Genomic DNA, 72,089 nt, shown 5'->3' on the forward strand with positions numbered 1-72,089 from the left:
CAACCCCGTTCAGAGAAGGTGGTGTTTATGCTGAGTTTTGCAGGACAGACTGAAGTTTCCCAAGTGTGAAAAGATAAAAGCACTTCAAGGTGGGGCACATTCTTGCCAGGGTCGGTGGGGAGGTGTGAACCAAGGAGTTCAGCCTTAATGGGGAAAGGTGGGAATCTTGGGGGAGGTATAAGGTTTACCAACCGCTGTGGGGCCACTGTAGGGCCATTGTCCTCTATCTGTCCCACTGTCTTTGTAACTGAAATCAGATAAAGGTCTTTGCCTTAACTAAAACATCCTAAATGTGCGTGATTGAAGTCTACTCCTTGGGTCTCCTTGTAACCCATTACCAGAGCCCACACAAATGGGAAGGCCACATGAAACATGCTTCAGACTTTTAGTTTTATGTATTATTCAGTTTTATAATTAAAGCAACCATGTTTCTGGAAGTTTTCCTATGTTTTCTTATTCTTGTATTTTTTATTTTTTAAACAAACTGATCCCATACCCCAGGATTTTTCATTAAGATACAACATATCCCTAAATTTCTATATGGCAAAACTACTTCCAATATTTTAAATGAAATTTCCTTTTGGACATTCTAATACCCCAATCAATGTTGACTCAGTTTTAAAATTCAGTGTGGCAGTATTTAAAAAAATTCAGTTAAAACTCAAATTATTCCTCATTCTTGCAACAAGACTGTTGGTGAGTATTCCTTTTCCCATTAGACACCTGAATAATTAGGGGATCAAAAATCTGCCCAGGTTCATGGCTGCAAGCAACAAGGAGAGGAACTGACCAGTCACCTGTCTCTCTCCTTTGTCACAAAGCTCTCTCAGGGTTTAAAAGCTGGAAGGAAAATTACATAACTTGGTTCAAGAATGAATTAGCAAAAAGACTCCTAGCCTCTTTCCAGTAGATGTCAAGAAGGTTCAATGCAGGACATTTCCTCATCTGCTTACCTGGCCTCGGAAACCAGGAAGAAAAATAGATACAATTCTTATTTCAGCTGCCGGCACCCCCCACCCCCATCTGCTTTACTTAGATGATCCAGGAACCTGAAGCGGCTTTGGAAAACCAGCTCCTAGTTGTGTGATTTGTGGGCACAGAGGCATCATCGATCCCAATCGCAGCTGCTGCCGGCGCTTCTTAAGGGTTAACTCGCGCCGGAATGCTGGAGAGCGGATGACCACAGAAATCAAACTCTCTCAGACCCGGGTGAGGCCGAGTTCCTGAAGGATGAGTCATCCAGGAAAAATTAATAATGAAAATGGCTAATTTATAACTGGGCACATCCAAGAAAAGGCTGTGCGTGTTTGGAAGGATTGGGTAATGGTCATTTTTCTCATTAACCATAGAACCAACCTGGGTGATTAATCTGCCACACAAATGCACAGTTCGGAAGGGCCCTAAAAGTTGCCATCTGGACACTGGAGCGCAGGCGGGGGAACCGCCTTCCGTTGTCCTCTGCACCTCTCTGCCCCCAGCCTCTGCCTGCCCATCTGGATGACTCAGTTTCCACCCTGCCACCCACTCAGGGAGTGCCCGGGCCCTGGCACTCAATGTCTTCCTTCCTTCTTTATTGTCTTCCTTCTTTCTCCTCTCTCCCTGCCTTTCTCTCTCCCTCCTTCCCACCCTCTGCATTTTGCTTTGCACGCTTACGCTGCCTTCCTGACCTCTCTGATTCCTCTCTCACTCCTTCATTTATCTGTCTTCGCTGTTTGTCAGCTTTCCCTCTTCCTTTTCATACTCCCTTTCTCCACCCCGCAGGAGCCCTGTTGGTACTCTAGGCATAAAACCAAGCCTCAGACCACGAGGAGTGGGAGGACCTTTAGCACAGACCTTCTGAAACCTCAGTGGGTCCACGAGTTCAGAGACGTGAAGATGCAGGTTCTGCTCCAGCAGGTCTGGCTGGGGCCTGAGTCTGCCATTCTCTCGGCCCTCAGGTGATGCTGATGCTGCAGGTCCTGGGTACCACACACGGTCGGTGCCGAGGCTTTTGAGCATCTCTGTTTCAAGTGTGAGGGTTATTTGACTGGGTGGATCCGTGTGCCCAGCACGGTGCCTGGCGGGGAGATGCGAAACTGATGCACACGCCCTTCCTGCCGGCCCCACGCCCGCCCTCCACTCCGCCCACGGCCCCTCTGCTCTCGTGTCAGGCGTGGCAGATTTTCTGAGTTTGGTTAGACCAGGGTTAGACAAATGACCCCGGTCTGTGAGTCACACACCAACAAGGCTCATGCCTTAAATCATTTCAGTGGGTTTTTTTCCTTTGTTGTTTCATTTTCATGACATCCACCATGAAGCTGAATATGTTTACATTCTGATTGCAGAAAGCAGGAAAGGTAAGATGTTCACTTAAATTTAATTACAGGCCATGGAGTATGATTAAAACAGATGGTTTTAGAAAATATGTTGTATGTGTGATGTGTGGTTCCCCCCCCCCTTTTTTTTCTTTTTAAGAAAAATCAACAATGTGATTTTGCTGACCTTCTTTTCCTGGGTCTCTTCTTTCCACTTGGGTTTCTTTTTCTTTCCTCTTTTCCTCCCTTAATTCCCTTTCTGCCTTTCTTTCTTATTTTCTAAAAAGCTCTGGACCGCTGCCAGTTATTATTATAAGCTGAATGCCTTGGCTTGGAGCCAAGATGCCGATAGTTAAGCACGAAGCCCAAATGGATGGTTTCTCTCCTGTCCCCCCACACGCTGCCCCCCACTGTAGCTGTGGCGGTGGCGGGGGGAGGCAGATCTGCTGCCGGGACTTTGCAAGTGTGTCCTGTTGGTTGGGAGAGCAGGATCACGATAGGGAGAGAAAAGGCAAGATAACTGTAACATAAAGGGTTAGCATGAAGGACTTTGAGGGTCCTTTTTTGGTTACTATGTTGGGAATAAAATTGATCTGCTTAATCCAGATTTTGCAGAGGGGGTCAGACTGGCCTGCAGCATTCTTCTTGTGGACTTTTGGAGTGTGTATTGGTCAGGGCTCTCCAGAAGGACAGAAGCAACAGGATGGATGGATAGATAGATAGATAGATAGATAGATAGATAGATAGATAGATAGATGAGAGGGGATTTATTAAGGGAGTTGGCTCATACAATTGTGGAGGCTGGGCAGTCTCACAATAGGCCACCTCCAAGCTGGAGAAGACAGCAGTGCGGCTCAGTTCAAGTCCACAGGCCTCAGCTGCTGGTGTAACTCAATAGGAAGTCAAAGGCCTGCGAACCTTGGGGAGATGGGGAGGGAGAGGATGGTGCAAGTCCCAGAACCCAAAGGCCAGAGAACCTGGAGATCTGACATTCAAGGGCAGGAGAAGAAGGGTGTCTTAGCTCCAGGAGAGAGAGACAGAAAATTCATCTTTCTTCTACCCTTTAGCTTTATCTGAAGCTTCCAGCTGATTGGATGGTGGCTGCCCACACTGGGGGTGGATCTTCCTCACTCACTCGGGCCACTGATTCAAATGCCAATGTCTTCCAGGAACACCCTTGCAGACAAACCTAGAAGTGATGCTTTATCAGCTATGTGAGTATTTCTTGATCTAGTCAAGTTGACACCTAAAGGTAACCGCCACAGGGTGAAAGTACACAGCACTTTCAATACGCTGCTTGAAGAGAGACTGACTTTCCGAGAAAAAAATGGCCAATGCTTTGCACTCCTTGTCTCCTGCCTAAAGAAAGGGGCCCTCAGCATGAGCAACCTGGGAAGGCATGTGAGTTTCCTATTGTTGCCATAATAAATTACTACAATACAAATTTATTTTGTTATATTTCTGGGGTTCGAAGTCCCGAAATCCAGGTGTTGGAGCTACGTTCCTTCTGGAGACTCTGGGGAGAATACAGCTCTTGCCTTTTCCAGCTGCTGGGAGTGACCACATTCCTGGGCTCGTGGCCCCTTCCAGCAGAGGCGTTCCTGTGCTCTGCTCCCATCTTCCCGTCTTCTTCCCTCCGGCCCTCCTCCCTGTCTCTTGCAAGAACCACTGTCCTTACACTGGGCCACTCGGCTAACCCAGGAACATCTTCCCATCTCAGGATTCTTAACTTAATCACAACCACAACGTGTCCCCTGCTATGTAAGGTAATATAGTCACAGATTCCAAGAATGCAGATGTGGGCTACTTTGAGGAAGGGGCGTTTTTCTGTCTCCCAGAGGGGGGCTTTGCTTATTCCTACTTGCTAGCCCAATGGTGAGTCACGTAAAGCCCAGAGATAAGAGATTTTAGACAGCTACAGTTCTGGAAAAGTCACATTATTCCTCCTAATTTATTGATAGCTGGGGGACATCACTATGTACATACTGGGTTTGAGTTCTTCCACCTCGTGTCCTCTCTCTGAGGTCTAAGCCTTAGCTCCGTCCACGGAACACTCAAGGCAGAGCATGGCGGGCTTTTCTACATACAGGCGGCTGCACAAGTTGTTGGGTGTAGCTTGCCTCAGCCTCCCTGGTTCCTCCCAAACTTCACTGTTCTATCACTGACTTTGTTCCCACAGCCACCCCCAATCTCAGGTCTCTTTTCTCCAGTACATTGTGTAATAAGGCAATTCCCATACAAAAATTCAGAATGACCTTAGCAAAAAAAAAAAAAAGTCTGGGAACTGTTTCCAAATCACACCTAGGCATCTGGAGATTTGTGCTCACTCATAATACAGCCACTGGGACAGAAGAAAAGAGTAGTTAAAAGAGAAAGCCCCAAGCTCAACTCTTCCCACGTTCTTTCTTCCATCCTTATTTAAGCTGTTGTGTTAACAACTTCAACAGAGATGGAATCCCTAAGCTCAGTTGTTTTCAGTGGATGGTTTCACAAAATTCCAAAATGCAATTGCATGAAAAGCACACAGACAAACCCATAACATCATATATGCAGGACATTCATACCTCAGCCCTATTCAGAACACATGCAGAACCTCAATCATCTTGGATTTTTAAGTAACACTTTTTCTAAAGTGAGCAAATTAATACATTAGCAGTTCACAAAAAAGATAATCAAATCAGAGTTAAAAAATAGAAATGTTACTTCTTGTGGGAGACAGGAGAGAGTCATTTAGATCTTGGATGCTAAGGAATAGAGTGCACTAAGAAGGGTGTTGGTTTCATACATAAGCTCGGTATTCTGCCATCGCAATAACCTCTGGCTCCATGCAGATATTAAAACTTCATGGTCTGAACATGTTTTTCTACAACTGAATAAACAAAAGAATATTATTTATAATACTCCCCAGAGGAAAGGCTTAATATCTCTTCATTATTAAGGACGTAGGGATGTGTGACTTAAATTATTTTTTCAGGTCTCCAAATGAACAAGATTACTGGTCTTTTCTGAGATGCATGAATGTTACAACGAGATACCCTACGCCATTCTGTGAGAAGCTGTAGCCGACTCACACAAGGAGAATAATACTTTCTTATGGAAGCTTGTTTCTGCGGTAAGAGGCATTTTGGATCATTTTGTGGCACCCTCATATTTGCCATTTTCGTTCACTTGCTAGTGTCTTCAAAGTGAGCCAAAGAGCATGTGAGGCTCTCTTTACAGATGACAAAAGAAAGGGGAATTGATGTGCTCTGCCCAGCGCTGCAGCGAAGCCTGAGGGGCAGGACCCCAAAAGTCGGCCAGGCAGCGGCAGCTGCAGAAAGAGAAAAGCAGTAAGGAGGTGGCCAGCCTCGACCTGGTATTTGGCACTTGCTGAGAACCTGATGCGCTCTGTTTGCCCTTCCTGTGACGTCGAGCTCTTCCGGGCCGTGTTCTACACGCCAGCAGATGCCTCATGGACGGCTGGTGCTCTGCGGGCTGCGAGTGTTGTTCACTCCTAGTTCCCTCCACCGCGGCAGATGCGAGTTAGGGCTCAGAGACTGAAGAATAAATAAAAGACAAGCATTCATTCCCCCGTTAGATTTCATAGTGTCTGACCTAAGCTGGTGATAAATATTAGCTATTAATAGACATGCCTTGTCTGCACAAAGTTTACTTCCCCGTACGGTTTTGAGGGTGAATTGCTAAACCTGCAAGTTGATGAAATGAGGTTTATTAGAATACTAAATGGCACCCAGGACATTTTCAATAAGATGCGCTGAACTGACCACAAGGGGTTTAATTAAACTCACAGTCCCCTAGCTCTTAATGGGAGAAATGGCAGCGAAGATTAAAGCTTCATAATTTGTCAATGGCTCATGATTGATCTAAATCTATTCAATTTAATCAATTATAAAGGCAAGTATTTTATTCTCAAACTGTATAATCTATATCTCATTCAGATACTTTCAATCCTTAAATGGAGAGATGTGCTCCAACTTATCTTTGCTTACAGGAAGGCCCAGAAGAGTACGTGCTTCAGGACTTGAGTGTGCCCTGTCCACACTCTCAGAGCTTCTGTTTGTCTTCATGCAAACTCAACATCTCTCTTACGAACCCCCAGTCTTAAAGCTGTTAACTGAAGTAGGCAATCTCTCTCCTATTCTTTATAATACATGTTCTTCAGATTCCTCTGATGTCATTTTCTTATCTAAGTTCATAGTTCATCAACCTTTTGTCTTAACCTGGAAGCTGCCCTCTATTCACAAGAGTGGAAAATTGGCAAGGAACCCTGAACTTGGAGTAAAGAGATCCACATTCTCTCTCTCTCTCTCTGTGTGTGTGTGTGTGTGTGTGTGTGTGTGTGTGTGTGTGTGTGTGTGTGTGAATGTTGTTGAGACAGGGTCTCATTCTGTCATGGAGTGCAATGGTGCAGTCATAGCTCACTGCAGCCTCAAACTCCTAGGCTGAAGTTGAAGTGATCGTCCCACCTCAGTCATCTGAGTAGGGGGCTCTACAGGTGCATGCCACCACGCCCAGCTAATTTTTTTTTTATTTTTAATTTTTTTATTGTTGTTATTGAAATGAGGTCTCACTGTGTTGCCCAGGTTGATCTAAGACTCCTGGCCTCAAGTGATCCTCCCACCTCTGGCCTCCCAAAGTGCTGGGAACATAGGCTTGAGCCACTGCTCCCAGCTGAGAGCCACATTCTAAATGGAACGTGGCCTCCTTTTTCCTGTGACTTCTCGGGCTCATTCCTTCTTCTGAGCCTGGCTTTCCTCTTTGACTGAGGAGGGGTCAGATTAGATTACACCCAGGATGCTCTTCTACTTTACACCCATGACCTTTCCACCTGGGAAAGCTCTGCAAAGAGAGCTTGCTTATTTCATGAGCTTCGTATCCAAACTTTTCAAAAATTGAATCTTTTGGATCACTTTTTTTGGGCGAAAAATAAACCACCTTTCCTAAGCATCCATAAAAATAGCTCAAAGACTTCCTAACTACTTCTTTGCCATCCTGTTGAGGTGGCGATTGTTGGGAGAGAAAGCAGAATGTTTAGTGGATCATGTCAGAAGATCTTTATTTGCATGTTCCCTCTGTACAATTCTAAGTAAATTATGTGACCTTTAAGGTTTGATTTTTCTCCTCTCAAGCTGGAGAAATATTGCTTTTCTTGGCCTCTGTCGAATAAGTTTTGAGAGATGTAAAAAGGATGATGTGTATAAAAAGAGTTTGTCACTCACAGGTGCATAAGTTACAGTAGCTGTTTCTGTGTGTGTTTCTGCAGTCCGTCCACTATGTGGCCAGTAGTAGGACTACTAGCATCACAAATTTGATCACACCATTTCCTGGCTCCCCAAGACCTTCAGGGACCTTCTTCCTTGTCAACTCCAGCCTCAGCACCCACCATCCTCCTCCACCCAACCAGAAGCCTGCGTGCAGCCTCGTCTGTCTTCCTCTTGTGCACTTCAGAGACTGCTAGACTTTTCCCTTGGCCGGGAATATCCTTTCCCACTTTTTCCAGCCAGTTAAATTCTTTGGTTTCTTTAAGTGGCTTAGTTTGTAAAAAGACCTACCCCAGGATCTTTTTATTTAAACAAAACAATAATAAGACATTACAAATGCAGTTGAAGTCTCCTGGTCCCTATCATGGGTACCATATCCTTCCCTCCCAGAAGTAAACACTCAACTCAACTTGGCAACAATCAGTCCTGTGAGTGGTTTTCAAAAATTCTCAAACATGCATGTTGCCATAAAGTATACTGTGCTATTGACCATGTTTTAAAATGTGTGCGTGTATGTATATATATTACTATATCACGTGCATTTATTTTTGCAACTCACTTCTCCGTCCCTCCCTCCCTCTCTCTCTCCTTCCCTCCTTTCCTCCTTCCTTCCTTCCTTCCTTCCTTCCTTCCTTCCTTCCTTCCTTCCTTCCTTCCTTCCTTCCTTCCTTTCTTTCCTTCTTTCTCTCTTTCTTTTCTTTCTCTCTTTCTCTCTTTCTTTCTTTTCTGAATATAAGGCCAGAATCTCTTTACTAAAATTCTGACATTCAAAAGGTCTGAAAACCACCTTTCTTTTGGCGGCAAAATTTAACCTAACCTGAACCTATTAGGTGGCAAAACATTCCCTTTATTGAAGTGAGGCTATTCTTGGCCTTCATTGACCACTTAGGTAAATCTCCATGTTTTTTTCAATAGCAATATCAGTATGTTTTGTTTTGTAGCACTGGCCCAGCTTCTGAAGGGGTGTTACCAAAATATAGATACATGCCTTTCTGAAATACAAAAAATGAATTCTGAAACACATCTGGCCTCCAAGCGTTTTGGAAAAGGAATTTGGACTGGGGTATTTTTGAAATCAACCCATGTTGACTCAAAAAGCTTTAGTGCATTAATTTTAACAGCTTTAACAGCTTGATAATATTACATCGTATAGTGCAGCCCAATTTACTTATTCAGTCTCTGGTTGATGGACATTTAGGGTATTTCCAATTCTTCACAATTTCAAACAGCACTGCAATATGATTCTGGTACGTGAATCCTTGTGCAATGAATAGGAATTTTCTGAAAGCAGAAGCGCTGATGCATGGGACATATGCTTTTCTCATTTTATTAGCTATTGCCAAATTCCTCTCCAAAATGTGTGTGTACCAACATGGACTGGAACTGTTAGGACGTGAAAGATTCCTTTGCTCCATATCCTGGCAACACTTGTGATCAGTGATGTAGGAATTGGTCAACATTTTGCATTCTCTGTGTGTGTTCTCAGTGACCATTTCATCTATAATTTGGGGGGGGGCAGGGTTCTGTATATTTTATTACTTAACACTTAATAATTATGCTGTTCAAATATTCCAGATCTTTATTATTTTGTTTCTGAGATACTAGTTACCAAGGGAGTATATTAATATCTCCCACGGTGATGGTGGATTCTTCAGCTTTTTTTTTTTTTTTTTGCAATTCTGTCATTTCTTTTATAAAATTTGAAGACATATAATTGGATATACAGAAGTTCTGAATTGCAATAATTTCTTAAAGCATTTTTCTTCTCTGTAATAATTGGGGGCTTCAATTATTTTCCTTGACATTAAAATTACGCCAGCTTTATTTTGGTTAATTTTTGCCTGATGTATATTTTCTCAAACCTTCACTTCCAAAGTTAATGAATAATTGTGTGTCTCTCTCTTCCTTTCTTCCTCTCTTTCTCTCACTCAATCTGACAATTTATCTTTTTATCTGACAAGTTAAGTCCATGTACACTTATTCTGACTACTGATATATTTGGATTTAGTTATAATTTCTCATTTTGTATATTTTATTTATCATGTTTTTCCATTTTTTTCTTTCTGTCTTTCTATTGAGTTGATGAAATATTTTTAATTTTTCCCCTCATGAAATATAACTTAATCATTACATTACCATGTTTATACAGTTGCCTTTAAAATTTTATTTTTCATATTTTATTTAAATGAAACAATTATCTCTCTTTTTTCTGGAATAGAAAAATAACCCTCACTGTAAGTATTACTGTTCAAAATTGTATTACCCCATAGTTTCTGGATTTGTGTGTGTATATGGGCATGTATGATTCTTTCTAACATACATCTTTTTTAGTTTTTTTTCAGCGTTTTTTTTTTTTTCTGGTAAATTCTTATTTGTCTAAAAATGCCTTTATTACACCTTCACATATGAGTGATAGGTTAGCTGGTTAGGGAATCCTGGGTGGACTCTTATTTTCTCCAACATTGAAGACATAACTACCAGTTTTCTTGGCCTGACTCAATGAATGCTGGCTGTCATACTGATGGCACAAGTCGCATGATGTTTACTCTCCAATTCATCAATGCTCTTCATCTGATTTGAATCTGCTAGTTAACTCAACTTTTCAGTTTCTAATTCTATAATTCTTTTACTTTCATTAAGTTATTAAGTTTGAAATGTTCAATAACTTTAAGTACTGTTTGACAGTTGGTATCTCTGACATTTCACTTTGACACGTCTTGTTTTATTTCTATTGTGAAGGTACATCCTCAGTCTTTCAAATGTACAGTTTGGCTTCTGATTATCTTTCAAATTTTTTCTTAGACCAATTTTTGTGAAAACATGGACAAGTCAAAATTTTTGGGGTTATTTTCGAACATGAGTTCCATTGTGGAAACAATGCAGCGCAGATAGCTTGAAATGTCAACAAGGCATTTGGGAAGGACGTGGCTAATGAACACACAGTACGTTGATGGTTTGAGAAGTTCAATTCTGGTGATTTTAATCTTGAAAATGAGCCATGGGGGAGACCCGAGACCTAGGTGGAAAATGATGAGATAAAAGCTGTAGTGGAAGTGAATCCATCTCAACCTACATGAGAATTAGCAGCAAGGGTTGATGTTGCTATTCCAACAATATTGGACCATTTGAAACAAATGGGCAAGGCAAAGAAGCTGGGTAGATGGGAACAGCATGAATTAAACCAGCAACAAAAGAGAAATTGACTCAAAGCTTGCCTTTCTTTGCTGTCACAACATAAAGGCAAACCATTTCTATACCATATTGTTACATGTGATGAAAAATGGATTCTTTTTGACAATCACAAGCATTTGGTATAATAGTTGGATAAAGATGAAGTGTGAAACACAGTCCAAAACTGAATATTCATCAAAAAAAGCTAATGGTGTCTGTTTGGTGGTCCAGTGTTGATATTATCCACTACGGCTTCATGAAACCTGGTCAATCAATTACAGTGGATGTCTACTGCAACCAGTTGGACAAAATGATGAAGATGGTTGCAATTAAGCAGCTGAGATTGGTCAATAGAGACAGGTCAATCTTTTTGCAAGATTACCTCTCAACCACATGTCACACAAACAATGCTGCTCAAACTACAGCAGCTGGACTTGAAAACTCTCTGTCATTCACTGTATTCACCAGACCTTGCATCAACTGACTACCATATCTTCCAGGTTTTGGACCACTTCTTGCAAAGAAAAATATTCAGTTCTCAAAATGCTGTGGAAAATGCCTTTCACAATTTCATTGTCACTTTCTCTCCAGGCTTCTTTGCTGCTGGCATAAACAAGCTACTGTTAAGATGGCAAAACTGTGTCAATAGTTTAGGTGCATACTTTGATTAATTATACTGCTTCTTGTATGAGATATAATAAACTACACTTTTGATTCAAAATTGGACATTTCATATTTAATGATGTTATACTTTATATCTGGTCTCTTGTTACATTTCCTGTTTTTTTTTTTCTAGATTATCTAGTTTTTCTTTTACTTTTGAATCATTAGCTTTATCACTTAAATATCTACTTTTTGGTGCTTATTAAATTAGTTTTTACTTCACCTCTTGATCTTTCATTTGTCCTTTTACAAAGACGTCACTTCCCAATGACATCAAAATAATTAGTCACTTGTTTGATCTCACATTGCACATACACAATACTCTCAGAATCTTATACTATTTTACACTATCACTAACAATATAATTACTAGCAGTTTAAAATTTTACTTACAGCAATATTTAACATTTGACCTCTTTATTTTAATGCTGTTATATGTATTATATCTGCATGCTTGAAACAACATCCAGGAAATGTTATAAATTTTGCTTTAAACACTCATTCATGTTTTAAAGAATTTAAATGGATAAACATGCTGTATTAGATATAATCAAATATTTACCGTTTCTGTTGTTCCTTCTTCATTTCTGCAGATCCAGGTTTCCCTCTGATATCATAATTCTTCACTATGAACAACTTTTAGCAGTTTTTAAAAGCATATACACAGGTGACAAATTCTCTTAGTTTACTTTTATATGAGAATGTTTCTACTTTGCCTTTATTACTGATGGGTATTTTTGTTAGATATAGAATTTTAGGTAGATAGTTCTTTTTTTCCAGCAATTTAAAAATGTCATTCTGTTGTTTTCTGGTTTCCATGGTTTTTGTTAAAAATTCATATTCATTTGAATTATTTTTCCTTCATATGTAGTCATTGGTTTTCTCTGGCTACTTTGAAGACTTTAAAAAATATCTTCAGTCTTCAGAAGTTTTAACACAATTATTTCTGGAATTCTTAAAAAAGTTTATCTTATTTAAATTTTGATGAACTTTCTGAATCTGTAAATGTATGTCCTACATAATTTGGGAAAATGTTGCCAATTATTTCTTCAATTTTTCTTTCATACCTACTTATTTATCTTCCTCTTCTGAAATTGCAGTGGAATCAAGTTAAACCTTTAAAAACTTTCCCAAGGGTCCCTGAGTCATTTTTTTTAAAAAAATGATTTTTTAAATAATTTTTTTCCATGTTTAGATTGTGTAATTTAAATTCTAAAATGTCCATTTTTTTAAAGTTTCTATTTCTGTGATGAGAATTTCTATTTTTACATTTATTTCAAGCGTGTTCACCTTTCCTTCACAGATGATTGTTGTAATAGCTGCTTTAAAAGATTTCTCTGGTAATTTCAACACCTGCTTAATATTGGGGTTGGCATCTGATGATTTTCTTAACCCTTAGCATTGGTTAGCTTTCCCTGTTGTGTGTATGTGAGTGTGTTTGTATATAAAGTCATTGTGAATTACATCCTGGATATTTTGAGTATTGTTTTTTGAGACTCTGGATTCTGTTAAAATCTTCGGGTAAATATTGATTTTTGTTTTGTTTTAACAGACAATCAACCTAGTTAGGCTGAGACTGCAAATTTTATCTCATTTCTGTCATCGGTGGTTCTAATGTCAGTTTAGTTTTCAAAGTCTTTGCTGTGCTGCTGTTTGCATCTGCCTGCACACGTACCATCTAGGGCTTAGTCTGGGATTTAGTCTGTGGTTTATTTCACATTCCAGTCCCTAAAGGCTTTGCTCTGCTCTTCTGGCTCTATTACATCCATGCACAGCCCAGGAGCAAGTCTTAAACTTGTGCAAGTTCATGCACAGAAAACGGGGGAGCCCCTTCTTTTACTCTCTTCTCTAGATTTTCCTTGACACTAGTTCTCAGAAGTCATTTTTCCAGTCTGTCTGGATGGAAAGACAAATTTCTTTCTGGATTTTAGCCCCTTCGACTGTTGCGTGAGTCCATGAGACTGGGGCTACCTTCAGGGCAAAATGGTGGGAAAAAAAGAGAGAGAAAAGAATCAGGGATTCTCTCTACACTTTCCAAACAACATGGGCCCTTCTATCAGCCCCCTTAACAGCAAGGAGGGTCTTCTCTTGGGGCTCTAGGTACCTGTGGTGCTGCTGCAAGAGCAGGACAGTTCTGCTACTAGGGGCTGCCCTCAAAACATGGCTGGGAGAAAAAAGAAAAATAAAAAGTGGGAGGGGAAAACCTACCTCATACTCTGACATGTGAGCTTTACTTTCCTAGTCCTGTGGCTGGGAATAGAGGTTTGCCTAGGAGTTTTTCTCTCCATGCAAACATTTGGCAATTCGACTTGTCCTTGAATCAAAGCTGAAAGACAGAAAAGAAAAGAAAACAAACAAAAATCCCCTGCAAATACCATTCCTGAAATACAAAGTTATTCGAGTTTTTACTTCAGTTTATACTGTCCTTCTTACTTAGTCGTCAGAATCCTCAGGTCGTTTCGCTTTGGATTCTGTTCAAAGATTTTAATCATAAGCAGACTGCAGTTGATTTACTTCCATCTTGTCAACACTGGGAATTTCTATTTTTAAAAAATTTATATGTTGTGGTTAGGAATTGCTTTGAAAAGTTTTCATGTAATTTTGTTTTTAAGTCTATAAAGTACCTATATGGCCCCCAAGTAAAAACTTTGGAACAGGGTTGTGATGGGTTGAATTGTGTCCTCCCAAATTCTTATGTTGAAGCCCTAACCCCCAGCACCTCAGAATGTCACTGTCATTGGAGATAGGACCTTTAAAACCCTATTAGATTAAATGATTAGATTAAAATGAGGCCATTGGGTGGGTCCCAATCCAATCTGATTGGTGTCCTTATGTGGACAGGAAATTTGTACACGCAGAAACCCTAGGGCAGCAAGGGGACAATCACATGCAAGCCAAGGAGAGAGGCTTTAGGGGAAACCAAACCTGGTGACACTGTGATCTTGGACTTCTGGCTTCCAGAACTGTGAGACAATTAAATTTATGTTGTTTAAAGTCCCTAGTCTGTGGCACTCTGTCACGGCAGCCCTAACAGACAAATACAAGAAAGACTGAGCTCTGTTTTTCCCTCCTGCCCATTTTCCACTGGTTTAGTCTTTACTATTTACCTTTCTATGTGCCGTAATCTTCTGCATCGTTCCTCTTTTCTTGACATGCAGCAACCCCTTAAGTTGGTAATTTCGTGTCTGCTTTTATAGATAAAGAAACTGTGACAGCTGGTGAGCAGGAGAGCCGATGCTACAGACTGGACATTTATGTCTCTCTAAAATTCGTACTTTGAAATTCTAACCCCCAAGGTGACGGTATTAGGAGGTGGGGCCTTTGGCAGGTGATTGGGTCACGAGGGCAGAGCCGTTGTCAGTGGGACCAGTGTCCGTACCCAGGAGGCCCCAGAAAGCTTCTCAGACCCTTCCACCCCATGAGGACACAGAGAGAAGGCACCATCTCTCAGCCAGGAACCGAGCCCTCCACAGTCACTGAATGTGTTGGCTCCTCAATCTTGGCCTCCCCAGACTCCAGAACTGTGAGAAATAAGTTTCCCTTGTTAGGTTAGTAAGTCATCCAGTCTACAGTCTTCTGCTACAGCAGCCCGAGCAGACCAAGACAGCTGTCCCCGACACACGGCTGTGCAGCCTGGGTGCTGCCTGCTGCAACACGCTGCTGAGTTAAACCCCAGCACGAACCCGGAGAAGAGGGTAAATGCGCGGGCATGAGATTCCCTAGGTTCTCATTTAACTGCAGCTCAAAAGCCGAAGAGTAATGAAAAAATGTCATTTTAATTCACCATTTTTTTTCTTTAACTATTGTTCATGCAGTCAGGGCGGTACAGACCCCTTTCTGAAGAATTTTGACAAACTCCAAGCGCCATTCAGAAACATGAAGGGCTCTCGGTAGGACCTTGTTATTCGAGCGTTAATACAAAGCCGTTGCGTTCAATACAATGCGACTTGATTTTGTATGGCGCCCCATTCAAGTGGGGACCCCAGCGGAAATTCACGCATCCTGTTTTTAATCATATTTGAGTGATTTAATTTTAAACACACAGCTACTCTTGCCTAATGCAACCTGCATTTGAAGAAAGTTTCCTTCTTGACAACTGAGTGAGAGGATGACAAGGTTTTTATTCTGACTCCGACTCAATAGGCCACATTTTGCCTCTGATGAGGGTAGATAAATACTACCTGGGAGGGTGACTGACGGGTGGCATGCGATTTTCCATTTCCCCCCCCTGTATGAAGTGCTTATGTGCTAAAATTATAGTATTGAATAACAACAAAAACTACCCAAAAAGCCCTAATTTTTTTCCTTTTCCTTAAAAATAAAAATTCTGTTTACCCACCTAAGATAGAAAGGCAGCTTGGTAAAGGGGCGCCGCCACGGAGTTGAGATGCTTGGTTTTTCACTCCAGGCTCTGCCAACCAGCTGGCTGGCTTTGCCACCTGGGCAAGGCACTTCCCTTCCCTTGTGTTTGGTTTCTCACCCTGGAGAAGCAGAAAGTCCACCTTTGAAGTATTCACTCTCTGTTCTATTTATTAACACAGGTTCCCGCTACACTCCTTCTTAGGCTTGGTCTTTGACTACTTAAAAGACATCACTGATCCATGTTCTCAGTAGTTTGGAAAATACTCAAGGAGAAGCTCCCATTTGAACAGCACCTTATTGAGTTACATGTGAGGTTCGGGGCAAGGGGAGGCCGTGCACTGGATGGAAGGATGGGATTAAGGCATAGCATTGACGTTGGTACAAGGAATCAAGAAGAGAGCTTCTTTACATCTAGTTTCATTTCCAGGTGACCAACAACAACAACAAAAAATTGATGAATAACAGTGAAGCAGCCTCTTCACAGGCAGATTCTCTGTTAAACTGGAGCATGAACCATATGGATAGGAAGCAGCAGAGATCGCATTTGACCTTAGCTGGTCTGGCTCTATCATAAGCCTGCTTAGGCACGATGCTCTTTCTCCTGGGGACCTAAGGCAGGATTTGTCTGCCCCAGATCTGCTTCCTTGGCATCCCCAGTACCACTGGGTCCATGCAGTGGCTCTGTGACATAGGATGGGAGAAGCAGCAGGCCTCCTTCTGAATGTTACACCCCAACACACTCAAGGCGACTGTTCCCAGAGGTGGGCAGTGGGTGTGCACAGATTGCCTACAGTCTGGTTCACCCAATTAAGAGAACAAGGACAAATGCTTTTCTTTGTCCTACAGGGGATCTAGGACTCCCATTTGACTATCTAGTTGGGCTTCTACTTCCCTACAATCCTGGTTCTCTCCATTTCAGAATTCTACTGTCGTGGAGCAGGACACCAGATGACATGCCCCATGAACTTGTTTCCTTGAGTAAAGTTGCTTATCAATTGCCTTAATTAACAGATTAACAAGAGAGGATGACTTTCCAGGGCTATTCGAGGCCATTGACCCCTCACCCAGTTCCCAGGCTGTCCTTGAGTCCTGGCCTGGATTCTGACCCTCAGATTAAGCAGCCACCTACAGCCCCATGGCCACACAGGTTGGCTCTCATTTTCACAGGCTTTGACCTGTCTGTACGGTCTTTGACTCCATCTCCATCCTGACTTATTTAGCTCTGGCTGCTTTTAGCCCAATACCAATATTCCAAGCCAGGCTTAGCTTCTCAGAGCACAACCCCAGCCACCAATCCACTTTGCTCTGCCTCTGATCCCTGGAGGTAGTGTTTCTTAGTTAACACTCCTCTTCTATCTATTTACTAACCTTCCAAGAATTTGCCTTATATCCTTGATGGGGAAAATTAAGAATGTTGAGCTAACAGACTACTTTTCAGAACTGTGTGGTTTTTTTCCCAACACCAACCAGGGGTCCAGTGATTTAATTCAGTTCTGACACTAAGTACCTAGAGTTTGCACAGACCCCACAGGTGAAGGGCCCAATCCCACAAGGACGAGCCCAGAAGAATCCCAGTGCAGGTTGTGGCCCCAAGTGGCCACACTTCTGCTCAGTGAACTATAAATTTAAGGGTTCCCACGATACCCTTGATAATTTTGCTAGAACGACCCACAGAACTCAGGACAGTCCTTTACTTACGGTTACTGCCTTATTGTAAAAGATACAGCTCAGAAAGAACTAAATGGAAGGGACACATGGGTCAAGGTATGGTGGAGCCCAGCACGTGACACAAACCTCCCTCCCTGCACCGCTGTGTTCGCTGACCTGGAAGCTCCTGGAACCTCATCCTTTAGGAGGTTTTATGGAGTTGCAGTATGTGGGCGTGATCAATTAACAACTCTCCCTGGGAACGGAGAGGGTGGGGTTAAAAGTTCTAACCCTTTAACTGTGGCTTGGTCTTGAGGCCACCAGCCCTGAACCTGAGCTATTGAGTGCTTCCTTGGCTTACAAAAGATGCTCTTATCACTCAGGAGACCCACAGGTTTTAAGGACTCTGTATTGAGAACTAGGGACAAAGACAAACTTTTTTATTATACCATAGAAATCTAATAAAAATTTGAACTCATGTTAAATTCAAACTAATCAAGCTTCCCAAGGGAGATCTCTGTAATAGAACAGGGGAGAAATCCTTCTCTAATTTTCAGGACCCTGAGAACTGACAAGGAGCTCGGGTGAAGTTCAGGTAGGTACAGAGGACCCGTGACTTACAATGATGTTGGGGCCAAGGGAAGTTCCCTTTGCCCTCAGAAGTTTTGCTGAAAAATCAACTCAAAATAAGGCATATTAATAAGAGAAAATGTTTTAAAAATTTATTACTAGTGTGCATATGGGGAGAATCACATAGCTATTGCCCAATATCCCAGAGTGGTACAGGTATTTGTATATTCTACTTCTTAGGGAAGAGGGAGATGGGGAAGTGTGGATGATTTTATGGGGATAGTAAATGATTTTTAATGAAATTCAAGGGGCTGGAAGAACACACAGTGGTCTGGGACAAAGCCTGTTGGACCCACAGAGCAGACAATGGTTTGCAAGAGAGTCTGTCCAGGTCTGCTGACAGACTTCAGTCTTTCTTCCTGTGCTGTGGGCTCAGTTGATGAAAACTCAGGGAAGGGACCAGAGGTAACTGGTTTTGTTCTGTTTTGTTTTGTTTTGTTTTGTTTTGTTTTGTGGTAGGTCTGGACTTTAGGCAGATATAGAAACCTCAGCCTGTGTTTCAGAAAACGTAGAGGTTTGAAAGGAGGGTGGGTAGAAAAAATAATTATTCTCATTGGTGGGTCTGTTGGGTCTTTATGTAGATAGAGGAAAAGTCTCTTCTAGCATCAGTTAATCTCTAAGGCCCTTTAATTCAAAATATTCATTATAGCAGGGAGCCATATTTGGGGGTAAAGTTCCCTGTGCTCCATCAATGATATGATTTACGATTTTTATTTCTGACTTTATGATGGTGAGAAAGTGATCTGCATTCGGTAGGCACTACTTTGAGTACCCATATAACTATTCTGTTTGTCACTGTCAACGCAGTATTCAGCAAATTACATGAGCTACTCAACACTTTATCATAAACTAGGCTTTGTGTTAGCTAATTCTGCCCAACTGTAGGCTAACATAAATGTTCTGAGCACGTTTAAGGTGGGCTAGGCTAAGCTATGATGCTCAGTAGGTGAGGTGTATTAAATTCATTTTGATGTGCTGTATTTGCAATTTATAATGGGTTTATTATGACATAATCCAGTTGTAAGTCAAGGAGCATCCATAGTGTTGGACACAGGGAGTCTGCCAGTCACCAGGATTTCCTGAGTGCCCATCAAAGCTGTGTATTTACACCTGGAACAAGATAGAGCACCTGTCCCCCAGCCATGAGGTTCTGGTGCAGAAGGTATGTCATAGTGATGCTGGATGTTCAGGTTGCCCTGGGACACACCATCCAGCTGCAGCGTAAGGTGCCTCCAAAAGAAAGGGTGGGGTGAGAGGAACAAGAGCAATAGGAAACCACCAGGAGTTGAGGAAGGAAGTGCTCAATCCACTCATGGGACAAGTGATCCCATTCTGTGGGACTCAGAAGTCCAAGACACGGCTTTCAGTTCCCTCTTCCAGAGAGGCCAAGCAAATCTCAGGGTGGCCGCGTGAGTGTGACGTCCCCTGAGGAAAATCGCCAGCCTTACAGCCACCACTGAGGAAAGGAGGGCACCTTCTCCAGCATCTCCCCTCATCTCCTCTCTCCCTGTTCTCACCTTATTGTAACCGCACTGGCTGTTCCCACATGACTGTAACCACATTGGCCTGTGGATGTTCCTCCAACAGACCAAGCACATTCCAGACTCAGGACATTCATACCAGACGTTCTCCTTGCCTGGGACACTCTGATTCCAGTATTCCAGTAGTGCATCGAGATCCTGACTGGTGCACAGGGCGCTCCCTGCCCACCAAATAGCACGTACACCGTCCCCCCACACAAAGTATCACCTCTACCCTCTCACCCTGGGCTTCATTGTTCTTATTACAGCCTAACTATGCCTGTTTGTTCCCACCTCCCTCATTTCAAAGCAAGGTTTACATGGAAAGTCACGTCATTATTTAGCTTAGGACCTAAATTTGGAGCAGAATCTAGTAGGGGGTAAGTGCGCAACTCTCTGATGCATGACAGTTGTCTGGATGAATGTGGATGGGTTGTGTCCTACACTGTGTGACCCAGGGGCTATGGCCAAAGGTGACTGGACTCAAGAAGGAATAGTGGCTTGCAGCCAGCCATTCTCTAGGGTGACTGGTGGCCTAAGAGCTTTGCTTGCCTGGAATCATGTACCCATCAGATCTTTTTAATTTGGGGTTAAAGTGGGGGAGGCTGAGACAGAGGCAGTTGGTACAGGGACTGTTTGCAGTAAGGAAATGGCCAGGTCCCACTCGAGTATGGGTTTATACTGAGGGCAGGAAGAGAATGCTCAGTGTTGGGGAAACATTGGATCCTGAGGCCCGACTATATCATGATTCCTTCCTTTTCCCACTATTTTTGAAATGCTCTAGAGGCCAGACAAGTGGATGAGAATACAGTTTCCTTTTGTGCATGTGCATTCTGACACTAAACCCTCCAGGCCTTCAGAGAATTGAGAGGGTCTCTTGTTTCTTGGAAGCCAAGAAATCCTAACAAACTCTTCATGCTCCCTGTCAGTTTCTAGGGCTGGCAATGCCAAGATGTGTTCAGGTTACAGAGAAGAAGAGGAAAGAGTGAAAAAAGAAAAGAGTAAGGCAGAGTAAAATAGAAGAAAGAAGATCAATGAACATCTTTTGAGGACTTAGCATGTACCATTCATTGTGTGGATGTTATCATATTTGATTTTTACCTTTCTATGTTTAGGATACCTTTGGAAAAAAACAAAATAAAACCACTCTCCAAACTGGCTTAAAGAATAAGAAAAATTATCTCACGTGACAGGAAGGCCAGGTCTGCAGTGGGTATAGAACATGATCATGGATGAAGCTCCATTTGTCTCCTGTTATTTTGCCTCCTTTAGGTGTGACATCCTCATCTTCATGGTGGCTTTCCATGTAGTCACACAATGATTCTAGAAGCTCTGAGGCAGCACGATTCCAGTGCGGCAGAGTGAGGAGGTTTCTCCCCCAAGTCACAGCCAACCTGCAACTGGCCCCAAGCTCTGACAGTTGCAGGCTGGGCTTCCTGAACTCCTCGCTCTGTGGAGGGATGGGATGGCCATTGTGAGCTTCTGCCATTCAAGTCTCACTCTTGGATCTGGGGCTCTAGTTTGGCTCTCTGAGTCACAGGAGTTGGCCGAGGGAGATTTAGACTCTTGAATCCAAGATAGATTCTCCCGGGGGGAAGCAAGTGAGGAACGGGTATATCATTACCATTTCACAGATGAGAAAAAAGATACTCAGCGAGATTAAATATTCTGCTCACACCACACAAATTGACCACACAATTAAGTGGCATGTTGAAATTTGTACCTGGTCTATTCCAAAGCCTGTATTTATCACATAAGGGATAAAGGAAGGAAGTGGGGGAGACAAGAAAGGGGATGGAATAAAAGAGGGAAAAATAGGAAAGAAAAGAAAAGCAAGAAGTAAGGAAATCACAAGCTGCTTCCCCCACCGGCCTAACACGCTAGGGCCAAGTTAAGAACCAACTGTCACCATGTGGTTTTCCAGTTCATTACTCCTTGGCATCAGCAAATTCTCATTTGCGAGAGGAAAACAATGACTTTAAAAAGCTTATAAAGATACTTGGACATCAACAGAGTCTTCCCCAAATATAAGTTCATTACATCTGAAGAAAAGTGAATCTGCTTCTTGCAGAGACAATCTTTGCTTCCAGATATATTAATTTACTAATGAACAGAGAACAAGTGTCTTGTGGTTGGCTGAATACCAGATATTAGAAGAAGAAAATAGCTGAAGTCATTTAACTAAAGTCAAATGTAACAGAGTTTCCATGCCTGACTTCTAAAGAAGCTTCCAGATTTCTGATTTCATTCTGAAGTTGGACCACTTCAGAATTACCTGAGAATAGTAATGTTTTCAGAGAGAGGAAAACTGTCATCTTTCCTATGGGACAATTTTGCCTGTTCCTTTATGCTGTGATATCATCATTAATAGAGTGTCATAGGCCAGGGTTAAGTATAGGCTGGGATTGGGAGGCCATATAGGAGGTATTTGCTCTCTTCTGCACTTCTGCCACATGAGGAACAACAATTTCTTCCCTCTGGAGGGTGTAGCCTTCAAGGGGCCACCTTGGAGGTAGAAATCCAGCCCTTGTCAGACACCAAACTTATATGCTCCTTGACCTAGGATTTCTCAGTCTCTAGAACTGTGAGAAAAAATATGTCTGTTCTTTATCAATTACCCAAACTATGTATTCTGTTAGAGCAGCACAAAGTGAACTAAGACAAGTGGATTAAAAGAATGAATAAAGCAAAATATAAGATGTAAAAAGTAAGATATAAGATGTATGTGTTATGTGGCACACAGGAAATAATAACAATGAATAACTACAGAGCTAACAATGAATGCAATTGTAATAACTACAAAACCTATACAAATAAACGTACCTAAACATTTCCCTGAGAGTGTCAGGTTATCTTAGTCTTCCAAAGGTGTCTGGCATGGTGAAATGTTATCATGAGGGTAATCTCCTCTGTTCCATCTGGTCATTTGTCAAAGTTAGTGTGGTCACTACATCCTAGTAGTTGGGTATCCACATTGAGTACTCTGTAAGCAGCACGGCCCAGAGAAACTTGATTAGGAAATAACAGAAGTTCCTTCCCCATGCAAATTTTCCTGGGATTGTCCAGAAGAGCACTGATGCTTAAATTGCTCTTCCTACCTCAGTTTGTTGCCCAGAGAGTTGAACTCATTCAGAGTGAAAAGTACAATCAGAACATAGAGTCAACATTTGTGGTGAAGATCACCCCTTCCCAAGATCCTTATCATCTTCTTTCTTGTTTTCTTTTTTTTTACTTTAATCAATGAATTATTTTTCTCCAGAAAGGGAAATACTCATTTACAATTCATATTAGTTACCTTATACTTGTACTCACAGTTCCAACTGTGGTGTATATGGAAGATATTATTAATATTTTACAAAAATATTTTCCACTGAATCCTAAAGAAACCTCAAGATTGTTTATAAACAGAGTTCCACATAAACTACTGACTACCAGCATTTGCCAATCAGGATGACATAAATTTCCCATTTATGTTTAGGTACCCTCTACGTAGGCCTGAAAGATGGGAACATTCACATTGTTGATATGGTTAAGTCTTAGGAATCCCAGAAATATCTGGTAATAATAAAAGATAAATGGAAAGATTGGAGGCTTTGGAATTAGACAATTATTTGAATTCTGGTTATCTCATATCTAAACTCTACAGCTTTGGGTAAGTCAAGGTAACTTTCTCATATGGTCATAAGAAACATGTCACCTACCTGAGGGGGTAATTGTCTTAAGTGCTGTTGTTTACTGAGCCTTTGGGACAAGATAGGGTCTGAATAAATGTCAGTTCTATTCTACCTTAAACTCTCCTTCTGTCTTGACTGTGGGCCAGGATTGTGTTCCCAAGAAATAGTTAAGTGAAAATTTCTAAACTTAGAGAACCCCAGCTACACGAAACTTTCTATTGGTTTCAATATTTTGGAGAGAGTTCCCATTCTTGTCATCTCAGAATAACTTGCATTGGACTTACCCTAATGGTGATCACAATTGCAATTCTGAAAAAAATATATTTAAAAAATGGAAGGGCTTGAAGAGCAAGCAAAAGGAGGCAGATATGATTTTTGAAATAAGAGAAGTACATTAGGCAAGTTCCACATTTAGCCAGCTTTTCCTGTGAAGGGCTCCCCAGTTTGCTGAAGACATTGGGAAGGCACCTCCAACATAAAAGAGCAGGCTTACTGGGCAGAAGAGGAAGGAGTGTGAATTCAAGTCTGGACATGGATGGGACAAGATAGAGTGGAGGCAGTCATAGGCAGGGAAGGCCCAAAGTCTGCATACCCATTATTTCTAAATCTTTGGCTGATGCCTAAACTTCATGAATATAGGAAAGACAAAAAGGAACTGCCAAGAAGCCCAGCAGAAGCCAGTGATTGAGGGCTAAAGAACTGAGTAGTGTTAGCAGTCGCCCATCACTGGGAAGACACAATTTGGAGCTGAAGTCCCATAAAATTAGAGGGATTTGGTAAAAATTTTGGGCTTCTTATCAAAAACAGGAAAGTTCTACATAATAAAAGCAAGGACTAAATGAAAAAAAACAAAGCAAACTGGTTCTAGAAAAGTATAAACCCAAGCTACCACAGAACTAAGATGATCTTTTAGTAATTTTGTCACCCACCAAGAAGCCCAGGAAATCATAAACAGACAGCAGTATAGAGCCATCATAGCCAAACTAATGCAAACAGTAAATAAACAGAAAATCTCAAAAGTAGCCAGAGAAAAATATATACTATATACAGTGGAATAAACATAATAATTATGGCAGAAACTTTTCATTAAATATGATGGAGGTCAGGAGTCAATGGAATGACATCTTTAAAACACTGGGAAAAAAGTTGTCAACTCAGAATTCTATCAGCAAAAATACCCTTCAAATGTGATGATGTAATTAGGATATTTTCATATTTAAAAAAATGTGAGAAATCCATCACCAACTAACTCACATAATAAGAAGTGCTAAAGAAAGTTCTTCAGAAAGAAGAAAAATAGTATCAGGTGAAAATTCTGGTTCACATAAAGTAAGGATGACTTCCAAGAGTATCATACATGCATCTAAATAAAACTGATGTTATTTTTCTTTTTTAATATCTTGAAAAAATATTTGTATCACTAAAGATACACACACACATACACAGGATGACATTTACAACACAGAATTAAACCATATGTGACAACAGTAGCATTAAAGATGTGAGAGGGGGCTGAGCGCAATAGCTCATGACTGTAATACCAGCACTTTGGGAGGCCAAGGCAGGAGGATCGCTTGAGACCAGGAGTTCAAGACCAGCCTGAGCAAAATAGCGAAACCTCCTCTGTAGAAAAAAAAATATAAAAATTAGCTGGTCATGGTGGGCTCTAGTCCCAGCTACTTGGAAGCCTGAGGTGGGAAGGAATTTGAGGGAGGTTGCAGTGAGCTATGATGATGCCACTGCACTCTAGTTCAGGCAGCAGAGAGAGATTCTATCCCACAAGAATTTTTTTTTAAATATGTGGGAGGGAATTGGAAGCATTCTATTTTACAGTGCTTACTTCATATTTTAAATGATATAATGTTTAAAAATAGAATGGGATAAATTCATGCAACAATTAAAATAATAAAACAATAAAATAAAGAAAGCCAGAAGGTTTAACCTCAGAAAAATGGAATCATAACAAATACTCAACTCAAAAGAAAGCAAGGGGGGAAAAAAGGAGAAACAAAGAACAGATGGGACAAATAGAAAACAAATAGCAAGATAGAATATTTCAATCTAACCATATTGATAATTACATTCCATATAAATGCCCTAAACATGACAAATATGATAGTCATTCCCAAAATGGATACAAAGCAAGAACCACATGTTATTTATAGATACATCTCTTCAAATATGAAGATATGGATTAAAAATAAAAAGAGTAAATAAATTAAAAAGTTATATGAATATATGTGAGATTTAGCTAAAAAAATTCTTAGAGGAAAATTTATAGAGTCAAATTCTTATATATTAGAAAAAAGTTATAAAATCAGGGATCTAAACTTCAACCTTAAGAAATTGTAATGAAAAGGGAAATTAAATCCAAAATAAGAAGTAAGAACTAAACATAAAAGGGAAAATCACTTAAATGGAAACTAGAAAACAGTAGTAAAATTTGTTGTAACCAAAAGCTGGTGTTTTAAAAAAATCTCTAGTCCAACTGATAAAGAAAAGAAAGAGAAGGAGAGAGGGAGAAAGAGGGGGGAGAGTGGCGTGCACATGTGAGAGGGGAAATTACTGATATTACAAATAAAAGATAAGTCATTATTAAAGATCCTGCAGACCTGCAGATATCAAGAAGATAATAAGGAAATATAATGAATAACTTTATTATAATAAATTTGACAACTTAGATGACAAGGATAAATTTTTTAAAAGACACAAGCTACTAAAGCTTACAATAGAAGGAATGAATTAAAATTTTCAAAGTTTCCTACACAGAAAGTTCTGGGTCCATATTGCTTCACTTGTGAATTTTACGAAAATACAATTAACAATTAATAAGAACTATATACAAACTCTTTCAGAAAATATATAAGAAAACGTTTCCAAATTCACTTTATTAGGTCAGAATTTCTCTGATAAAGATAATGTAACATCAGCAAGTGGGATTAATCTTAAGAATGTAAAGTTGGTTTAACCTTTGAAACTCAGTTAATGAAATTTACCATATTCACAGACTAAAAGTGAAATTTTATTCCATCATCTCAATATTTGTAGACAAAAAGATCTAACTAAACTCAACAGATATTCATGATGACAATTTTTTTTAAAAAAATCTCTCAACAAACTAGAAATACAAGAAAACTTTCTCAATCTGATAAAGGCCATCTGTAAAAATCCTACAAACAGTTCATAATTAGTGAGAAACTATTGACTGGTTTCCTATAAACACTGGGAACAGAGGATGTCCACTTTTTGTACTTCCTTTCAACATTGTATAATAGGCAAGTTCTAGGCCAGGAAAATTAAGAATCGACAGTAAGATTGGCACAAAATAAGTTAAATTATCTTTATCCATAGATGGCTTGATTGTTCACTTAGGTAATCATAGGGAATACAAAACCAAAATCTAAACCTAAAATACTTGAATTAATAAGTGAATTTAGCAAGGTTGCAGGATACAAGGTCAAAATACAAAAATTATTTGGATTTCTATATATCAGAAACAAATACTTAGAAAATGAAATTTTAAAATCTCTATTTATAAGAACATCAAAATCACAAAATATATTTTCCAATGATGTGCAATACGTCTACCATTGAAATTAACAAACATTGCTGAAAGACATTTTTTAAAGATCACAAAAAAGGGAGAAATTTACTTTGTTCATGTAAAAAACAAAAATCTGTTAAAGCAGCAATTCTTTTCAAGATTAGATCTTAAATTTAATACAATCCCAATTAAAATGCCTGAAGATTTTATTTTAAAAATTGACAAGGCGATTCTAAAATTTATGAAGAAATAGAAAATATCTATAAACAAAATAATGAAGATAGAAAACTTATACTATTTGATTTCAAATCTCTCTAAGCTGTGATATTCCAAATAGTATTGTATTGAAGTAAGAACAGACAAACACATCAATAAAAATGAATGGAAAATCAGAAATAGACCCACAAACATATGATCAATTAATTTTGGGCAAAATCACCATGCAGTACAATGGGAAAAGAAAAGTCTTTTCAACAAATGATGCTTCATACCACATGCAAAAATATTTTGAAATGGTCTATAGACTAAATGAAAGTTATTGATAAAACTCTAAAGATTCTAGAAGAAAACTAAAGAACAAGTTTGTAACCTTATTTCTCAGAACCCAAAAAGTACTAAACAAAAGAGAATAAAATTACCAATTTGACTTTATCAAAATTAATTACTTCCAAGACACAAAAATATCCCAGTAAATAAAATAAAAAGACTAGCCAAAGACTGGGAAAAAAACATTTCCAATACATATGCCTGGGAAAGGACTTTTATCCAGAACATAGATAAAGAACTTCCAAAATAAAAAGACTACAACCCAGTGAAAATGGGCAGGAGACAAACATATATTTCACAAAAGAAGACAAACAGAACAAAAAGGACATTAAAATGTGTTGGAAAATATTAGTCATCCAAAAAACATTAAAAACATAATAGGATACCACTACACACCCCCTAGAATGACCACATTAAAAATACTGACAATTTCAAATACTGGTGAGCAATTGGATCTCATAACATTTTTGGTAGTAAGGTAAACTGGTACAACGGGTTTTGAAAACTCTTTAGTGGTTTCATTGACAGTTAAACATTCACCTATCCTATGAACCAACCACTCTATTCCTAGGGGGTTATGGGAGAGAAATGATGACATACGTCTGCAAAAAGATATGTGTCAGAATTTTCAAAGCAGCTTTAGTCATTATAGTCAAAACCAGAAATGATCCAAATGTTCATTGTCAAGAAAATATGAATAGATAAACAGATTTTGGTATACTCTTCTACCTCATCTGCTCTGCCTCTTCAGGGCTCAGTTAGTTGTCACTAGAATCTGGATTCTCATCATCATAGGATTTTGGGTGGAAAAGCAAATCTTCCTAAGGAAAAACTTTATAATTATTAGACTTGTCGGTAAGAGAATGGATTCCTCAGTAAAGAATAACTTTCTTATCATTAGAGGTATTAAGTGGGAGATGGTTTAAGAACTTTTCAACTTTTGCTCCTTAATGTTGCCAGAAGGAAGCGTGCCTGCATCCCGGTTCAGACATGAACTATCCATGTGTCTTTAGATAGGTTGGCCTTGCTGAACCTCAGTTCTTCACCTTTACAATGGGGATAACAATACCCACATTCAAGAGCTGCTGTCAGGAAGGATGGCAGTATGCATCGAGTGTCTGGCTCACACTAATGCTCTGTGAAGTTATCAGCACTAGACTTACTGATCCAAAACCCCCACTATAAGTCAAGTCAAGCCATGTGCTGGAATTGACAGTCCACTGGGAATACAAACAGAGCAAGATGTAATTACAAAACACAGTGAAAAAAGTTGTATGAAATATGAAAACAATTCTGCAAGTAGAGCAAGAAATAAACTTTACTTCCTGGGTAATTAGGAAGCAAAATTGAGAATTAAAAAAAAAAAAGCTCAATTTTATTTGATTATTCAATTTGAAAGATTACGGTGGTGTTTGGAAAGCGCTCTGCAATGTTTATACGTGGTATGATTGGAAATACCCACGTGGGCTATTAAACCTAGTGACGGTTACAACAGAAAGGGAGCTGACTTTGAAGTCAAAGACATTATGGTTTGCGTATTGATTGCAACTTTATCTGTGTGACTCTGAACAATTAATACACACATCCTGTGCCTCAGTTGCCAAATCTGTTAAATGAGAACAATAGAGCCCCTTTCACCAAGTTGGTTGTGAGGATTGCAGGGGATAAAGCACGTCGGATCACATAGCACAGTATGGCTTGGCTGGGTAAATGTCTGGTCCTTCTTCCTGCAATATGGCATAGTTTGTGTAGCAGTTAGGATACCTTTAGCTTCAATAACAGAATAACCTAAGAGTGGTTTGAACAATCAGAACGTTCTCACCGTCTCATAGAATGAGATGCTCCAAGCAGTCGATTGGCTCAGCTGCTCAGTGACATCAACAAGGGCCCTTATTTTTCCCGGTTCTGCTGTGCAACCCTCAGCCATTTCATCTGCTGTTCAAGATGGCTATTGCATCTCCAGGTATAGGGTCCTGATACAAAGACATCCAGGAAGAAGGCAGTTTTCTCCTATGTGTCTGTTATTTGTTTCTCTATAATGTTCAGGCTCCCAAATATTTTGGTCTCGGCACTCCTTTCGCTCAGAAGTTATCAAGGAGCCCAAAGAGCAATGTTTATGTGGATTGCATACATTGACATTACTGTCATGGAAATTAAAACTGGTAATTTTTAAAATATTTACTAATTCCCTAAAATTGTCAATAGCAACCCCATTGCATGCTAAGGAAGTAACATTTTCATGAAAAACAACCATATTTCTAAACCAAAAAGTTATAGTTTCTTTCAATGAGAATAAGTTTTGAGAAGTGCCACTGTGTTTTATTTTTGCAAATCTCTTTAACATCTGGCTGGATGGAAGACAGCTAGAGTCCTACTCTGTCTTCTGCATCCAAGCTGTTAGGATATGCTCCTCTGGTTGAAGTATAAGATGGACATTTGGCCCTTATACAGATAATGGAGGTGGAAAAAGGAGTGTTTTAGAAACCTTCTCAGGTAATTCTGGATGTTTTTCTTTTCTACTACACCAAATTCAACAAGTGGTAGTGTCTAAAAGGTTAATTGTCATGTAGAATCTGAAACCATATTGATGAGCTTGTCACATTTACTATCTTGTAGCTTGAATAGATATTTTTCCCATGCACGATCTTAATAACATCTTGCATTGACTGGTTGGAAAATATTGCCTAATTGAGTTATGCTGAACTTCCAAATGTGGACTCATTTTATTACACAGCATTTAAAAACAAATCACTAACCATCTCATCAAGAAAACTCTTTAATTATCAGGGAGCAGTCAAGCTCATGGTAGAAGCTACAAGTTTTGAAAAGGTCTATTTTTTTTCTTCAAAGTTCAAATTTTGTCCTTAGCAATAAATATTATTAATTGTTATTCTCTGCAGTGGGAGACTCACGTTGCTCATTTTCAAAAAAATGTCTGCCACATGCCCAAGTTTAATAATCGTAGTTTGTCAATTGCTCATTTCGTGGTGACCCATGAAAAATGCAGCTAGTTCAACTTGTAACTCGAAGGATCACACATTTGCTTTCTCAAGTATTTGCGTAGGCAGAAGTATATTTGCCATTTTGTGACACAGAATATTAAGAAAATGTGTCCTCGAGAGTGAAGATTCAATACAATTAATATCTTTTATGGTTTTATCAAGGACATAAGCAAAACTACTCCTCTCCCCTTTTTGCTGCAAGTGTGTGGCAGTAAATATGATAACAACTACTGCAGTTTGGTCTCAACCTCTGATTCATGTGAAAGAACCAGCAGTTTTACCTGGTGTCCCCTTTTGACCATCAGTGCAAACGCCAGCTCCGTGACAAAGAGAAATAACGTGTTAGTTTTATTACGAAAATAATTTTGCCATTCCTGAACCTAGGAAGAGGGTGACACTTCGAGAGTGACTGCTTATTTTAATAGGTAAGAAAAAACAGCTTTAGTTAAGCAAAGCTCCTAACAGAGGACATAAAATTTTATAGCATAGGGTTGGTTGAATAAATCTCATTCAAACATGCTCTCTGTGGTTTTGTTTAAAACTAAGGCTGGATTCCTTCAAAAACAATATATAACAATTACTATCTTTTACTTATTAAAAAGTTAATTATTTTTTGTCATAGAAATTGAGACCTACCAAAAAAGTAAACATAAGAAAATGTAAATGGTAATTTCCCCACCTAGAGATAAATCCTGTTAATATTTTAGTGAACGTCTTCTTTTCCTTCTTTCTGTGCACATATACTATTTTGCAATCTGCCTCCTTTTTTTACTTAACATTGTCTCATGAACATTTTTTCATATTATTAAATATTTATGGACGATATCACTCTAAATTATTCAGTTTCCCTTCTGACAGGACATCACATTCTGCCTGCAGTGCAGTGGAGCCTGGCTGCTTGGCAAGATAGTTTGGAGAACCGAAGGTCTGGTGTTGTAGGAATTCTTCCTCGTGATGATCCTGTTTAGAGGTGAAGATGCCACCCTGAGTCCTGTGGCCTTTTGGCAACTGCTGGTTACTCATGGACAACCCACCTATAAGCTCCCTGTCCTCATCTTTCTTCTGTGTACATTCCATATTAATTTCTTTTCTCACAATTCCTAGAGCCACCCCTAGGTCCTCTTAGATCTGCCTGGCTGGGCAAGGCAGCATCCCGATGTTCCTTCCAGCAGCTTCTCTCACCCGATATTCATCCTTCTCATATTGGTAAAGGTCATCTGCTCTCAATGGTATTTTTTCCTTGTCACCCTTTGAATTTTGAGTTTGTGTGATTCCCTTTAATTTTTATACCAAACCTAAGTACCTTAGCCTGCACCTAAGGGGGTTCTGCCCCTGTCTCCAACTTTGATTCTTGCTTACCTCTTTCCTGGCTCCCACATCCAGCCTAGCCAGTCTGCTGGTGGACCACAGAGTGCACAGTAGCGGATTGCATTTTCCAAAAATGGCTACAACAACATTTCCAGTTCTACATGTTCCTCAAGAAATTTCATATTCCCCCATCAAAGGATGGAGTCAATTTGTGTCTCTCCTCTTTAAAATAGGTGGGCTTTTGTGACTGCCTTGATGAAGAGACACCGGAGAGAAATGCTGTTGCACGGTTTTGGAGGCTGAGTTTGAAAAGGAGGTACAGCTTCCCCCTGACCCTCTCTCTGCTGGGAGACCAGGAGTTTGATGTTACAGTGAGCTATGATCCCACCACTGCACTCCAACCAGGGCCACAGAGTAAGACACCGTCTCTTAAAAAAAAAAAAGAAAGAAAGGAAGAAAGAAAGGAAGGAAGGAAGGAAGGAAGGAAGGAAGGAAGGAAGGAAGGAAGGAAGGAAGGAAGGAAGGAAGGAAGGAAGAAAAGTCTTTCCTGTTTAGTTATTATAAAAATATCCAAATATCTATGATTTTTTGTTTTCCCTTACATTTCGGTTTTTAATGCAAGTGGAATTTGTGTGAAGAGGAGATGTATTTTTCTCCCTATGAACAACCAAGTGATCGAGACCACTCATGTGTTAGTCATTTATCACCCACCACCCCGTTATCCAAAACTACCATCTCTATCAAATTCCAAGTCCCAACATTTGTATCCTTATCTGGAATCTCTCTCTTGTTACGCTGAACGATTTACCCCTCTTTGTTCTAATACCCCAGTCTTAATTACTTTAACTTTATTAATACTATAGAGCTAGGAATCTGGCAGGGTAAGATCTGCCACCCAACTTCTTCCTCAAAATGTCTGGGATGTTCTTAAGGCTGTACTTGGACACAGATTTTAGCATCAGCTTATCAAATTGTAAAACAACGTTTGGGGAATTAGATTGGAATTGCATTGAATCCATAGACCAGTTTGAGAAGATTTAACATCTTGATCTTAATATCAAGGCTTTGTGTTCCTAATCATAGTGTATGTATCTATTTACTTGAGTCCTTTAAAAAAATTCAGTAAAGTGTTAATATTTTAATATAGGTGTTGCACATCCTTTAACAGAACTATTTATATGTACCATATGTTTTGAATGTTATTGTAAATAAATGGAGGCTTTATTTTTTTGCTTGACTATGAAAATGTAATTTTAAAAATATTGATCTCATATGTGACCATTTCACTAAACTCTCTCAATTTGTAGATACATTAGGGTCTTCCTTTTCTTTCTCTGTGTTAAATTTTTCTTTACTCAGTTGGCTAGGACTCACAGGACTACGGGGTGAGTGTTCTTGTCTTGTTCATAATTTTAAAGGAACTACTTCTAATGGTTTACCATGAAGAATAATACTTGCCACATATTTTGGGTAGATGTAGTTTATCACATTAAGAAAATTCCCTTCTATTCCTTGTTTACAAATAGGTTTTTTTAAACATAAATGCATATTTAGCTTTATTATTGCATAATCTTTTGAGACTGGCTTTTTTTTCACTCAGCATAATGCCTTTGAGATACATCTGTGCTGTTGTATGTATCAAGATTTCAGTCATTTTAAATTGTTGAGTGGCATCCCATTATATGGATGGATGTACTAGCTTGTTTATACAGTTACCCTGTGAAGGACATTTGAGTGATTTCCATTTTTGGTTTCCAATTATAAACGGACCTTACATAAACATTGATGTATAGGTTTTTGTGTGAACATAAATTTTCATTTCTCTAGGTTAATACTTTGAAGTGAGATTGCTGGGTCAGATGGTAAGTGCACGTAAAACTTCATGAGAAATTGACCAAGTGTCCTCTAAATGGCCATAACCATTTTGCATTCTCATTAGCAGGGTAAAAGAGTTGTAGCTGGTCTGTATTTTTCCAATTCTAAAACGTGTGTAGTCATGTCTCATTACGATTTTAATTTGCATCTTCTAAATGGTTAATGGTATTGAAAATCGTGCTTATTTGCCATTGGCATGTTGTTTTTGGAGAAGTTACTGTTGAAGTATTTTGGTCTTTCTAAAATGGGGTTATTTTCTTACTGTTGAGTTTTGAGAAGTCATTATATATTCTGAATACGAGTCCTTTATTGGTTATGTCATTTCCAAATATTTCTCTCAGTCTGGTATTTGTCTTTTCATTCTTTTAACATTGTCATTCATAGATAACTTTTTATACTTATGAAATCAAATTTAGCACTTTTTTATGGATTATGATTTTTTTGATCATACCTAATGTCATAAGAATTTCTAAGATTTCTTTTAATGGTTTTATAGTTTTAGGTTTTATATTTAGATCTTTGATCCAGTTAGAGTTTATTTTTGTATAAGGAGTGAGGCTTAAGTCAAAGCTCATTTTTTTTGTCTGTTTTTTTTGCACATGTGTGTCCAGTGTTTCCCAAACCATAGACTGTCCTTTCTCCATTGCTACCTTTGCAATTTTGAATAATAGGTCTAGGAATTTTTTATAGATTCCATTGGATTGTGTGAAAAAAAATGTTCTTCCCTTCCATGCTTTATGCCCTTTATTGCTTTTTCTTGCTTCGTGCCACTGGCTAGACTTCCATAATGTTGTTGAATCAAAGTGATGAGTAGACTTCCTTGCCTTGTTCCTCATCTATGGGGAAAGAATGAAATCTTTCACTATTAAGTATGTTGGTGGCTGTAGGCATTTTTATAGACTCTGTTTTTCAGATTAAGGAAGTTTCATTCCAGTACTAGTTTGCTGAGAAATTTGTTTTGTTTTTTATAATGACTAGATATCAAATTTTGTCAAATTTTATTTTCATAGCTATACATATAAATTGATGTATTTATGTAGCTTTTCTTCTTTACTATATTAAATGGTAGACACAGTCAGAGTGTGTTATAATTTGTACATATTTCTGGATTTGACTTGCTAGAATGTTTTTGAGGATTTTTGCTTTTATATTCATGAAGGATATTGTTCTATAGTTTTCTTTCTTTTATCTGCTTTTGGTATCAGGGTAATACTAGACTCATAAAATAAATTGGGAAGTATTCCTTCCCTTCTATGTTGTGAAAACAATTGAAGAAAACCTTTTATCTTTTCATTAAATATTTGGTAGAATTTGCCAGTGAAACCATCTAGCTTGAATTTTGGGGGGGATTCTATTAATAAAGTCAATTTTTTAATAGATACAGAGCTATTCTGATTGTCCATTTTTTTGTGGATGATATTTTATCATTTGTGGCTTAGAAGGAATTGGTCCGTTTCATCTCAGTTGTCAAATTTCTGCTTATAGAGTTTTTCATGGTAATCCCTTATGATTTTATTAATGTTTCTAGAGTCTGTAGTAATATCCTTTGTTTTATTGTTGTTTCTGATACTAGGAATTTGTGTTTTCTCTCTTTTTTGGTTGGCTAGAGGTATATCAATGTAATTATTTTCAAAGAATGAGCATATGGTTCCCTTTATTTTCTCTATTGATTTTCCATTTTCAGTTTTATTCACTTTGTCAGTTTCTGTTTCATATATTTTAAAGCTCTATTGTTAGGTATACGTGTATTTAAGCATGTAATGTCTTTTGGTAGATTGACCCTTTTATCACTATATGCCTCTCTTTATACCTGGTAATTTTCTTTGCTTTTAAGTCTATTTTGTTTGATATTAATGTAGCCACTATATCTATCTTTCAATTAGTGTTTTCATGGTTTATCTTTTTTTTCATTCTTTTACTTTTAACTTATCTATATCATTATATTTATATTGAGTTGCTTGTAGGCAGCAGATAGTTGGACCTTACTTTTTTTTATTATCCACTTTGACAGTCTCTGTCTTTTCACTATCATATTCAAATTATTTACATTTAACATAATTATTGATTTTATCAATCAAGTCTAGCATTTGATTATTTATTTGTTATCTCTTTTATTCCCTTGTTTTCTTTTGCCTACCTTATTTTGGATTATATAAATAATTTTAATCCACCTATTGAGGTTTTGACATATCTTTTTTATTGTTTTTTAGTGATTATCCAAAGGATTCCTATATGTATATTTAAAATTTCACACTCTACTTAGGATTTTACCATTTCAAGTAGAATGTTGAAATCTTACCACCATGCATGCTATTTTGCACTCTCCCATTCCTGTTTTCTTTTCTTTTTCTATATGCATTATATCTAAAACATTGAAAACATCCCATCAGGCAATGTTATAATTTTTGCATTCAACTGTCATATGTATTTTAAAGATCTTAAGAGGAAAAGAATAATCAATTATATTTGTCAATAATTTTACTATTTTTATTGCTCTTGCTTCATTCTAAATATTCTAAGTTTTCTTCTAGTATCATTTTCCTTTCATTTAAAGAACATTTGTTACCATTTTTTTTTCTTTGTAGAGATAGCTGGTGACAGATTCTTAGTTTTCTTTCATCTGAGTATGTCCTTATTTCACTTTTATTCCTGAAGGATATTTCCGCTGGCTACAGAGTTCTAGGTTGACAGTTCTTTTCTTTCAGCCCTTTAAAAATATTGTCCACATCCTTCTCCCTCTGAGGTTTTAGATGAGAAATCTCTAGTTGTTCATATAATTGTTCTTCTTAATGTAGAATGTCTTTTTTTCTCTGGTTACTTTCAGATTTTTTTCTTTGCCTCAACTTTTCAGCAGTTTAATTATGATATGTCTGAGAATGGATTTGTTTGAATTAATTCTATTTGTAATTCATTTAGAAATGTATTGATGGAAAGGCCTGTGAGTGCTGGAGTAAGTGAGGAAAGCCCTCAGACCTCACTGTGTATCTGACCTCTGTACAAAAGAGGGAGAAGGAAGGAGAATTGGATAGAAAGAGCCTTGGCCCGTTCTAAGTTTCAAGAAATGTTTGACCAAAGCAATGATTGTCCTTGAGCCAAGGCCACCAATTGGGAGGGCTCTACAACCTGCAGAAATGGGCCTGCATCAGTACCTTGACCATGATTGATCATTGACCAGGGGTGAGAAGCATAGCTTTGGCACAAATATGGTGGTAGATCCAGGGGGACGACACCTGTGGTCATTGATTATCTATGCTGCAGCAGGAGAGCTGAGCAGCCCAGTTTCATGGGTGCTATATGAGACTGACTTTGTAAAGTATCACCTTGACAGCTGTGTGGGGAGTAGCATGCAAAAACCAGGGAAAGAGCAAGGATGCTACTCAGGCTATAGCAACGACTAAAGAGAGAGTACAGAGAGAGTGTTGGAGTTGGGAGAAGAGCTCAGACTTTGGATATATTTTTAACACGGGGTTAACAGAATCTTTGGAAGGAGCAGTTTTAGTGTATGAGATAAAAGTCAGGAATAACTCAGGTTTTCAGCTTGAACAGCTCAGAAACTGTCATACAGTGAGAAACTTAAGGTTATTTCAGAATTAGAGGAAGAAATAAGGAGGACAGAAATGGAAGATATTGAATATGGAATTCAGCATTTGTTTTTAAGCAGTTAAGATTTAGAGAGTGGGAGAAATAAAAGCTCCCCAAAGAAAACATACAGTTTTTTTAAGAAATGACAGAGGAAAATTAAAGGTTAACATGAATGTGAAAGAATAAGACCCAGGGGAGTGAGGAGACTGGCAATTAACTGGGAGACCTTTATCATAGACGAAGCTGATGTTTTTCATTGTCTGGGTCATCATGGCAACCTTCTATGCATGTGTGACACGACACTTAATTGGCAGCCGGAATCAAATTTAACATTCATGAAAATGAATCCTTAGCAGCTCAGAGTTTTCAGAATTGAATGCATCCTCAGAGATTCTCACTCCATCCTCTCAGTATACGGGGAGAGAAATTGAGGCCAAGTAGAGGGGGACGTAATCCAAAATCACAAAGCCCTGTAATCTCAAGAATAGCCGTGCACCCATCTCCGACGTCTGGTGTCTTCCTTTTCCCTCACTTCTAACCTAGGGAAGGCCTCCGGGTCCCCATCAAATGGACACCACTTCATGCACTCTGTTCACGAGAACACTGCATTCAGGGGGAGAAGTTAATGTATTGTGACCATGGTTTCTAAGATCCTACAGACAGGCACTAGGTCATCAAAATGAGTACAATCCTAAAGGATTTGCAAGGTATCAGAGAAGACACAGGCTTTTCTCAGACAGTCCCGCCAGACTGCACCCCCTCCGACCTCCTGCACCAGAATCTGTCCCGTGTTATTTCCACGTTCAAGTGCTACTGTATTCTGTGTCCACCTCCCATACTGTCGTGTCTACAGGGCCTGTCTGATTTTTATTAACAAAAGCGATCTGTTTCTATATACCTGAAAAATTGTTTGTATTTCTCTTAGATGTCTTCAGCTTCTACCTTGTATTAGAATTGCTTTGGATAATTTTCATGTCCTCTCTGTTAGTCAGCTTTGCTTTTGTAACAAGCAGCCCCAAAGTTTCAACCATGCATATCAACATTCGACTTTTCACTCCTGTTATATGGAGGCTGCTGGTTGGCTCTGCTTTGAGTTGTGGCTCCGTGGGATGGAAAGCCATTTACTCACGTCCTCCCATTCTGAGCCCCAGTCTGACGAAGCAGCACCTCTCTGGGATGTACCATTGGCATGAAAGAAGGCAGAAGAGTAGTGGAAGAAACTTGTGAAATCTTTTAAACCTTTTGGCTTAGATATAATATATTTTATGTCTCCCACATCCTATTGGCCAAGTACAAAGTCAATGAGGTAAGGACTTTACAGCTTCCACTAGAAGCAGCAAGTCACGTGGCAATGAGCAAAGATGTATTATGAAATTTGGAGGAAAAATTATATATGTCTTGGCTATCCAGTTTTGAGCTCTTGGAAATTTGAGCTCAAGAACAATCCTACTTTGACTTCCACGAGATCTAGTACTGTGGCTAATGTATAGTAAGTTCTTAGCCAAAATCTGAGAGATGAATGCACATTCTTCACAGCAAAACTACAAGGCAATCTATTGTTGTACGAAAGATCTTTAAGGTATCTGGATTTTTCACTCTCCGTTTATTTCCAGACAGTTATTACTTTCTGAAGATGTAAAATTATCCTGATCCTAAAATTTCTCCCAATATTATATTTCTTTTCCCATGACATTTTAGCATGTACCTGCCTGCCTGGATGCCAGAAGCAGCGTGGCAGGCATGGGACACTTGTGCACCATGCATCCAAATAGCCCTGGGTTTGAATCCCAACCCCTACACATGACAATCTAATGGCCATAGCAAGTCACTTCACCTCTAGGAACCCAATGCCTCAACCACAAAGTAGGGTCAAGAATTCCTAACTTGCTAATGTGTAAAGAAAAGGCATGTAATGTACGTAGTTCCATGAATAGTAGTTTTTACAAAATTATGAAACACAATGATAATAGCTAAAATACGTCTGACATTTTCTATATATGCAGCGTGACTTCTCTCAGTAAATCACGTCCAGACAGCTGTGTCACAGGCCCTTGTCTCCCTGCTTCTAGGAAACGCAGGGTTTGCTCCAAGGTCTTTGGTTTGCCTTTGCGATATCCTGGCTCTGAGGCTGGGCCACGTCAGCCACTGAGATGCTGCCACAAGACTTGCAAGCAGTCAGCTTCTTCAGGAAACCACGGGGCACAGGTAATTTTGACACCAGGCCACTGCTGGCTGTGTGATCCCCTTCAAGTCTCTTCCTTTTCTATGCCTCAGTTTCCCCATGTGTGACTTAAGATGTTTGGCCAAAATGATCTCATAGTAATCCAGTAGAAATAGTTATTACGATTGCAGCTAGTCATTTTGAAAAGCCAAAGTATGGAACTCACTGCTCTGATTTGCTTCACCAAGTTGCCGAAAATGTTCTATTTTAGTGGCGTGACCCAGGGGGGAAAAAATAAGTTTGATTGTTCTGCCTCAGTTAGCTGGGTAGTTGAGTCAAATCACCACTGGAATTCTTTTGTTTCCAACCTCTTTGTGAAACGTCGGTTCCATTTGTGTGCTGTGAAGACAGTGGTGTCTCCGACACGAGCCGGCTGCTCTGGGGACTTCCCAGGTGGGAGTGTGGGTGGATTGTTCTCTTCCCTGCTCCAGACTGTGAGCAGCGCTCGGCTTTGAGCGGAGACTCCTTGTCTCTGAGGCTGCATTTTCTCATTCTCTCCCCATTGCCGACAGCAATGGTAATTATTCCTAACTCTGATCTCCGAGGGCAAATGCCTGCTCTTGGCACTGACTCTGCATCCTCCCATTCCAGGAGCAAAGGAGCGGATGATCTGGTGAAGACTTCAAAGGAGAAAAGCGTAACACCAGGCAACAAGATCTGCACATGCTCTGGTGCCTGGGCCCTGTTGGTGTCTTGAGTGGCCTCAGCTGAATCCTGACAGTCTGTGAACCTTAGACACCTGCTCCCATGTAGCTAGTACTGTGAGATATTCTATCTGTTGACCTAACATACCCCACACCTACGCTCCTGAGCATGGCTGAAGCATGAGACTGACCCATTTATTTCACAACGGACTTTATTATTTAATAGTGTGCCTCAGAATCATCTAGAGAGCCTTATCAAGATATATACTCCTGGCTGCTATCTCAGAGATTGCAAGTCACCCTGATAGAAATTTAAAACCTTTTCAATGTAACTTACCACAGATAGTTTTGCAAGGAAGGCGAAATGTCGTGCACTATGGTGATCCCACTTGACACGCATAACCTCACCCAAGGGTCTGTGGGCAACTTCCATAGGCTTCACCCCGAGCTCTGGGGCCAGCTGTCCCCAGTGGCATGTCCACAGCAGTGCACTTAGCCCCAGGGCACCAGCCATTGACTCCCTAACCCCACTGCTCTCTGAAACACTTCCATGGGCTATGGCCACACACTTCCAGATGGACAGCTGTGGTTTCTATTAATCATTTCAAAACATGTGGACTTACCTGTGGGTAGAAAGTCTTGTGTTTTCATAGAGCTTCCCAGAAGATACAGGATCCCAGGTGGACAGACAGGACAGATAGGATTGGGCAGCGGGAGGAGGGGAGGGAGAGGGAGACCCACGCTGATGAGGGAGAGAGCAGGTGCTGCTGGAGAATGATGCAGAGTCCAGGAGTTCAGGACATGGCAGTGTAGATTGCTAGGCTGGTGCCATATCCCCTAGGGAGCCTGCCCTTCTCCCAGCTGACAGCACTTTACCTGCCCTCTCCTATGTTCATAATATGGTTATCTGTGCTCGTGTATTATTTCTACCAATAGAGAGTGGGCCCCTTTAAGGCAGAAACACCAGGCTAGCAATGTGATTAAAACTGTGCACAGGTTTGGAATCCTAAAGCCCAAGTTTTAAATGTAGGCTCTACTACTTAGTGCCTTTGGGACCTTAGGAAAGTCTTCTAAACTCTTTAAGTCTTGGTTTCCTTATCTATGTATTGGGGAAAACAACAACACCAAATTCAATAATTATTAAAACAGAATATGGAGACAATGCGAGTAAAGGCCCCGCCCAGCATCTGCCACATGATAAGCACTCGGACTTTAGGTGTTATTATTTTTTTTCTTTTGTTTTTCTTTCACACTTCAATAGTCAAGCCAAGCTGTCGTTATTTTTAAGAAGAATTGATGCTGAATTTCTCTCTTCGCCTCATATATAGAAATATGCAGTGAACATTTTAGAGCTAATCCCTCCCAGAATTATTCCTGGGACACATCACAGGCTTTGTGTGTTGGGTGGCCCTCCTCGGCAGCTGTCTGCCAGGTGGTGACTCACACTGCTTCCTTCTAGTGGCTACTCACAGTTTCTGAAGGAGGAGAGAGAGTGCCGGGAAGGAGGGAGACGGGAGGGTATCTTACCCCCGCATCTGTTGGTCAGGACACAGGCCCATGGTGACTCCACCTAATCATCAAGCAAGCTGACAAAGGCAGTTTCAGTCTGGGTCCAGGTTCGGGAAATGCTGGTTTATGCCCCTAGCCCTGGAACACCATCCTTTAAGACAACTCATGTATTATTATTTTTATGTGACAATACTGAGTCCTTAAAAGATTAAATAATTTGGGCATGAAGTAAGTGACTCAGGTGTGGGCGCTCTCCTTGCAAACCCCTGGCCCATGTTGTAGGCTTGACTGAGTGTCACCAAAAGGCAGATTTGGTAGTTGTGGTAGTGAACACCCATAAAACGGCTTGTCTCATACACCAGGCATGCTCTAGACTTTGTATGCAGTGTACTCATCGGATCCTCACAACAATCTATGAGGCAGGTGTTGATGTCATTTCCATTTTACAGATGGGGAAAGTGAGGCTCAGGTAAGTTAAATAATTTTCCCAGGTCACACAGCTCAAAAGAGCAGGGCAGAAATTTGAACTCGTAAAGCCCACACCCCTGGCCACGGCCCCATGCTGCCTGAGAGCGGCCGGAGCTCTCTTCCCCTCGTATGAAACTCCTGATGTGGGGCAGGCTGCCTGGGAATCCCTGGTAGGTGCAGCCTCTCTGGCTTTGGGGCCAGATATAGGGCCCTGCAGGAGCCTGTGTGCACCTGGTGGGAGGTGAGGGGTGGGGAACGGGCGGCTGGAGAAGGACGACCGCATGGACAGGAACCCGGCTCCAAGTCTCCTGGTGGGGGGGCTGCCTGCAACTGCCCTGCATGCTCCCCCACGGCTGGGGTTGGGAAGGGAGGGGTGGTATCCACATGGTTCCCTCTTAAAACCCAAACCCAGCAGCCGAGAGGATTGGGCGGATTTGAGCCTCAAACTCGCTCTTTTCAACTGCTATCGTTTTCTGGTTTCCAGAAAGGCGCAGTGTTTGTTAGGGGCAGGCTACTTTATGTGAGAACAAAAACTTCTCTACCCAGGTGCCTCCTTAGAGTTAGCCCTTCCCCCCAGGGCCCATGAAGGCTTCAGAGGGCCTTTGAGAGCCTTTTTAAAAGTTTCTAAATTTGTGAGGGTTTGGGTAGATTCATTGATAACTTTTATCGGATTCTCCCAGGATAAGCAGCCAAAAATGAATCAAAGAATAAATGAGTGAATGAATGAATGGAAATTTTCAAAACCTGCCCCCTTTATGTCTTCTAAAGCCACTGACTAAGTGCTGAAGCTTCGGTGTCCCTCACTGATTAGCAAGTCGGCCGAGCCGAGGGGCAGGTCGATGGAAAGACAGTGGGCTCACACGCTGATGTTTCAAACGAATGTTTGCAAAGCAATGACTCCGTGCAGCGAGGGATGAGGGTGCCGGGGTGGAGCAGCGAAGAGGACAATTGAGGTTCCCTCTCTCTGGTGAGGCTGATTTCCTTGTTGTGGAAACAATACATAAACTAATAACAAAATTCATAAAACAATGTCAGGTAGTGGCAAGGACAAGTTGGGTGATATTTGGCAAATCATATAGCATTCTCTGAGCCCCCCACTCTTTGTCTGTGAAATGGGGATGGTCAGGTCTCCCCTGCCAGTGTCGCCACTGCCACCAATAGGAGGGGAGAGCAAAGATGAGGGGACCCTCCCAGGTGGAAGAGCTCCCATTCACAGGCAGCCGTGGGCCACCAGCGGCATTCGGAACCCTTCCACGGATGGCATATACTCCTCCCAGCAGCAGCGCCAGCTGCGTGGTAGCATCCTCATTTTATAGATGAGGCTCAGAGAGTCTGAGTGATTTGTCCAGCATCACACAGCTGGCAAATCATGGAAGCCAGAGTCAAGCCAAGGTCTGTGAGGGCCCAGAGAGTGTCTCTCTCCCACAGGCCGCGCTTCACTGCGCTAAGGCTGGAGCCAGCAGCGTGTGGCACAAAGGGAGGAGCAGGGAAGCATGGAGGAGCTCAAGTTCAAGTGTCTGCTCACCCCTTGCCAGTCTTGAGCCCTGGAACAAGGTAACACTGACGGCTGACAACTGATTTCCCTCTGGTAAACTAAGGGTGCCCATACAGGCCTATCAAGGCCCAAGGAGGTTCAGATTGCAAGTTGTATTGTGGTCAACAGCTTCCGATAAACTCCTAAAGACCCCTACCTGCCGGCGTTCATGTGCTTGTTAAATCCCCTCACCTTGGGTGTGGACTAGACCTACTGACTCTCATCTAATGAAAGCATATGGGACAGGTGACAGGATGCCACCTATGTGATGGGGTTACAAAGACTGTGACTTCTCTCTTGCTGGTATTTCTCTCCCTGGGCCTTCTCGCAGGCTTGCCTGATGGACAAAGAGAGTTCCCCGGGGGCCGGGGGAGCCTCTGGCCGATAGCTGGTTAGTAGCCTCGGCCGTCAGTCCCACAGCCTGTGCGAGCTGAATCCTGCCAACCACAGTGGGTGGTCTTGGAAGAAGATGCTCCCATCAAACACTGAGATGACTGTGCCTCCACCCGCACCTTTACTGTAACTGTGCGAGGGACCCTGGGCTTAAACCCCAACCTCAGCCTCAGGTGGCCCTGAGGCAGACGATCCACTTAAGCCATGCTCAGGTTCTTGACCCATGGAAACTGTAAAATAATAACTCATGTTGTTTTAAGTTGCTAAGTTCTGGGGTACTTTGTTACACAGCACTCGATAACAAATACATACAGTTGTGCACATACAGTAAGTATACCGTGCACTAGCTCCACTGGGGTCCCGGAGAGCACCCTGTAGTTAAGCTCATTAATATCTCTGTACCCCAAACTGTGCTTATTCCAATTCTGTGGGATCAGTGATGATTATAAACACTATCACATTTGTTTAGTTCAGATTGTGCCACCACATTGGTTTGTGTCAAATTTATGAACAAACATCTGGCTTTCAGAGCTTTCTGGATTTCGGGATTTCAGATAAATGGTTGTGGCCTTCTCACACGTGCCCCAAGGATGTTGTTAGGATCACACGCCAATGTCCTGGGGGAACACACTGCACAAGCCGCAAAGCCCTGTGGTAGCCGTGACCGACAGTGAGCTATCAGCACGGGGTAGACACAGGGTCCCCAAGCTCAGACTCTGCCCCTCCACCAGGCAGAAGAAACGAGGACCCATCAAGTTACTTGCCAAGCTGCTGCTGAAAGAAACTTTTATTCAGTAGACATTTGCTCAGCACCTGTCATGGAGGATTGCTTTGACCTAAGAGAAGCGTGACCTGGTTCACCAAAAACCAGGACCCAGGCCAATGCGTGTGTGAGCCTCCCCCTGTTCCGGAGCCTGATTTCCAAGAACACAATTCAGTCCTGCCAGAATGTCATCAGAAACCACATTAGGAACTTGTGAGACCACATAGTGTGCCTGAAGGTGGAGGCCACATGCCGAGGTTCTTTGCCCTCTTCAGGACACCCGCCAACCTGCCCGGCCTCCTGCTGATGAAGTCCCCACAGGAGAGGCCCAAGCCAGCCCTCGCCAAATCCCAGGCTCAGTCTAGCTGGGGTTGTGACAAGTTTCTAGCTGTGTTTGGTCATTGTCGTTCCTGTAAAAGCCGTGACCACACTGACCGTGTCTACGTTAGCAATGTGATCAAGTCCTACGAGCTAGTCTTCACTGACTTTCAGAAACCATTCCACCTTAAAGATTTTATTGAAGGTATATAAATTTGAATGCTTTTAGTATCTTGGGGGTGAAAAGAAGGGAGATCACCCTTGAGTTATTTCTTTACTTCTCCCAAGTTTCAGGCTGAATTTTATTTTTTCTTTTCGTTTGATTTCTTTTTTTTTTTTTAACGAAAATTAGATCTTGTTGCTATCTTCAATGTATCAGTGACTCTTGAATAGCTTCAGAATCCTTTTTCCCACCCTTATGGACTAACATAAGAAAAGACTCCACATTTTCCTGAAGTCACCCCCAAAATTCACACACCCACCAAAAGCTGACTTGGTTTTTAAACCCAGAGAGGTGTTTAAGAATTCCAAGGGCTGGCCGGGCGCGGTGGCTCACGCCTGTAATCCTAGCTCTGGGAGGCCGAGGCGGGTGGATCGCTCGAGGTCAGGAGTTCGAGACCAGCCTGAGCAAGAGTGAGACCCCGTCTCTACCAAAAATAGAAAGAAATTATCTGGCCAACTAAAAATATATATACAAAAAAATTAGCCGGGCATGGTCGCGCATGCCTGTAGTCCCAGCTACTCGGGAGGCTGAGGCAGTAGGATCGCTTAAGCCCAGGAGTCTGAGGTTGCTGTGAGCTAGGCTGATGCCACGGCACTCACTCTAGCCCGGGCAACAAAGTGAGACTCTGTCTCAAAAAAAAAAAAAAAAAAAAAAAAAGAATTCCAAGGGCTGGTTTTGGCAGTGGCTTAATTGTAATACTGTAACATCGCTCCAGGCAATTTTCTTTGATTTAATTAGATGAACTGTGGTATTTTTTTTTCTTTTTGCAAAAAGGCTTTATTATGTAGAAATGAAATATGTATAAATTTAATTTTTAATCTTGTCACTACAGTGTGGGAAGGAGCAAGCTGATTCTTTTAATTTACCCTCTTTGTTTAAGGAAAAAAAATTAAATTAATCTTATCACAAGTGTTTATGAGTAATTGATTTGATTTTTTACACTGCAGTCAGGAGTGAGAGAGTTAAGACTGCCCAGTTCGTCCTCAATCTAAGACCTCACGATGACTGTCATTCGATATGGAAATACTGACAGAGTCAACTCCACGTCCCCTCCCAAGAAGACAGCCAGTTTGGCCAGAGCGTTGCAGCCATTGCTGAGTGAGGTGTAGAACAATCCTTAACTTTCAGAAAGGGAACTTGGTGGCAGAGGATGCCAAGTCCTCGTTGAAACACTCAGAACCTATGCCTGGCCTTGGTGAGTGGATTAGACCCTACACTCTTTGAGTCTTTCCTGCACGTTCCTTAGAGCTGAGCCTGGCATCAGCTGCAGTTAGAAGTAGGAAAATGCTTTATTCCTTAAACCTGGAAGGGCTAAGGCTGTCTGCTTCTCAAACTTTGGGGTGCTCTATGACCACCTGAAGAATGTTTGTAGAATCTGAAATTCCGGCTCCAGTTCTCCAATCCACGAAGTCTGGGGTGAGTCCCAGGACGTGGTTCCTGGCCCGGGTGAGTCCCTGCAGGTGAGAGGTTGTCCAGGCCCCAGGAGGGTTGCTTTCTCCTCTCCCTGGCATCAGATAAGTTTTCAGTATACCCTTCTACCCACTATCCCTTTCTATCCAGGCCTTCCTGCTCCATTATGCTGGGTATATAATCATTTTATACATATATATATATATATATATATGAATAGATAAACATATATTTGTCATATACAATATAAGATATATTTATGTATTATAACTTATCTAATATATAAACTAAATATAAAAATATATACAATGTAACATATAATTATATTGCATATATATTATATTATGAAAATGTAGACACTACAGAGTAAGAAAGAGAAAAAAATCACCTTGGTGCCATTTTTGTGTGTAACAATACATACTATGTAAAATAACTTTTTAAGCTTTAGAAAAAAGTAATTATTCATTTAGGCCAGAGTTTCTCAACCTTAGCACTATGGACATTTGGGGCTAGATGACTGTTTTGTCACAGGTGTTGTCATGTGCACAGTAGCTTGTTGAGCAGCATCCCTGGCCTCTACTTATGAAATGCCAGTGGTATTCCCTGCCCCAGTTTTCACAATGAAAAAAGTGTCTAGACCCTACTTCATCCCACCACCCATGTCCAACTACCCTGGATTTTCCCGGAGCCCGCAGGATGGTTGGAAACTCCCAGGCACAGAGAGAGCTGCAGATTTGCACCCCCCCTGTGTTACCCCCTCACCCCCACATGAAGCTTCTTCTTTCCCGGTTCCTCCAAACTCCGCCCGTCCCCTGCCACCCACCACCACAAAGGCATCGGTGTGGAATTATTGCCCTTATAATCTGTTCCCACATGTAGCATTTATCTTTTTAAGGCATGGTCGGGTGGTTGCACACATGATATTTCCCGCTTAATGCAATTTCATTTCCCACCCTCTGGAAAAATGTTATTACGGGATTTTGCTGTATGTGGCTAAATATTGGGTTTATTAAAACGCATCATGTTTCCCTCACAGGCTGATCGGTTGTAGGAGCTGAATGGGCATATTTAACCAAATTGAAAACATGCGATACTTACCTAATAGTTGAGAAGGTGGAGCCTCGCACATTAGAAGCAGAGGTTGGTAGACACCGGCGTGAAAAACCCCTCGTGGTTTCCACAAAGCCACACAGTCATTACGTCTCTTGTCTTCTCCACTTGGAGTTGGATGGTTAAATAAGCAAACTCTAGTTCTGATTTTTTTCTTAACATTTCTTTACTTGTAATTAAATTAAACTTCTGCTTGGTTTTGCCTTTGGAGTTCCAAGCACCGACCCAAAGTGTCTTTAAGTGACATATTTTAAGGGCTTACGTGGGGTTGATAGTTACCCATGTCCATGGATAGGAATCTGATCTAAGAATCTTCTCTCGTCCTGGAACACAAGTCAAAGGGAAGAAATGATGGGAACTGTGTATGTAGTCCATGTTTCTGTGTCCTGCTGTCTGAGATGTCACCAAGGATGACGTTACTCAGATGGGAAGGAGTGGTGGGAACAGGGAGGTCCCCCCTTACTCACAGGAGATTTGAAACTCTGGCTTGGCAGCAGAGTGCCAAGCGGTACCCCATGGAGAGTGGAGGGACACAGGGCAGTGGGCAGGAGCTTGTGGAGTTAGGTCCTGTGTCTGCTGCTGATTTACTCTGTGGGCTCCCAAAGGAAGATCACCTCATGCTCCTCAATTCACAGAAAGGCTCTGGACTGGACATGCAGGCCAGGGGTGCGACCAAAGGGTATTAACGCATGAGTAAGAGTGCAGACTTGACCCTGGGTCTTCTCCTTATGAAGCTCTAGCCTTGGACAGATCATGTGATCTGGAGATCAGGTTTCTGCATCTGTAAGATGAAAGTTAAAATTCTTACCTCACTACGTTGGTATAAGACTTAAAAAAAATGTTTAAAGTCAAATCTTAACCCAGAGCTGATACTCTTTTGTACATAGTTCAGAAAGATTATTGAGAGATTTTTTTTACACAGTGTAAATGGATCTTAACTGAATTACTATACATTACCACCAACCCTGGGATTCCACTGACCCATACCTTTTAGTGTGGGTGAGAATAATGGCAGCTCAAAACATGCAATTTCCTTGTGCTCTCACATGGGAATTCATTTGGAAGGTCAGGGACCTACATGTTAAGATAGTTCTTTCAGGAGCACATGGTCTGCAGACCATTTTCATGAGACACGCTTCTAGAATAAAATGTCCAAATGTCTTGCATGGTATCTAAAGCCTCCTGGGACCTGGTCTTGTGGTACCTTTCACCTTTATTTTCCCCCATAATCAATATATGTTTCCATCCTCACTCAGTGTTGCTTTCATTCCCACAATGTGTTCATGTCTTCCATCTTCATTGCTTGTGTACATGCCTGAAAATGATTGCTCTTCAAATCTGCCTGGAGTGTCTTCTCACTATTTAATATCTTTATCGAGAGCAACTTTGTATTCAGGTCTCTGTCTCACTACTGTGGTACAAATGAGTCCCCCAAAGTTTGTGCACTGGGAACTTAATCCCCACTGCAACAGTGTTGAGAGGTGACACCTTTAAGAGGTGATTAGGTCATGAATGGATTAATGCTGTTATTGCAGAAGTGGATTCCTTAGGACAGTGGAGTTTGGCCCCTTTCCTACTGTCTTTCTCGTGTGCACGCCTTGATCTTGGACTTCCCAGCCTCCAGAACTGTGAGAAATAAATTTCTGTTCTTTAGAAATAACTCAGTCTCAGGCAGCCTGTTATAGCAGCACAAACAGACTAAGACACTGACCATGCATGTTTTTCTGTTATGGTGTATATTCTAGGGTATTGTAATCACCTGTAGGGGTAGAAAATTTTTCTTGGTTATGATGCTGGCTTTTTAAAAATTAACCTGATTTTGGTACTTGTTAGATTAAACTGAAACAGTCCTGTTCACAGGGGACCCCCGGGCCTTTCTGGATGGAAGCAGCTTTTGAGCTGCTAATAACCAGCCTGGGAACAAGCTATCACTTATAATGTAGTTTCTCTGGGGAAAAGCAGAATGCTCTTCTGGGTCCAACTCATCACAGCAGTTATGCCAGAAACATACCTCCCCTTTTTCTCTGATCCCAGTAATGGGGACCCCACCCACTCCCCTCACTACCACGTCACCAGTGGCGGAGAGAGGTGGCTGTGGCCCCAGTGGCTGGGCAGGGCATGGCATCGGGAAGTGGCAGAGAGCCAGGAGGTAACCATGGAAAGACTGGATCTCCCTGGGCCATTTATATCTCCACTCCCCAGTTGGAAGATGAACCCCTTTGTATTAACACCTCCCCCAGTTTTCTAAGTGGTTGAGCAAAAAGGAAAAGTTGTCCAGTGAGGGCTAGGGAATGAGTGGAAAAGGCTATTTGAATATCTGCTCTGTCTGAATCACTGGGCTGGCAGCTTTACACAGAGTGTTATATTTAAGCCTCAAAATACCGCAGCAGGTAGACATTCTGACCCCCATTCTATAGAAGGGTGAATGGAGACTCTGAGAGATAAAGGAACCTACTCCAATGTATGTCACCCAGCTCTAGGCAGAGTTTGGCTGTGAGCCTTTGCCCTTCCCTCCTCAAAGTCAGCACTCATTCCCCTAATGTAGTTAGTAGGTGCTCAGGAGCTGTTTGAGTAAAGAATAATAGTCTCTAACCATGGAATAATATGCTGCCTTTAATAAAAAGACACACAAGTTATCAAAAAGGAATGATAGTGGCCGGGCACAGTGGCTCACACCTGTAATCCCAGCACTCTGGGAGGCCGAGGTGGGAGGAATGCGTGAGCTCAGGAGTTCGAGACCAGCCTGAGCAAGAGTGAGATCCCATCTCTACTAAAAGTATAAAAAATTAGCCAGGTGTGGTGCTGTGGGCCCATAGTCCCAACTACTTGAGAGGCTGAGACAGGGAGGCTGAAGCCGAAGGATCCCTGGAGTCCAGGAGTTGGAGACTGCAGTGAGCTCTGATGATGCCACTGCACTCTAGCCAGGGTGACAGAGCAAGACGCTGTCTCAAAAATAAATAAATTAATTAATTAATAGGAATGATAGTGATTTTTACTTGTTTTTTTTTTTTGGAAATGAGATGATGTTTTTTACTGAATGAAAAATCGGGTTATAAAACAGTAGGTTCTGTGTAAAACACATGTGTGCATGTGAAAGTATGTGACTCAAACACTGAACAATGGTTATATCTTGATCGCGTGGTTATGGGTGGTGTTCTCTCAGCTGGTATTTTGTATTGCTTTGCAATAAACATGTATTCCTTGGTGGAAAAGAAAAAGCCCCATAATTATTTAAAAGGCAACAACATCAACGACAATAAGGAAAACAACAGACTAAGTCTTCTGGTCAAGAATTAAATCATCTTCAATACAACCAGCACCTCTGTCTCCAATCCCAGTGCTAGTGGTGGAGGGACCAGCACTGCCACCACCAGCCTGTCAAACAGCAGCCCTGCAGCCCCCAGCACCACCCTGTCATTAACAGTGACGTCGGTGATCACCTTACTGTTCAACGGACACTGGACTGGAGGCTGATAAAACATAGCCACTGCCCCCCAGGGGTTCCAGTGAGGTTGGGAAGAAAGGTTAACTCACGTTAAAAGATAACGCCTTTTATCTTGGTGTCTCCAGGGATTGGGATGGCTCTTGGCATTAGTAGGTGCTCAGTAAATGTTTGATGAAGAAAAAACATGAATAAACCAGCATGTGTTAACCATAAGTGTCACTGAATTTCAAACTATGACTTCAGAGCCACAGGCTGTGCAGATAGATGGAGCTAATTTGTAATGATAGGGAGATGCCATTTTCTTTTCATTAAAGTCTGCATCTGGTGCCTTTGTAGCCTGTATTGAATGTCGTTTGTCATGCTATGGTCTTAGAAGGGCCCCTGGACTCTGGTCCCCTTAAACAAGTTCTGTCTCCCACATGTCCATTTGATATCACAAGAGGCAATTAAAGCTAGATTGGCCTTTCAAGCTCATCTGCTCCAAACCTCTCATTTTACATCTGGAGAAACTGAGGCTGACAAAGTGGACAAGATTTATGGACGGTCACATGGGCTTGTTCCTCCTACTGGAGCACGTTGTCCTCTTGTCTGTTTTTTTGTTTTTTTCTCCTGTGTTTAATGGGAAACAAAAGGGTCAGAATTTCCGAACGGAAAAGAAGACGTAGTTGTTTATTTCTATGTGAGGTGAAGGGCTAGAAATTACATGCATGGCCTCGTTTTTCCTCCCAGCGACTCAGAGAAGTGGGCAGTCTTTTCTCCACTGCACAGATGAAGAAAGAGAGACACGGGTGGTTAAGGACTCCAGCAAGGTCACTCATCTGCAAAGGAGTTAAACTCAGGCCCCTCTGGCACCCAGATCCCTTCCCTTTACTGCCTTTAGTAGACATCAAGTTATCTTTCTAAAAGAATGTTCTGATAATCTGTTACTTAAATATTCCAGCAGTCCCATTAGCTGTAGACAGAATTCAGACACTTTAAGATGACATTCCAGGCCCTTGGCAGCGGGACCCCGGCCGATTTTTCCTGGCTATGTTCTCTCCCCTCCACTCATAAGCAGTAGTTACTTGCTGGTCCTCAACACAGTTCTCTAATACCCAACACCCTGAGCTTTCACAAACTCTGCTCCCACTTCCAGCAACTCACCCAGAACCATCCTTGCCATCTCTCCAATCCTGCTTTAAGTTCCATCTTTTCTTCATTATCAAATCTAAAAATGGACCTCTGGCCCTGAGCCCGCCTCCTCCCCATCAGAACTAATAGACAGTAGTCTCCCCTTACCCATCTCACGAGACCCCCAATGGATGCCTGAAATTGCAGATAGTAGTGAACCCTATATGGATGACATTTTTAAAATACATACATACATATGATAAAGTTTAATTTATAAATTAGGCACAGAAACTTCCTAATAACAATAGCTAATGATAAAATAGACCAATTGTAACAATAAATTGTAACAAAAGTAATGTGAATACAATCTCTCAAAATATCTTAGTGTACCATACTCCCCTGTTTTGGGACCACAGTGGACTGCAGGTACCCAAAACCGTACAAAGGAAAACTTCAGACAAGGGGGGACCACTGTGAAGCCATCTTCTGTACTGAGATAGGTGGTTTGTACCCGCAGTGCTGGACTCGCCCAGTTAGTTGACCCCAAGTATTGTTTTGCACGTCTGTTCATCCACTAGACCGTGAGCTCCTCGAAGACAGGGACTATGTAACATGCACCTATAGAATCTACAGATCCCTTAACCTACGGCCCAAAGGAGTTGTTCATTAAATGTTTGTTAACCTGCATCTCTCCAGCTTTTCAGTTGTTTACTTTTGTTAAAATAATAATTGCCATTCACATCTGGAGATAATTTACAGTTTATAAAACTGCTTTTCTTAGAGACTTCATGGAGTAGGTCATATGGATTTATTACTCCTACTATGCAGGTGAGGAAAGAGAGCCACGGACAGACCTTACCCTAGTCAAGGTGACAAAAGAGGAGAGAGAGGTGCAGGGGACCCCAACTCAGGTTCCTTCTGTCAGTTTCACATCCCTTTCCAGAAGTGCTCAGCTGCTGGGAGTGTCCACCCCTCCTTTTTATTTGAGAGATGACAAATTATATTCACTATTGTCCTAAAGTGGTTTTCATTTCTGATTACTTAATTTGCCCGGCGTTTGCTTTAAATGATTTTCCAAGGCAGGCTGTAGATGTTTGTGGTTGACTTTTTGACATTATAACACTTTAGTACAAAGGAAGCTACAGAAAGCAACAATGAAAACATTTACTAAGTATGTTTATAATCAAATATATCCCTCAGTAATTTAATTTGGAGGAAGCAGAGAGCCCCGCATTACAAACAGAGGGCTCGTTAATAATTCATAAGTCCTGAAACAGGGAAGCTGGGACGACGATTTAGGAACCCTGGCACAGTGAATGAGGATGTAGAATCAAGCTATGGTGGTCTGCTCTGCTCAGAACTCACCTCCACCCACTGAGAAGCTGGAATATTCAAGCAGTAAGAGTCCTCCAACAGCTGCAAGGTTGCTGGGTTTTGAATGATAGTCCTAGGAGACTCAGGTTCCAATGGTCAAAGTCAGGGAGGAAGAGGGGATGAGGGCTTTGGGAGAGCCTCAACGGGCCTGGCTTGCTACCCCATCCACGGGCCACCGGGTCCGCGAGGTGGGTCTCCAGGCAGTGGGGCAGCCCCAGTGGCCTTGCAGCTGGAGTCCCTTGCTCTAGGCCTTTGCTGTGGGTTTTGCTGAACATCTGGAGCACAGAAGAAATGGAAATAAGCAAAGCGTGCTCCATTCTGCCCCACCCTACGACAGGCCAAGCTGCAGCCTGGAAGCACACACATAGACATGAGCTCAAAATCTGCAAAGGGCTTGCACATTTGCTCACTTGTTAAAGGCTCACTGCCCCTGCAACTCCAGGAGGATAACTGATGCCCCTCTGGATCAATTTTATCCCTTGTAAGGGGAAACAAAGGCTCACATTGGCAGTGGCTTGATTAAGTCCCAGCCATTGGAGAACAGAGGACAATCCCAGGACCCCTGTCTGTGAGTGGGCTCCTTGTGTCCACAGGAACGAGAAGAGATGTGTCTTATCTCAACAATTATGCATTTCCCACGGTAACTCATGATTTAAAAGATGGGAGAAAGAGGCTTGGTCAAATTCTTGGAACTTAGGCGTTTGAGGAATTATAATAAGCTTAGGGAGAAAACAGTCACAGGATGAGAACAGGTAGTTCATGGGAAAAGAAATACAAATGGCTTTTAAGTATATGAAAATATGCACACTTTACTTGTAATAAGAGAAATGCAAACTAAAACTCTTATGAGATATTAGTTTTCAGTTCACCTACCAGATTGGCAAAGATTACAGAGTCTAAAAAAACCACTGAGTGGGGCAGAGGGTGGGCGGCTGTGTATTCCTTCCATTGCTGCTGGGGTGTCACATTTGACCGCAACCCTGGTGTAAGGATATTCGGCAGTGACTGGTAAGTATAAAACTTCACAAAAACTTTGACCCAGCAATTGTATGGCAAAGATTGTGTGAAGAAAATGAACAAATATGTTAGTTAGAACACGTTCTATAGAAACAAAATACCGTAAATGTTCTAAATATTCATTAATAGAAAACTATGTAAACAAATTTTGTTATACATACACACATATTGGAATAGTAGACAGTCCTTAAAAAGATATTTCATGTATTCTCATGTGTGTATATATGTTTCATTTGTGTGTATAAATAAATGTGTGTGTATACACATACATACATTCACAAAAATATACAAACACACATAATACTGATACAGAGTGCTCTACCTGCTGATACGTGAATTAAAAATTGGTTCAAGGGTGTATGCATATGGTACAGTCCGATTTGTGTAAATGTAATTTGCAAACATGCACACATGCACACATGCCTGACATCCAGACGGGTGCAAAGAGCTGGAGAACTCAAGAACAATGAGGTAACAAGGAAGGCCATACATACACCTTTGTTGTATTAACAGTATTAGCCATCATATGCTGTTATCTATTTAAAACTGATATTAAATATACATAATATATATTTTATATTATAAATAATACATATGATATATATAAATGATATATATAATTGATATATATATATCACAGAAGCCTGAATTAAAATCAGAAGAGAAGGAAACTTGAAATGCTGTAGCAGCAACTGTTGATTGGCTGTGCAAGGACCAGCATCCCTCCCACCCCCTTCCCTTTGTTAATCAAACCCTACTTTTGCTCCTGCTGTCCCTGAGAATCCAGCTCCAGTCCAGGGGCCTCGGGACACGACAGCCTTTGCAGTTCCACTGTATGGCTGTGTCTTCCTGTGGTACCGGGAACTGTGGCAGCAACACGGTAAAGTATGGCGGATCGAACCACAAAATCCATCAGACCAGGAGCTGCCCTGTCCCTAAATGTCTTGTTGGAGGAACTCACACATGCCCTCATGGCTTAAGCCAGCTGGATTGGGTTTTTCATTTGCTACAGTGAGAAGCACCCTAACTTAGACAAAGCTCACTCAGCCTAATCATAGCCCCATCTGACATTTGAGTCCTTGGTTCAGCATTTCTGACTTGTGGTCCTGTCCCTTCTTGCATAAGCATCCCCAGTGGCCGAGAACTCACTATCATCGGTGAAGGCAGTCAGCCTCTCTCTGAAAAAGTCAGTTTGCGGGAATGTTCTTCAGCCCACAAAATGAGAGCATCCTTTGATATTCTTCTTTCCAAGGGTCCCAGGTGTTCATCCCTCACCTGTTCGCCCATGACTTCTATGTGCTCTTATTTACCTGTCCACCCATGCAAAAACTAACATCAGTGGACCTCAAATGAGCTAGGAATTTGGAGAAAACAAAATTCAGGTCTCTTTTTATATTTCTTCAGCCATATAAACATAGTTTCTGCCCTGAATAGTCAGTATTTTCTTTTCAAGTTGACCTTCATGTTCTTTATATTTTTCTTTCCAAATCCTGATGTCTTATGCTGTCTGCATCTCAGCCACTGCCCCGCGAGGATTCTCCCTATACATCTTCTATGAAGCTAAGAGCTTAGAATCAAATACAAAATGCCAAGTGTGTTCTAACTGGCACAGGCCAAACCAAGGCTGTCACCTCTCTTTCCTGAGATTCTACCACTGTTAACACAGCCCAAGAGCACGAAGCACTGTGAGTGCTCCTATTGCCATGTGGATGGAGTTTGAGTATGAGCTAAGATCCCAAATCATTTTCTTAACTTTAAGTCATATCTACTATCTTTTCTCAGTACAGTTGGCCCCTGGGACCCAAGAGCTGAGCCTCACTTGCCTTGGATTTGCTTCCCTCTCCTTCCTTTAAACCATTTTCTGCCCATATTCCCCGGCCCCTCCCCAGTCCCGCTTCAACTACAGCCCCTCAACATTTCTTCCCCGTTTACAAAGCAGAGGTTTCCTGGACAAGTCTTGACTGTGATATATTTTTTTTTTTGTACTGTGTCACCAATGGTACAACCGGGGATCCTCTTTCAATAAGATACTGATTGGTCGAAAATGGCTTCCAGTAACTCAGCCTTTGTTTTGTAAAAACATTATTGCAACATTGTATAACACTTTAGAAATGTTTCAAATTTAGGCTGGCTGGTGATTTAGCAGACTAGGGGGCTAGCATATGGAGTCTGCTCTGCTCAAGGCTGTGGTTGCGTTCCTGGCACTACCAGACGAGTCAGGATTAGCAGACAGAGGGACCTTCTCGGCATCCCAGTGGGCGAGGCCGCCAGGTGTGGTTACCCCTGTTGCACCAGGAGCCTAAATCTTGTGGGCATCGGGGAGAGAGAAAACTTGGATATCCTAAGGTAGGCGGTCTCTAACAAGCTTGGTACGTATAGATATCATTCATTCATTCAAACCTTACTTAGCATCTGCACTCTACCAGGGAGAGAGGTGTTTAAAATGTATAAGACAAGGTCTTGCCCTCAAAGCATTTATAGTCCAATTGGGGATATAGGGAAGCTAATCAAAACTACACATCAGCTTGATGATTGCAAGGCACGAGTGTTTCGGAAGCAGCAGTGAGAGACTGATGGGGGAGTCACAGATGAGACGATAGTTAATTTGAGTTTAGGATCTTCTCCTAAATATATTTGTCTAACTAGTCAGCTAATATTTATTCGGAATCACAGGAAGTAGAAAAGGAGAGGGACACTTCAGGCAGAAGGAACTCTATGCAGAAGCACTTTGAGTACCACAGAGAAGCCCATGGGTTGGGAATCGCAAGTATCTTTCACTCCAGCATGTCTCTGCACCAGCTGTGAGATCACAGACCCTCCTGTCTCTGGGGATCCAGGGCATTTGGCCATCTGAAGGGACGTTCACTTGCTCTGATCTGAGCCCCCACACAGAGCTGGGGTCTTGTACAAAAGCACCCCAGTCACTGACCCATTGTTTCTTTAGCACCTGCTGTGATGGAGGATTTATAAGGACAAATTTGGAACATAAAGGCAGGAGGCCCAGCCCATCGTTGGGCTTTGCTCATTAATTAATCAGTCCTGAGAGTTTACACCATTCCATGCACCCTGAGCAGCCTCAGTTTCCTTGTTCATAACAGGTGAGTAAAAACTGTTACCTGCCTCATGGAGATGGTATCAGGATCAAATCCTTCTTGGGTGGGAAAGGACATGGTGGTCTGGAACATGCTTGGCAAAGGGCAGTCATCTTGTAATTCCCATTGTTATAGGTCACTACTTATTTGCCTTCTACTCTGAGGCCACTGGCTTCACACGTGGACAGCCCTGAGGGTCAGGGGATCATTCTTTCTGTCTCCCCAGGATTTCCCGTCCACTGTTATCAGGGCTGCACTTGGGGCCACACAGGACACGTGTAACCATTCTTCTGTGACAGCCATGCTCAGCTCTGCGGTCTGCTCTCTTGAATCCACATTTTCTGATCTTTCTTCCAAGTCTGTCTTCCGGGACCATGGGAGCAGGATTTGATGCACTGTGGAGTGATGTGTTTTGCCCAAGACCTTGTTGAGGTTAAGTGCTTATCTCCTGCATCCGTCCCTTTGGAAATTCCTCCTCTCATAAAAGGAGGTGCCCAAAGGAAGATGATTTGCTTTTTGAGGTCCTCTTATTTCCAGTCTACACATTCTGGAATTCTCTAGATTGTTCTTAGAAGTTCTCTGTGGCTGGAGTGGAGACTATTGGAGGGAATCTGGATCCTGCAGACAGAGGGTGAGGTGGATCCCTGTGTAGGAGCACGTGAGGAGGGAGTGCACCTGGTCCTTCATGGACCCTGTGGAGGTAACTCAGAGCACATGTCTCATCCATGACCTGAAGAGCCTGGAGAGGCTGAAGACTGCACTGAGAGAAGGTGGGAGTGTCCAGGAAGATTCGGAACTTCTGACTGAGAGAACTGAGGCACACACAGCATCGACCAACTCATGCACAAGCATCTCCTAAGATCACAGGAGACCCCTTCTTCCTCAAGAGCATTTGGAAGGGTCAGCCTTTCATTCATTTATTTATTTTCTTGACCCTCGTACTCTGATATCCAGAAGGGATAAAAAGGGTGATACTGGGAGGGAGGGATGGTTTACTTTCTGCTACAGTATGTTATTGGCATTTCCCTTTCATAACAACAAAACAACAATGGCAAAAATGTTGTCAGCAGTGTGGAACACTCCAGAAGGATGGATGAAATTATCTCATGGGTCTGGGAAGGGGAGGGCATTGTCCAATTCAATGACCTTAAGGGCCTGGCCCGTCCAGTTACTCCGACTGCCCCATGCAGTAGTAGGTGGGCAAGTGGAGGGAGGGTTCCAAAGATGTTTATAGGAAAAAAACATAACAATGCAGGCACGGGAGCCTCTGCCTGGGATCCTGCAAAGCCGGCACCAGGGATAGGCTCCTCACATGCAGAGCTGGGACAGTAGACAGTAACCATGCCAGGGGTCGGGGCAAGGTGGATAAAAGGAATGGGTTCAAGCCAAAATCCTGAGAAAACACCAAGGCTGAAATCCAGGCAAAAATCATACATTGACCAAGGTCCCTTCTAAACACGCCCCTCAAGCTCCCTACACTGCTTTATAAAGCACCCAAGTTTCTTTTATTCTTAATTCACCAAAGAAGTCTTATTTACTTGTTTGTTTATTTATTTATATTTGTACAGATTTATGGGTATTTGTGTGATTTTGTTACACACATAGATGGCGTAGAAGTGAAGTCAGGGCTTTTAGGGTGTCCCTCACCCCAATAACGTACAGTGCACATCTTAAGTGATTTCTCATCACCCACCCACCTCTCACCTCAAGCTTCCAAATCCCCAGTATCATTCACTCTCTGTGTCCACGTACAGGCTTTCTAGCACCCACTTTTGAGGGAGAACAGGTGGTACTTGACTTTCTGGCACCTCAAGCTTCTGACTGTTTTCTGCCTATTGTTTCTACAAGAGTGTAAGCACCAGGAGAAAACGACTCAGGTTCACTCTCTGCTGTTTCCTTGCTCCGCCCGGGAATTTCACAAACGCTTGTTGAATAAATGAATAAAGTGCCTTGTCCGGAGCAAGCCTGGAGCTCAGATTTGGGGAAGGAACGGGCGCAGAAGAGAGAAGAGCTGCGGCTGCTGCCGGCCAGTGAGAGGCGGGGCAGGGTATGTGGGCTCCCTCCCGCCCAGGGGTCTGGCTTGGAGCAGATGCTGCTGACAGTCGCTCTGAAAGCCAGGCCGGCCGTGTGAGCTGCTGCTGGGCGGGTGACCGCAGTGTCGCTCTGCGAAGGTCCACACTCATAGAAGGGAGACTGCGGGTCTGCAGGGAAGTGGACTTTCATTAGGGGGGCGGCGCTCCTGGGGCCACGTGTTTCCTGGAAGTTGAGCAAAGTGACACCGTTAGTCCTGAGAGGGAATCACAGCTCGACCAGGCTGGTTTGGACTTGGAGGGGAGAGCAGCCCCGCAGCCGCGCCGGCCAGTAATGTCTGTATTCGGATGCCATTAGTGGGTTTGGCAGGCGCGCTCAGCATCTACTTCAGAGGACCACGGCGCAGATTAAGGGAGGCTGGATGCTAATTTGCACATATGGAAATGCTTTTTCTCGCCGTCGATGGCTCTGTTGTGGACAGATGGAATTAGTGAGAACTTCGAAGTCGTGAAGGCAAACACATCAAAAAGAAAAAAAAAAACAAAAAAGCCAGCCTCTCTCTTTTCTTTCCCACTCTTTTTCTCTGTCATCCTTCCTCCTTCTTCTCTTTTTCATCTTTCCACATTCCCCTGTCCCTCTCTCCTCTGTCTTTCTCTTTCACCTTTCTCTTGTGAGACCCTTCAGACTGCGCAAGAGTAAACAAATATTGCCCCAGAACGGCTCCTGGCATTAATAATGCATCCATCATATTTCAATTGCAAATGGTTCTTTAACAGCAAGTGCCCCACACTGATTGTAAGTGGGATTCGGGTGCCAGAGAGCTCCTGGCAAATGAAGGCCGGTCTTCAGAGGGCTGGGGCCGCCCTGGCACCGACCTGGCACACGCATCTGTGTGTTTGGGCACCTGCTTCCCGCACGGCTCTCCTGTCAGCTCCTGCCCACGATCACCTTCCCCCGCAGTCTCTCTGCTCAGCTGAGAAAGGGTTCTTCAGATGCACTCGGCTTGCTTCAGGGCTCAAACGATAAATCCGATGGGATTACCTTTTATTATTTTTCTTTCTTTCTTGGACTCTGTACCTTTGACTGGGAAGGTCTGTAATATTTTATTTATTTGGTAGACTAGCCGGGTTTAGCGTCCCCTCAGAACTTGTCACATAAAGTTGTCTACCTAGTTGAAACACCTACCTGTGTAATTGTCCCTCTTCAGGGTTTGGCAAACCTATTTGTTTTTTTTTGGTAAAGGGTCAGATAGTTAATATTTTCATCTTTCCATCCTCTTGCTCCTAGAAGAGCAGCCACAGAGACGATGTCATGAATGGGCGTGGCTGTGTTCCAACAAAGCGTCATTTACACGCTCAGACTGAGGGTCCTGGTTTATCCCGAGGGGGTGCTTTACCACCCCCTGGTCCAGGAAATCTTTAATTGTAGGGGTCACACAGTTCCGTCTATGCCTCTCAGCCTCTGTTTTCTCACTTATCCAGGGGGCAGATGAATTATATCTCCTATTTGAGAAGGATCCTGCTTTGCCTCAGATACCTTCAGAATGCCTTCGCCTCTGGGCTTCACCCAAGGACAGGACCCGGAGAGAGGGTCCCAAGGTCTCTGTTGGCTCCTGCCTGCCCTGACTCCGTGAGTCTGCAAGCTCAGTCATAGCATGGTCATGGGCCCCAAATCTGCAGTCTTGATACTTTCCCTCTCTCCTTCCATTACCTACAGAGGTAAACTAAAGCCTCAGGAATGGTAGAGCATGGCTTAAGCCTGTGGTCCCCAACCCCCCGGCCAAGGTTCAGTAGCAGTCAGTGGCCTGCTAGGAAATGGGCCGTGTGTCACCGCCTGAGCTCTGCACCACCTCCCCCAACTCACAAAACCCCACTCTCAATCTGTGGAAAAATTGTCTTCCATGAAACGGTCCCTGGTGCCAAAAAGGTTGGACACCACTGGCTTAAGGAACAGTATCTGCATCCTTCAAGGGGTGGGTGTATGGCAGGGGGCCCTGGAGAGAGTCTTGTGTCACTAATCTTTGAAAATGCCTTTCTTTCAGCCTTCTTAGCCTGGGCCTGTGAGCTAACAGGGGACCCAAATGGAGAGTAAGTTATTTCATCAGCCACCTGGTTGTGTGACTAACTACCTGGTTTTTCCAGCCAGTCAGATGTTTGGTTTCTTTTGGGCAGGGAGAGAAAGGGGGAAGGAGACACATTCCAAAGTCTAGATGCTCAGCTGAGTTTTTCCACTTTCCAACCAGATGTTCTAAAACCGCCCCACTTGGCCTTACTCCTCCCCACCTGACTCCTACCACCACCGCCGGGATCAGTTTCCCCAGATCGAGCAAACTTCCTGTGTGTGGCTTTGTCTTAAGGAAGTTTTGTTTCCTCTTTCATGAGTTTATGTTCTTTCTGTTCACTCCGATGTATTTATCATAAGGCCCTGGAGCAAAGAGCCACCTCTTTTATTAAAATTACCGAATGTGATTTGGATGTAATCCATGTCCACTATGTGTGCAGCAATGTACTAATCTACTAATATGGACTTTGTGCTTTTCAAAGCACTGGACTGGAAGACTGAGAGACTAAGGGTGAAACCCAAACTCCACGCCTTACTTAGCTGTGCCCCTTTAGGGCAGATAGGTAAATTCTGAGCTTTAGTCTCCTGTCAAAAAGGAATGAAACAAATAATCCTGATGTCTGATGCAAATATTTTCACGATGTACTAGATTCTCCCGGCAGGGTTTAGGGAACCCCAGTGAGGCTACCGCCCACAGGGTACTGGTGCTGCCCACCAGCACACCCTCCCAAACCTCTGGGGCTGGGGCGATCCAAGCTTCCACCCAGGAAGGCTAGAACCAGAGCAGACAAACAGAGTCTTTGAACACAGGAAGCTGCACAAAGACCATCTGATTTGAGGAACAAGTCAAAGGCACAGGCAGGGAAATAAGTGAGGGGGTCAGAGCTGTGAGGATGGGCCGGCTCAGACCAGGGGCTTTGGTGGGAGAACTTGCAGGTGCTGTGAACTACCATCTAGTGAGTACTTACCACATGCCAGGCACTGTCTCCAAACCTTGAAATATCCACTACAGGTCAGTATTATTTCCCCATTTTATACACACGACTCAGAGACATTAAGGACCTTTCATTAAGGCCCATCCTCTGACAAGTGTGTGAAACAGCATTCAACTTTAGCATTGCCTGGTCCCAAACCCGAAGTGTGAGCTATTCCCATTAGCATACGTGAAACCTTGTGGCCAACACTGCCAGTGTGCACATGGCCTTACCGGTCCCTGCCCTCTGATCCTGGTCCCCTGCCCCGGAGCCTGGCAGCCTCCCAGGAGACCCTCAGGGAAGGTCCCTTCCAAGCCTCCCTGTGCTCAGCCACAACCGCTGGTGCCCAAAGGGAGATGAAGCACGTGGTCTCTCAGATGACCCCAGAGTCATCCCACGGCAAACAATCCTTCCTACTCATTCTCCTCACTGTTGGTATGTCAGATTCCTCTGAACTCTGCAAGGGCGGAGACAAGGCCAACCCAACTTCATGCAGTAAATTTATTTCACAACTCTTGACCAATTGAGTGATGGACTGATTGAATGAATAATGGCTGGAAAAGTGTTTTGAAAAGTGCACAATGTGGGAAAATACAAGGGGCTGATATAACCTTTGTTGATGTTTTATCTATGTGTATACTTTTTCCTCCCTCCAGAAAAAAAGAAGAAGAAAAAAAAAAAAAATGATCCAGCCTCAGATTAGCCTGACCTTGTAATTCCCTTGAGGCCTTCCTAGCATTACAGCTACCAGGCTGAGGACATTCCCCGGGGTCCACAGCATTAAGGGGGGACATCAGTCACTGGGAGAAGAACACGCTGATACTCACATTCAAGTTCAGCTGACATTGTCTCAGCCATTGGATCCTTGGACCATGTTCCATGAGGCCAGGAGCCCTATGTGTGTGTTTTAATACCCTGGCATTTCTACACGTGCAAATTCAAAATCATCTACCCACACAGATACACACATACGAATTTACTATATGTGGAGAGAGAGAAAAGCCACACAGATAAGCAGGAGTAGCCCCAAGTGAAGGGGCAAATGGACGGAAGCACAGAGGGGTGGATGGCGGGGTAGATGAATGAACTATGAAGAGGCAAGCCCTAGAAATCTCTGAATTTCACTATTTTTCCTATTTTTTATAGCCCATGTTTCCTTTCATTAAATAAGAATCCAATAAGAATTTCACATTCTCCCTTGTTTTAATTTGAAGAAAAATTAATTTACAAATTCTGCAGTGATTTACAATTATAGAATGTAACTCAGGCATAGGATTTTGTGGTCTTCACCTTGGTCATCTGATTACTATTTGAAAATTTCCAAGAAATTTAATATTATTACCAAAAATAAATTGCTACTATTATGATTAATATGAAGTGTCATTCATGAAAATTAAAAATTGTTACAAAAATAAAAGGAAATACAATGTTGAATTTTCTTTTTTATTCTGTCTCTGTTCTCACAGAAATTCTGATCAGTGGCATGTTCTCCCTGACAGGTTAAGATTTATCTGTTTGTTCTACTGATTTTTTAACATTGGTTCAAAACTCTACACTAACAAAACAGTAACAAAAAAATCCTCTAGTGATTTTTAAATATGAAGCTGAATTTTAAATCACTGAGTGCTCCGAATGCTTGTCTCAACACCAAACTCAGTTCTGTGGGGTGATTCCAGGTATTGAATCCAATTCCCTGTGTAGTCTTTCCAAACTGGGCAAGAATTGGTTTCAGATAAGTCATTATTGTCTGCGTGGGCTAACTTCTATTTAATTGGGAAAATAGACTCAGAACACTGTTTTCCACTCATTACTCAGGAGTGCCTTGCATTAGTGAGGGAAAGTGTGCCTGCCATGCAGCTTGAAAAAGGTGCAGAAACTGAGCTCAGAATCTGCCACCTGCACTCTAGAACATGAATGGTTTTAAAAGGCGAGAGAAGAGTGAAAAGAAAGCAGGAACAAAGGAAGGGGAGTGTTGCCAGGTTTCACTAATGGACTGTGGAGCGTGCACAGGGAGATGAAGCAGAGTCCAGGTGGCCTCCAACTGGCTGTCAGATTTTGGACAAATCTCTGACCATAAGAAAATTGTCTCCAAGAGGGAGAGCGAGTGGGAGATTGAGAGAGAGAAAGAGAAAGGGAGAGAGAGCATGAGGGAGAGAGAGAGGGAGAAAATGAGGGAGGGAGGGAAGAAGGAAAGAAGGGAAGATGAGGGAGAGGGAGGAAGAAGCAGTTCCGAAAATCCACCTGACTCAACTCCGCCTGATCTGGAATTTAAAGTCATATCTTCTGATTCCAAGTTCTGTTAAAAACCTCCATAATCTAATCCCAACATCCTAATAGCCATGGAAACCTCTGGAATTTCTCATTCCTTCCACCCCTCTCCATAGCTTAGGTCCATTTCTGTATCATTACTGTCACAGGCACTTTGATACCTGATCCCTGTCAGCTCCATCCACTAGAGTGAACACCAGAGGCAGAAGAAAACCTTAATTCACGTTTTCCAGGCCACTGTGCCCTGACATTCTGAGGGCTAAGGTCAGCACGCTGGAGGGCTGAGCGTCACTGAGGGCTAAGTGTCAGGCTGACACTTTCTGCCTAAACTTGTGTTTTGGCTACATAATCTATATTTTCTGAAGGGTATAATGTTCTTGCACCTCAAAGCCAGGAAAGTAATGACAAATATATAAGGTCCCTTAATATTTACTAATTTCATATTTTCAGGACTTTTTCAGATTCCAGAAGAAATACCTGGCCATAACGAAAAAAAAAAAAAAAAAGAGAGAGAGAGAGAAGCACAGAATAGTAATGAGATGAATATTCAAATCACCCATAATACAACAAAGAAAAATCCCTATTGTCTTTTAGAATTTTTGTGTGTGCTTGTTTATTTGCATTTCGGTGATGATTATATTGAGTGCAAAGTTTTGTAGTGTACTTTTTTTCACTCAACTTTATATTATAAAAATGTTTGCAAATGTTCAAATTATTCTAAAGCCCAACTTTTTATGGCCCACTGTGTATTGTGTGAATATATATAAGAATTTGTTTACCATTCACCTGTCGTTGAGCTTTTAGGTGCTTATTTTGTTGTTTTTATAAAAAAATAATGCAATGGCTGTCTTTGTGCATCCTCTGTTTTCCCTTCCTTCTTCCTGGAAGAAGGAACACTTGTCTCTGCCCACAGTCATCCTCTTCACTGCCTCCTTGGGAATCTCCTCTTCGGGGGAAGCTTTTTTCAACTCTTTAAATTATAATCGATGGCTTTTTATGTTATGACTCCAATATGCAAACAGATGTCTATTATTTCATAGATGATGTTTTGTTATATGTACTTTTTTATCTACTCCAGCTAAACCAGCTACTAGCTAGGTGCGCACGGACCATCTGTGTTCCCTCTGTACTCCCAAAGACTTCATTTCTACAGTGACAATACGTACTAGGGTTGATATGAAGATTAAATAAGATACTAGATGTAAAGTGCTTAGACCAGAACCAGGCATATAGGAAATTCTCTATCAGTCCTAGCTCAATTATGATATTGATTTAGCTATCAAGCAGTTTCCCATAACAACTGGAACTCTGGGAGAAAAAGGCACACACACATGCATATATAGCCTCGGTACCTAGCATGGTGCCTGGTCCTTAGAGATCAGGACTTATCAGTTGAATGGAAAGGCCAGAATTTAATTTTATTAACATTAATGTCATAAGGCCTTTTGCTCAATGGATATGCTGATAAAATTGTTACTTATAATATTTTGCATCTACTGTATTTATTTATAGATATCACATTCACATATATTTTAGGATTTTATAAATCAAACCTTATTTTTTTCCAGAGGAGTTTCATATCACTAAAAAAAAAAAGATTTTTGAGACATTCTAATAATTGCCGTATGTTTGGCAAGAGAGGCTCTTTTAATCATACAAAAATGAAGTTAGTTAATTGGATGGTTATGATAGCTACAGAAGGGGTTTATAAAAGTCACAATTAAGAGGCACCCACTGTAAAAAAAATAAGGCAAAATGTATTTTTTTTTTAGGCTCCTATAAGCTGCAGTTTCAATGCACAGATTTAAAAAAATTCCCTTTCCGAGTCCTCTTTTGTCCCACATGAAAGGGATGATAACTTTTTATGCAGCAGACTTGGGCCTTAAACAGAATAAAATAAAAGAATGTTTACTCTAAGTAGAACATCATGGGCTTCGTCACAGTAGTTTCATGACATTCTCCCTCCAGCTGTTTTGATTTATCCCTCCACTTCCAATAAAACTTGTGTTTTATTTCAAGGGGCAATCCATAATTTACTTTTCAACTAGTGGCAGTGGTTTCTTCTGGGGCCACCAACAGTGTGGAACTCAGTCTTAAAAAAATACAAAAGTGAAAGACCCGGTGGATACACTTTCTCTGGTCCCATTGAGGTTTTCTCCCTGGAGCGTTTCACAGTGTTAGAGACATCACAGAATCTGGCTTGACTGCATAAGCAAAGGCACGAGGGCTGTGGGACAAAGGCGGAAGGACAACTATTCTGTCCTCTCTCAAAGGTAGGTCCCTGGCATCTCTAATTCCCCCAGGTGGATAAATAGGTAGATAGATGGATACAGACAAACACATGTGTACGTCTACACCTATCTATTATTTATCTATCATCTATCTACCATCTATCTTCTATCCATCCATCCACCCACCCACCTCCCCATCCATTCATCCATCCATCTGTCTATCTGTCCATCCTTCTCTCCCTCCCTCTTTCTTTCTTTCTTTCTTTCTTTCTTTCTTTCTTTCTTTCTTTCTTTCTTTCTTTCTTTCTTTCTTTCTTTCTTTCTTTCTTTCTTTCTTTCCTATTTATGTATGTGTTCATCCATCTATCCATCCATCCATCAACTCACTATCTATCTATCTCTATCTATCTATCATCTACCTGGACAAAGAGTGTTTTTCTCCTCCCCCTGACCCTATCCCCAGCATATCTTATAAACATAAAGAGCAATTAGAGAAGAGAAAAAACAGAAAGAGAGAAACATTGTTTTTAGTAAGAATCTACTGATACAAAGGGAAGGAGAACGAGAGGCTGTGAAACTAAGAGGGAAAAATCAAACGTGAGTGAAAGAGAACAGTGAACGTAAATGCAGCTGTCTGGCCATGACTTGGACACAAAGAGCAGACACAGAGAGGCCACAGGAGAGGTGCCCTGGCCCCCAGCTGGGTGAACTTGCTTACCCCCCATGCCCCACACTACAGACCCTGATCATTTGTCTCCACGTCCAGCCAGCCTGGATCCCCCTCAAGCACCACAGGCCCTGGGGGTAGCTGCTCCCCAGAGGAAACAGACACACCCAGGGAGAACTCAGGGCTCAGGAGCTCCTGACAGAGCAACCCGTATGCGATGTGCCCAGGCAGCCGCATGCACAACCCGTGGGAGACGCTATTTTGGTGGGTGGCTGGGACAATGAGGATGGTTCTGCCTGAGTTATGACCCTTTTTCTGCCCCTTCCTAGTTGGAACACTTGACAGCAACTCTCTAGACCCTCCTGTGCCTTAAATGGAGAGAAATGGCATTGAGAAGTGACAAATGTGACCCAGCATGGTGCCCCACACAGTGGTCACTCTGTACCATTAATTCTTCCATCCTATTTATTTCCATCAGATCTGTGTACCTCGGGCATCCACAGGTCTTCCAGATCTGTAGTTTTCTTTCCCTTTTATTTATGGGGGGAAAAATGAGTCTCCATCTCACAAGAACCCAGACATCCCAGTAACCAGTTAACTATTCAGGACAGAACTTTGGAGGCTGTCTCTCCTCCCTCGGAGTTTCCCTGTCCCCCTACATGTGGATGTCTGTGCCTGGCTTGCCCTGGGGGTTTCCTCCCATCTCTGCTCTCCTCTCAGCTCTGCACCTGCTGCTCCTGCCTTCTCAAGTCCACTTCGCACTACGATGTATATCCAGGAAATACTAGCACACAGCTCAACCACATACCAGTTGTGTCATTTTGGCAGGATACTTGACCTCTCTGTGGCTCGGTCTTTCCATCTGTAAATTGTGGATGATGACAGTACTTACCACACTTTTTTCCTACTGTAGCAATATTCTCTCTCTCTTCCACATGCAAGTCCTTAGCAAGATGCATGGCCCCATGTTCACATTCGGTGAATATTGGCACCGACTGTGGTGTACTATGTGCAGCTCACATAGACTTGGCCACAAAATGACTAAGCAGCCATGTGTCTGAGTTGCTCTGAGGTTTGGTGGCTGGAGTATAGGCAAGGGTGGGTGCATTTACTGTTGGCACATAAGGAAACATCACTCCTGTGACCAGGGTGGTTCTACTGATCTGCTCAATGGTGGATCCATCTGCCAGGATAGCCCCAAGCCGGAGATACTCCTTCCCTTCAAGAGGGGATGAAACTGCCCTTCCAGCTACTCAGCCACCTCAGGACACTCTCCCCACGCGGAGGGAATTGAATCAAGAAGACACACAGGCATCGAGGGTGGGAAGGCAAGTCAGTCCATTGTCCTAGCACCTTTGTGGTTGACAAGTTAAGCAGAGAGCTGGCCGTTTGCAGAGGATAAAGAAGGAAAATAGTGCTGGCTGTAGAAATACATTTTACTAAAGACAGCATTTTAAGCAAGCGTTGAGAATGTGCCTTAATAAATGGAGGCACTGAAGCAAAAGTGCCCTTCTTAGCACAGTGCAGAGGTGCAGGAACAGTGTGGATCCAGAAGACAATGGAGGAGCCAGAGTGGCCCAGCACAGACATCAATCCTCAGCAACATGTGTTACTGCAGGAGAGAGGTTGGAGAGGGACAGTGAACTCATTGTGCATCAGCATGTTCACTAATCATGTAAAGGTCTCATAAAGAAAGGGGGGGATAGTAATTCTCCAGACCTTCTTTTGTTGTCTTTGTAGAGCTCCAGGTTAAAAAGCCTCTCCCAGTGGTGTGATGTGCAGCTCACTAGAGCAGGCAGCTTCAGCCTGACTCTATCACTTAGGAGATTTTCATGGTAAATAACAGGAAGCCCAACCAAAGTGGACTGGGCAGTGTGTGACATCACACTGCAAATAGCCAAACCATAGGGAGGCTTCCAGGTAAAGGAGGACATCAGCCCAGCAAAGAACCAGGGATGCGGGTCCTTTTTGTGTCCTCTCTGCCTTGCTTAGCAAGTGGACTGTCCCCAGGTCAGCTTCTTTCAGAGTTCAACAGGGCTGCTTCAGTTCTGGCACCCTGCAGACAATGTGGGGTGTATTAGTTTCCCAGGGCTGTTGTAACAAAGTACCACCAAAAGGGTGACTCAGAGCAACAGGAATACATTGTCTCATCCTTCTGGAGGCTGGAAGTTCAAAATCAAGCTGTCAGCAGGCCGTGCTTCCTCTGAAACCTGTAGGGGAGAATTCTTCCTTCCTTCTTCCAGCTTCTGCGGTTCGCCGGGAGTGTTCAGTACTGTGGACACCAAGGGCTCGCAGATGCATCTCTCTGATGGCTGCCTCCATGGACCCGTGGCTGTCTTCTCCCTGCATCCCTGTCTTCATGTGGTGTTCTCTCCGTGTCTCTCTCCTCTTCGTAGAAGGGCACCCGTCTTACTGGATTGGGACCCACCATACTGCCCTGTGACCTCAGCTAATTATATGTGCAGTGACTCCATTTCCAAATAAGGCCACATTCCGAGGCACTGGGGGTTAGGAGTTCAACCTACCTTTTGGGGACATAATGCAACCTGTAACAAGAGATATCTTATCTTTGTGTCTCTTTCAATAAGAGAGGAAATATTTCCCAGGACTACCAAGAGGGTTTCTCCTCACAGCTCATTGGCCCACTTTGGGTCACACACCCTCCCTCACCAATCACCGGCAAGGGGGATACGATTTCCATAGTTAACTAAGATTTGCTCCTGATTATCATAGGGCAGAACTGCTTACCTGGATGAAGTGGATTGGGCAGCAAAGCAGCAGGGGGTGGCTCAGTGTAGGCTGTCCACAGTTCCTTCCATACTAATGATCAGCCCCAGATTACAGTGTGCTGAGCAGGTAGATAGATAGGCAGGTAGGTAGATGGATAGATAGAGCAGGCAGACAGCTGTCGCATGGAAACTCACACAGGTGGGGTCATTTATTTTATTGTTTGCTGTGTCCTAGGGTCAGATGTCATCGCCTGGTCTGCCTGACTTCACTGTGTCAAAGCTCCATCACTTCTACAGGGAGCCCAAGTTGTCCACATAAAGCACAGGTTACTTTCTGTCACTTCCCTTGAGAAAGAACAGATTCTCCCTAGAAAAGAAGCACAAGCTTCTTAACACATCCTTTAACTCTCTGTGATCTTGACTCTCAATTACTTTCTTCAGTTAGAAATCCAGCATTTTGCCTCCTAGTGCAAAGCGTCTTCAACCTTCAGGGCTTGCCCCCAGTGCACTGCCTTGTGAAAAATTCAGGACTGCTGTTCCCACTCCCTTCTCTGCACTTAACCTTTCTGCCCAGGTGAGACTCTGGCAGGCCCTTGTGTTCCACTCTCTACCTGGCAGATCCGACTCACACCTGGGGGCTCAGATCCTATGTAACTTCCTTTAGATCTGAGATAACTTCCCTGGCTATCCCGGGGACAGGCAATTATCCTGGGCGTTTGACTTTTGCCAGTGAGTTTCTCCATCTACAGCAGTGATCAGCGCTGGCATGGATAATGTCTTCACGTACATGTCTATTTTTCACACTGGCCTGGGGGCTCTGTTGGGGACACACATCTCTGCATCTCTGCGGTGCCCGCCCACATGCCAGCCACAGGAATGGGCATTCTTGGTAAACCGGTCTTTATAAAACGACATGCTATGTGCAGACATAGAGTCCTGAGGACCATGTGAGAGATGAGGAGGAAGCCGAGAAGACTGGTAAAGTGTATTTGGAGGAGAACATGGAAGTTTCAAAACCTGACTTTCACACACGTTGCCTCATTTAGTCCTTATGAGAGTCCTAAGTGATAGAATTGTCCCTTTGGTAAGTTAAGAAGTTGGGCTCAGAGGTGATGTCAATTGCCCAAAGTCACAGAACTTGTAAGTGGCAGCAATGAGGATGAAACCTGGTCCTCCAGTTTTCATTTTATCGCTCTAACATGTGTGCCTGCTGTGGTTTCTGTGCTTGTTGTCTCCAAACTCATGCTGACATTTAATTGCCTTTTAGAGAGCACTGTGAGGTAGGGCCTTCAAGAGGTGTTTAGGGCATGAGGGCTCCACCCTCATGAATGGGCTTCTGCTGCTGTCCAGGGCGTGGGTTTCTTATTGCAAGAGTGGGTTTGCCCCCTCTTCCTCTCTCTCTCTCTCTCTCTCCCCTGC

Source organism: Lemur catta, chromosome 1 (genome assembly GCF_020740605.2).
Source record: "Lemur catta isolate mLemCat1 chromosome 1, mLemCat1.pri, whole genome shotgun sequence".
Classification (NCBI taxonomy): domain Eukaryota; kingdom Metazoa; phylum Chordata; class Mammalia; order Primates; family Lemuridae; genus Lemur; species Lemur catta.